The sequence below is a fragment of the Lonchura striata genome, chromosome 5 (genome assembly GCF_046129695.1).
Source record: "Lonchura striata isolate bLonStr1 chromosome 5, bLonStr1.mat, whole genome shotgun sequence".
NCBI lineage: Eukaryota > Metazoa > Chordata > Aves > Passeriformes > Estrildidae > Lonchura > Lonchura striata.
Window position 1 is genome coordinate 25,180,827 of NC_134607.1, and position 60,913 is coordinate 25,241,739.

The 60,913-nt window shown below is 42.5% G+C and overlaps 2 protein-coding genes across 2 annotated transcripts; both read left to right on the forward strand.

The window, feature by feature from the left end:
* Positions 1–3,365: 3,365 nt before the first annotated feature.
* LOC110482105 (lysosomal alpha-glucosidase) lies at positions 3,366–41,966 on the forward strand. The gene is made up of 15 exons (XM_077783419.1): positions 3,366–3,423; positions 3,511–3,656; positions 11,135–11,303; positions 11,915–12,011; positions 13,031–13,143; positions 21,753–21,878; positions 22,834–22,965; positions 28,645–28,758; positions 28,868–28,984; positions 29,075–29,159; positions 31,764–31,881; positions 33,568–33,736; positions 34,260–34,376; positions 37,624–37,772; positions 41,733–41,966. The coding sequence occupies exons 3-15, from the start codon at positions 11,256–11,258 to the stop codon at positions 41,854–41,856; spliced, it is 1,509 nt and encodes a 502-aa protein (XP_077639545.1). The 5' UTR covers positions 3,366–3,423; positions 3,511–3,656; positions 11,135–11,255; the 3' UTR covers positions 41,857–41,966.
* Positions 41,967–43,232: 1,266 nt separating this feature from the next.
* On the forward strand, positions 43,233–53,891 carry LOC144246261 (sucrase-isomaltase, intestinal-like). The gene is made up of 7 exons (XM_077783118.1): positions 43,233–43,238; positions 44,326–44,382; positions 47,437–47,567; positions 48,381–48,469; positions 49,413–49,462; positions 52,696–52,854; positions 53,724–53,891. The coding sequence occupies exons 1-7, from the start codon at positions 43,233–43,235 to the stop codon at positions 53,781–53,783; spliced, it is 552 nt and encodes a 183-aa protein (XP_077639244.1). The 3' UTR covers positions 53,784–53,891.
* The last annotated feature ends 7,022 nt before the right edge of the window (positions 53,892–60,913 follow it).

A 60,913-nucleotide genomic window follows, 5' to 3' on the forward strand; every position in this document is an offset into this window, starting at 1 on the left:
GTAAAAGGACAGAACAGGCATGGCATTGACTCCACCTGAGATGGACTGTGGGAGGACAGCAGAGCTGACTTGGTTAGAAATATGTCCCAGTCCTACAGTGTACTCAGCACTTGGGCACCAGCATTGTCAAAGGGGAATCAGTGGGACCATTCAGCTCCTGAAAGTTACCTATTACTTTGTTAGTTTTTTCTGTAATTTTTGCTCCAGCATACCAGAAGTTAATTTGGTCCAGAGCATAATAAAGGGAGAATAAATATTATTTTGTTGCTAGAGAATGGAACCTCTGCAGCAAATGCCTTTGAAATGTACAGATGAACCTAACATGTAAATATGAATACTATTAAATTAAAAATGATGTGTTAATACTTCAGTTACTTCCTTATGCCTTAATTTTAATCTAATTTTTCAAAATTAAAGTGAGGGTTTTTAAAAATCAATGAGGATTATTTTTCACCTGTATCTTTCCAACTGCCTTGCTTTAGCTTCTGTTCCCATGGAAATTATCATGGAAAAGCAGCAAGTAGCTGTAGCTGTTGCTATATATTCAACTCTGCTTGTTTGGATTTCGTCTTCTTTGTATGTTTACAGACATGGGCTGTAAATACAGTGAAAATTATGGTTTTTAAATTATTTTTTTAAGTAGAGAAGGCAAATGGTATCTTCCCACTTGCTGCTATCACATTTGTACTGCAAGACAATCCAGGAACAAGGGATGAACAAGGTTGCAGCCTTATTCAGCTGCTCACACCTGCAAGTCCTTGTTTTTCAAATTTGCTGGAAAATGTAAGGTTTGCATTAATGGGAGAAAAAATGGGAGAAATGTCTTGGCTTCTGTAGGGGGAATGTTTTTTCCTTTGAACTAGCTTCTTCATTCACAATATCGTTGGTAAGAAGTATTCTGAAAGTATTTTACAATACAAATTAGTTCATAAAATTCTCCCACAAACCTATCCTGTGTAAAATGACACCACATTAATAATCTGCTGTAGTCTGTTCAGTCATACTTTTCTTGATTTCAGCAATGAAAACACGAATGCTGCATTTGACTCTCACTAGAAAACACACCCAGACCAAAATGAAGTGTGATGGGTTTCGTTTATTTTGTGCTCCTAGAAGAAATAATTGTGGGATTGCAGAAGGATGCTCATATTCCTATTATGCTTTGGATGAAAAAGAGAATAAGAATTTATAGTTTTTCTATGTGATGTATCAGGAGGAGTGAATGCTGGACAGAGAGCAGTCAGCCTGTGGGACCTGACTCTCTGCCCCAGAAAACAGAGGTGGAAACCAATCCTACCTGCCCAGCAGCTGGCAGAGGTTAACAGTCAGATAATTCCTGTTAATTCCAGCCTCTAGAAGATGATAATGAGGCCCTGTGGCAGTGAGCAGTGAGGTCTGCTGAGCAGCCTGGGAGCATCAGACCCGAGTGTCAGATGTTCCTGTCTAAAAGGGGAATGAGAGTTTACTCAAAAAAAATTGTAGGTGGCACTCCTGCTTTTCTGTGTTCATATCCCCCACTTGGAAATCAACTCTGGCATTCCAGCATGATGGCATTCTCTAGGAAAAATCTACTATTTCATTCTGTAATTTTTCCCAGTACACATAATTACTGCTTGTGCACATCTGCTTGTAGAATTCTTTCTGTGGAGAAGCCCAGATTGCATCAGCAATCGTGTTTTAGGCTTTCAAGCACACAACAGTCCACATGGAAAAAAAAAAACAAAACCAAAAGCAGAGGTATTAGTCATTTTGTAGGAAAGGGCAATTAATGTTCAAGTAGATTTAATCTTGATGACATAAATGAACTTCAGAACAAGTACTGTGCCTGTGATATGTCTGCTCGCTCTGAGAATATTTACTAACAGCAGTTTGTGAGCACAGCAGGGAACTGGTCTGGTGGTGCCCCTGCTCTTCAAAGGCTCTCAACCAGAGGGCTTGACTTGCAGCTGTAAAAAGGCAAAATTTAGCACCTTACTAACAGTTTTTTCATGATGATTCTGAGAACGACTAATATATGCCTTTTCTTTTACTGCTGGCATCTTCCCTTTACTCATAACCATGCCTGTATTAACACAAACTACTAATACTATTGTAGATACAGTTGTCATATGATATACAGAAAAGAAACCTGATATGAACATATACTCACTATTTTTCTATTTATATAATACAACTGCATGCTGCTTGTCACATATTTATGTCTCTATCGATAGAAAACACCTGTGTATAACATAAGTATACAGAAAATGTAACACTTTAATATTGATAGCAGTCCTTATTGAAGAATCCCTCCTATTCTGCCAGCCTGCAGTGTTGCTCTCACGCCTCACCAGCAGCCTCATTACGCTGCTATTTAACTTTCTATGAGTATTTCAAGCAAGTCGTGCTTCAGCTGAGCACAGGCAGCTCTGAGTGCAGGATAATGCAGACCCACTGCCTGCGCTTGTAAAAGAAAGCGGTGGCAGCTCTTGCTCTGTTGTGAGCAGACAGCTGCTCGGCCCTCACCTCAGTCCAAGGGATAATGGGCACTAGGCCTAAGATGGGGAGAAAGCACATCCAAAGAATAAACAACAGCTGAATTTGGCAGTGCTGTGGGGCTTTTCCGGGCTTTTCCGTGCTGCTCTGACGGCTTCTCCCGCCCGCAGCGCTGGGCGGGTGCCGGGGCTCGGAGCAGGACGCGCAGTGCCCCGGCGCCGTGGCGGTGCAGAAGCGCATTGACTGCCACCCGCAGCCCGGCGCTTCCCAGGAGGCCTGCGAGGCGCGGGGCTGCGTCTGGTGCTCGGCCGGGGCGTCCAACGCGCCCTGGTGCTTCTTCCCCGAGGACAGTCCCTACGGCTACGCCCGCAGCGGCAGCGCCGAGCCGACGGACAAGGGCTGGAGGTGAGTGCGTGCGGCGCCTCGGGCACTGCCCCACGGCCGCCGCTGCCGCGCCGGGCTCTCACGGAAACATTGCCTCAGCTCTGCATGCACATGTGGCACTGAGGGAAAGGGACGCCTTTCCCTGTGCGCAGGCCATAGAACTGGGGCTTGTGCTCCCACCACACCTCAGGGGAGGAATCCAGGTGAGGGCACAGAGCGCTCCTCCCACCCTGGGAGCTGTGTCCCGGGAAACCGTGAGGTCTCCTTTCTTTGGTGGCCTCTGTTTTATCCCTCAACATCCAGGAGGGCCTAACCTGACCACAGGGATTGTTTCTCTCAGTAAGTCAATGATTTCGTTTAAAGAGCTGCCACAGAGCAGCTGGGTGGTTCTCCTGGCCTGCCCCAGGGTGGTCTCGGGCAGCGATCACTCGTGGTGGGCACCAGCGTGTGTTTCCATGCAGAGTCACGCTGAACAAGCGCCAGGCCTTGTCTCTCTTTGGAAATGACATTTCCCCCATCGTCTTGGAAGTGGAGTTCCAGACAAAGGACAGACTCCGGTTCAGGGTGAGTATCTGGGGGGTTGGAATCATTTGACCACAGCAACGCGCGCTAAGGAGTGAGCTGACCTGGTCCCTGCTCGCCTTGCTTTAGCTCTACGACCCCAACAAGCAGCGGTTTGAAGTCCCACTCAAGATCGATGGACCCGGGGTTACCGCTGAAGAAGCCAACTATGAGGTGGAGTTCTCGGATGATTCCGCGCACTTCAGGATCAAGAGGAAAAGCACTGGCACCGTGCTGTGAGTACTACACATGATTCATATTGCTTTTTGTAAAAGCTAGATGTGATGGGGTGAGCACTCCTTCCTTACACCCTGTTGCTTGGGTCTGTGGGACAAGGGGTCAAAAGATGTGGTGTAAATGCAGATTTATGCCTTGTCCCTGAAGGACTTCCATTATAAACAGGGCTATGTGCCTGTATAACAGACAATTATCTATGTGCATGTATAAAAGTTTATTCAGTAAGTCAAAAAACTTCTGAGGCTACAATACATGGCTTGTGATGCTGGTAAACTCAACTCATCAAAGCACTGAGCTAAGATTTCTGGAATTTGAGGTGTCAGGAACTAAGCACCAGATCTCCTGACACTCTCCAGCAGGCAGGTCTAGGAAGCTCCAAGCAATGGAGGTTGTAAGCCTCTAATTTCCACTGATGACAGTGAATGGCACTGGCTCTAGTTTTTCCCTCTGGAAAAATACCATTTGTCTTCTCAAGCTAGAACTGTAAGTTAACTTCAGCAAAAACTTGTCTCACTAACAAATGTCACCAGGTTCATCATTTTTCTTTTCCTTGGCTTCCATCAACACATCTCTAGTGCATAATGCTACTTAGAGAGTGCCAATCAAGGTGCATTCCTGCCAGCTGCTTTTGGGAACGCAGCAGTGAGCAATTTAAGGATGGCTTAACATGAGTGATGCAAATAAGGCAGTACAGCCTCTAGAATGGTCTGCAGATGGAGCCATCATGCTGGGTTTTTAATGAGCTGACCATCCTTTTGAACTACAGTCTCATGGCATCTCTTGATACATGTCACAGTCAATTCTGTAAAATCTTGTTTACGCAGGCTATTTTAAATGAATGTGTTATGCATTACTCTGGTAACAAAAATAATTTAATTTCTCATTAGACTTAACACCTCTGTGTAAACAGTGGGCTTTTGTTAAAGGCCCAGTTTTCTTCTTCTTTCTGTAAAGGCTTATTAATTGGAATGCTGATGTAAGGGGTGAATGCATAAAAAATGCCTGGCTTTTGACCCATTCTCATTCAGCCATCCTCACCTTCACCCAGACCCCAAGGGTTTGGTCTGGGTTGATCAAACTTGAGATGTCCCAGCTAAGGGAAGGGGCCTGCCATGGAGCAGACACAGGGTCTGCCAAAGGCACAACTCCAGTGACAGGCAGAAGAACACAAGTCGGTCCCCACTGAGCAGGTTTCCAGGAGGGTACATTCAGTGCCCTGTTGTGGGCCTGGGGAAGCCTCCTCCATTTCCCTCCATCTCTTGGTGCACCAAGGCCCATGCCCAGCAGTGGCAGAGGTGTGGGCTGCAGCACTGCTGTGCTGCAGAGCCTAGGGAGGCAGAGGGCAGCCTTGGTTTGCAGCACGGGCACAGCATCAGCAGTGATGCTCTGCTCTCCAGCATCCCCGTGGGAAATTGTACACTGCCTCCAGGCAGGTAAAGGAGTGCTCCTGAAATCTAACCAAGGCCAAAAAGAGGAAATTGTGGGTGAATATAATGCACAAATAATACCCTTCTATCCTGCAAGCAATGGCAAGGCTGCTCCCAAAATATTGTCACCAGCAGAGACACAGGATTTTGTGTACAGAGAGGGAAATCTCATGTTCCTTGGAACACTTGTTTCATGTGAAATGGCACAGCCAGTACTGTAGTCTAAAGGATCCTGTCAGGGAGCCATTCCTGTCACAGCTGAATGATATTTAGTTTAGTTGTATTCCCTGTGTGAGGAGCAAAAATGCTTCCCCTTCATTTGTTTGCCTGTCCATCCTGTCAGAGTGAGGAAATGCAGGTGCTCAGAGATAGCTCCACAGCCTGTCTTAGAGGGATTTGCAATCTCCTTAGCTACCAAAAGACCTGTGCAGATGGAATCTTTCAAAACACGAAAGCAGGTTATATGTCCTGGCCTAAAATCTATGGTTGGCTGCATTTACTTTACTGGGAAGGATGAGCCCTCAGCAATCAGCATCATAGGAACATTCCCATCAGTGGCTGCACTTGACTGGCTGGGTCCAGGGGTGCACTGGTGACATCTGGCAGGTGAAGTAGATTTTCATGTTAGTTTGACCTGCCCATAGGCAGGTTTGAATGCTAAAACCCAAATCTTTTCCTTTGGGCTTCCTCCAGAAGTAAGAGCAGCTGCTCCAGGGCACCTGGGCACCACGCTGCACAGCTGGTGGTATCTGTGCCTGGGCCAGGTTAGGGCAGGTTGTGTGGGAGAGTGTCCCTGAGAAACAGGCAAGTGCCTGACACCTGGAGGGACTTTAGCCTCCTATTTTAAGATGTGAACAGCCATGGCTTTACTGTCTCAATGAAGAGGTGAATCAATTGTTGATTTCCATGTGCACACAAACACTGCTCAGAACAGTCAATGTGGGTAAATAAAACCTCTTCAACAGCTGCTGCAGCTGCACTTCCCAGGTGTGGGTGGATAATGACTTGTGTCAGCACCAAACCAGGTCACGGTTCTTTTCTGGACCTTTTAAATAGCTCTGAGGAAAACTTTCCCATAGCAAAGCAATCCCAGATCCTCAGAAATCTGCTTTTCCTTATGCTTCTTATCCCTTGCTAGCAGAGCCATGCTGCTGATGACCTACCTCCCAAGAAAGCCTTAATTCCTTTCTCATGCCCAGCATGCCCTGGCACAGCTGACAGTCCACCTGGGAAGGAAGCAGCCTGTCCCAAGCAGAAACACAGTGTAGGTTTGGTTGCTGTTTCAAAGCCCACACCTGTATTTCCCTACCCTCCTTTCTGAGCTGCAGCCTGTCCTGCCATCCGTGTCTTTGTGCTGGGAAGTAATGGGGAGTCAGAATCCTGCCTGTCTGCTTGGTAGAAAACCCCATCCCTGCTCTGGCACTCCTGTGCACAAAGCCTCCTCCTTGTGAGGAATGATTTCATTCCACTTGGAAATGCTGCAGGGAAGAGGCAGAGCAGGCTTTGTGTGTGCTCTACGGGTGTTTCTCACACTCGCTGCATGCAGGGAGACCTAGCTGAGCTACCCAAGGAGGGCAGGACAAACTCAGGCTCTATGTAATAACAATAACAGGGGAAAGGAATAAACTGTGTGAGGGGAGAGACATTAACAGCTGATTGCAAACCTCAAGCAGAGCCAGGAGCAAGAATAAAAGGCCAAGTCCCGCTACATTTCAGCTTGCTCCAAGCTAATTAGTTGACAGCTGAATTGGAAGGGTAAAAGTGAGAAAACTCATGGGTTAAGACAAGAACAGTTTAATAACAGAAAAAAAGTTGTACTAGTAGTAGTAGTAGTAATAATAATAATAATAATAATAGTAATGTAATTAAAAGGAGAATAACAGTGAGAAAAATAAAACCCAAGAAAGAAAAGTGATGTAAATGACAACAATTACTCACCACCATCTGACTGATGCCTTCCAGTCCCTGAGCAGCAGTCTCCCAGCCAACCTTCCTGCTAGTGTTAATGCTCAGCATTATACTATATAGTATGGGATATCCCTTGAGGCCAACTATCCCAGCTGTGTCCCCTCCCTGGTACTTGTGCACTCCCAGCCTCCTTGCTGGTGGGGCAGTGTAAGGAGCAGCAAAGCCCTGTTGTGCTCTGTTAAGAACTACTCAGCATTAACTAAAGCATCTCTGAATTATCAACAGCTTCCAGCACAAATCCAAAACCAGGTACTATGAAGAAGGTTAGCTCCAGCCAAAACCAGCATTCAGTGGAAGTATTTTTAATAATCTGAGATCTGGACTCCTTAAGTGATGCTCCTCAGCAGCTGAAGTGTATTGAGTCAATCAGTATATTTGAGGTTCATTTGAAAATAGGGTATGTACTCCTTCCTCCCTAAGGTGCTTTAGTACTTTATGGGCAGACTGTGCATACTGTGATAGGCCAGGCCCTCTGGAAGGATGCACCCAGCTTTGCCAGGAGGCTTAGACCTGTGGGAAAGCTGTGGGAAGTTACAACTAAATTTGCACACAGATAATATACAGGGTGGTCTGGAGGCCAAGAAAAGCAGATGTTATAGAGGACATTTTCTCCAAGTGACTGAGTGGACCAGTTGTTTACAGCTTCAGTTAATGAGCTCAGCTCTCCAGGATTCCTTGCGACAGGAAGGAAGAGAAAAGACCAAACCTCTCCCAACTTAAAGTTCTTTTCGAATGTCCAGATAATGCACGATGTCTATCCTAATGATGTATATCATATCTGTGTCCCAAGTCTCCTAATTGTGGAGGTTTTGTAAGACCACATTTAGAAGTGCCACCAGCTGGTTGCTCACGGCAGGTGAATCAGTGCTTTGAGCCTTTGCACACACTGCAGTCATTGGCCTGCAATAAACCTCAACAGAGTAGTTGTTCAGAGAGGTAAATCACCATGTCCAGTTTGTATTGCAAAGGACTGATGATTGCACTCCTGAAAAGAATCTTGTACAGCCTTTTTGGTCATCCCACTCAAACACTGTGACAGTGTTAGTCATGAACTACACCTTCAACATGAGCAGGATGTTTTATCTATCTGCCCACTCACCTTCCTTTAATACTACTTCCTTGGTCCACTCCAGTTTTGTTTCATCCTGACAGCCAGTGGCTTGACTGCTGGGTGTGAGACTAGTTCCCTTGCTGGCCAAAAGTGTACGTTTTTACAGAGCCCTTTTCAATCTGAGTAATTTTTTTTTCCTGATAAGAGGTTAAAAATTAAAGAGGTTTACTCTAGTATAGTGCACCGTGTATGGAAGAAAAGAGCAGCTTTTATCAATCAGGCTTCTTGGACAGGGGATAGCTGATAGTTCAAAGACAATGGGCCAGGCAGATGTGTGGGAAGGCTGGTTTGTATTTCCATAGGCAGGAGTGTTCCTACCACAGACACACTAACAGCTTAAGACTTTCATCAGTAAATGTGACTGCAGCTATTACCTCTTGTGCAAAAAAGAAGGGTACTTGTCCTTACAGATTTTGCCTTGTCTAACTTCTAGCAGAGGTTGCACTTTCGAAAGTGAGCAACTGTTCAGGTTCAGTTGTGTTTTTACATTTTTTAGACCCCTTCTGTTGTGCATCATAGTGGTTTTATGGTTCATAGGACTCTTGGAGGAGAACCATGCAAATTCCTGCAAATATGATGTCATTTTGTGCTCCCTCCTGTTTTGTTCCTTCTATCTGCTTTAAACCAGCAGGAAGGAAGGTGGGAGAAATATGACATTTTCTTTTATTGTATGCAAGAGTTTAAGGAATGGCATTTTTTTTTCATTTAAATGATTGCTCCTTGCCAACACCACATGAGCAAGATCATAAAGTAGCATGACAGCTACCATGGTGTGCTGGAGAGCACAAGGACTCGGGAAGTTGCTTGGGGGTGAAGGCAGAGAATAGTGCCAGGGGAAAACGTCTTCATGCTTTCCTTCAGATGGAGATGACATAATGATGCCCAGAAAAAAAAAAGAGTTCATACTAGCCTTTTTATGTCATGGTTGATGCTATATTTAGCACATAGCTACGCTGGCATGCGAGGTCTAGGGAAAGACAAGGCTGATGGGGAGCTGTGCTGGTGGGGATGGCAGCCCCCAGGGAGCTGAGCCATGGAGGGGTGCAGAGCAGGGCACTGTTATGGCAATGTCATGCAGAGGTAGAGTTGCCTGAAGGAATGCATGAGTCATAAACCAGTTTCTCCACAGCATGTGAAGAGATAGTGGGGCAGAAGGCTTGTTCCTAGAGTTGTCATTTGCACCACCCCAGTGACCCTCCTGGTCAGGGAGACCACTTGCTGAGCTGAAGTAATATTTTAAGGAAGTAATACTTTAATACCATGGTAACAGTAAGAGTTATCATGATGGGAAATCTCCTTGCTATAATGTGGGTACCACAAATATACAAAGCCTCATGTCCTCTGAACAGACATCATGGGGAGAGCTCAATGACTTAGGACAGATATTTAAACTTTTTCGAAAGCATTTTCCCTCTGGCATAGTTTGAGATTTTCTTAACCCTGCGGTCTGCTCAGAGCAGTGACCCTTCTTGTCTTGGCACAGAGCAGAGCTGTGTGACGTTTTCCTTTGGGCAGGAATACAGCTCCAGAGCCTATCCCTATTCCTGCACAGCAACTCCTTCTTGCAGAAAGGCCTCTATTTGTCAAGGACTGGATCTAATTCTCAGGGATGTTTTGTATACATAACCCTCCTAAAAGAAAATAGTTTTATTCTGTACTGCATGTAGGTGGAGATGATGGAAAGGAGGAAGGGAGGGGTTCCTGCTGGCAAAGAAACCAAATCAAGAGTTTTATACAGATTCTTACTTCTATTTGTAAGAAAGGCAAATTAGACTTCTAAAAAACACAGAGATCCTTTAGTACCTGTGTGTGACTTTGGATTTTTCTAGGAAAATTTGGTGATAGTTTGTGCCTGAGTCTTGCATGGAGAGGCAAGGTAGTGCCTTAAGCTCCCCATGAGCAGCCATCCTTGCAGCCTCGTGGGGAGAGCCTGCCAGTGTGGTGGGAGCAGTGGTGTCGTCCCAGTCCTCCCACAGCAGGGACTTGTCCCCAGGCAGGAGTGCTGGTGGCACAGGTGGCAGGCCACTCACCAGAGTGCTCTCTTCCTGAGGGCAGAGCTGCTCCCCACCAACACAACCCGTCTCCCATTTCTCTGATTTACCAGTCAAGTTGATCAACTATTTAATTTTGTCAAAATCATTGACACAGAACATTAAAAGGAGAATTATGCCACTTCTGTGCTCTATGGCTTGGGCTCATTTATTTTAATTAGCTGTAACAAATTCATGGTTAAACAAGGCTCAAGGGGGTGCTGCCTAAATCAGCTATTCATGGCATACACATGACCATTAACAAAACACTTCTCCACAGCTTGGCTGTGTTCTCCCCCATCTAACTTGCAGCTCATTCTAGCTCTAGAGGTAGGAAACAGAATGTAGCACCTAAATAAAATGTGAGCCTGTGTCCACAGATGATTGAATAGAAATGAATGCATTAAGCTGGTGAGAGAAGCAGGAGAGAGTCATCACAATAAACACATCTTGTTCAAGCAGAGTCTGGAGAAAACTATACTTCTGTTTTAAGGCACCTGCATGAAGTTGGGAGTATTTGGGTCCTGATACAGCAAACCATTAAAAAAAGCTGATAACATGTCTATTGTTCTCATTAAGTATTCTGAACTTCTCTGTGTAATAACAATTTTTAGCCTTTCACATTGGTTGTCATAGAAATAGCATAAGCAACCACTTATTTTGATAATAAATGTATAGTCTGTCTTCTGTTGTTTTAGTTGCTCTTTTCAAAAATTATATTGATGCATTTTCTTTGCACAAGTAGATGAGATATCTTCAACCATTGCAAGATGAATTTAATGTGTTAGGTTAAGCACTTTAGACGCATGCATAGAATTTAATGGATTTTTAATATTGTTATTCTCCAAAATATATAAAAAATGTAAATAGCCCAACATGAATATAAAATAATACCTTCCAAAGAGAAAGAAGCTAATCCTGTCTCCCTCTGTTTGTCACAGGTGGGACAGTCCCCTGGTTGATCTGTTTTTCTCCAACCAGTTCCTTGAGATCACCACCACTGTGCCATCCACTTCTGTGTATGGGTTTGGTGAACATGAGCACCCGACCTTCAAGCACAACATGGACTTTGTTACCTATGGAATGTATGCCAGGGACCAGGCACCAACGGTAATTCACTCTGTGCAACACTTTGTCCTAGTTTGTGTCACCAACAGGGGGTGGCAAACATGGACCGTCACAAGCTTTGCAGGTATCATCAGTTTTAATTAAAGACTAAGCCACAAATTGTTTTGAGGGAACTTTGAAAGCTTTTATCAGAACCTTTCTCACAGTGCAGTTTTCAGGAAAAAGTATATTGTGTGCCAAGATCCTGGTCAGGAGAGCTTTGCATTTCATGCTTGGATCAATCCCTGTTCATCCAAACAAGCTGGACTCCAGCAGGATTCATTAGATATTTGGCTGAATTGGAGTCAGTGGTTGATGAGTCTGTTTGAACTAGAAAAGTGATTCTTACTCATGTCATTTTGAAGGGTTTAGCAGAATATCAGAGGTTTAACTGGGAAAGACTAAAATATTCCATTGTAATAAGGCAGAAAAAAATTACTCTTTTCTGTCAATTTGACTTCACACCAATTTAGATGAAAAAATCCCCAACCTTTCAAAATAAGTCTCTAACTATGAATGAATTTATTTCCTTGTCTGTGCATATGTATGTATCTGACAAAAGATATGAAAAATAGCAAAGTCAAGCCATTCTTCATGTGTTGTTTATGTTTCAGTCATTTGCCAACCTCTATGGAGTTCACCCTTTCTACATGTGCGTAGAACCAGACTCCAATGCCCACGGTGTTCTCCTTCTGAACTCCAATGCACAAGGTAAAAAGATATCTGGATTCCCTATATGGGCTGCATATAGAAATATGATAGATTAGTAAGTATAAAATACTGTTTTACTGACTGCTTTTTCAATGTGGTACAAGTATGAGTTACTGCGCAGCTAATTTAAGCTTCCAGGAATAATAGATTTTTCAAGGCGATTTCAGTAGAATGAATTTTTAACAAGGAATTTGGGCATTTTTAGGCATTTTCATGGAAAATGCATTCTTAACTTTTTAAATTAAAATAGATGCAAATAGAGGAAAAGAAGGTGGAAGAAATTTCCTCTGAGATTGGCATAACAAAATCAAATCGGTGTCAGTTAGTCCTATTTTCTGTCTTTGGAGAACAGTTTTCTGTGTTGCCATGGTCACCTTTAATCTAGTGGTATAATTTCGGAAAAGGGGAATCTTCACTTAGTCTATAAAATCAGTTTCCCCTGCAGACAATGACTTTCAATAAGATTAAAACAGCATAGAGAACCCTAAACGCAAACTTGTTGATCTTTTGTATAAATATGAAACCAAGACAAATGGATGTCTGCAATCTACTCTGTGTGGGTTTCTGTGATCTATTGCTGCACAATGCCAATCTGAAAGCAGAGATTACAGAAACACTGAACAATGGCCTGCCTACCTGCAGGCCCTGTTTGCTCATCCAGTTGTACTCACAAGGTGCACGGAAGAGCCCAGCATGCACAAACTAGGATGGATAGGATAGACTAGAATATTTCAGTTGGAATGGACATCAAACACACTTGTAGTACAACTGCCTGAACACTTCAAGGCTGAGAAAAAGCTAAACATATTGTTAAGGCATTGTCCAAATGCCTCTTATACACTGATGGGTTTGGGGCATCAACAACATCTCCAGGAAGCCTGTTCCAGCATATGCCCACCCTCAGTAAAGAAATGCCTGCCTCCTGATGTTGAGTCTCAACCTCCCCTGATGCATTCTTGACCTATTCCCATGTATGGTGCAGAGCTGGTTTGTGCTGAGGGCCTTTTTTCCCCTTTTAGATGTTACTCTGTCTCCAGACCCATCTTTAACTTTCCGCACTATTGGAGGGATCCTCGACTTCTATCTCTTCATGGGACCGACTCCTGAGAACGTGGTTCAGCAATACACTGAGGTTAGTGGAAAAGTGCACATGGAGCAGTGCCTTGTAACACAGTCAGTAGCTGGTAGTATCAGTGGGTAGTGCAGCCAGAGCTTTGTCCTGATCCATTTGTACAAAGCTGCAGCTTCAGATCCATGGGAAAACTGCCGTGTGCTTGAGCATCTGTGAACAGTCTCGGAGTGTCACAGGCAGGCTGGGTGTTGAGTGCACATCTCCAGCCTCTCCTGCAATATGCCAGGATGGGATGCACTAAAGGGATGCAATGATTAGAAAGATATCTGTCTAAGCTACTCCTCTCTGGGTTGTCACAGTTTTATAGTCTTTGCTGTATGACATGACTGCATTTTGACACTGCAGGCCAAGTAAACAAACTAGGCAGAGCACAGATGGGAATGTCTGGGAACTTTACATATGCTGGATTTCAGAGATACTGAATGGACTTTAAAGTCTTCAAGCCTTTATTTGCCAGTAGAATTGTTTGCTGATTTTGGAGCCATCAGGCTGTTTTTTACTAATGAAAACCCATATAATTGCATTGGAGAGCATGGATGTATAACACTGCATTTACTGCTGACTCACTGAGTGTAACTACTTGCTATCCAATTGCTGAATGATTCCCAGAGAACTGAGAGTACACATGCAAATGACTGTTTTGGAAGTGAACATGCAATTCTTCTCTAGTGAGGACTGTGCAGGAAAAAGTAGCAGATTATATGCTTTTTCTGGTCACCAAATGATGCTTCAACTGGGCCTTTCCACAGAAAATTGCCAGCTCAGATGCAAGATGTGCATGTAAAGAAATCAGCATCAAAACTAAAGAGTGTGGAGCAAAACTGGAGTAATCATGTGAGAAGGGGGGGGTAATGGTGCAGACCCTGAGGATTAAGCTGCACCTGGAAGGCTGAACAGGGTGGGGCATCCCAGAGCCAGGCGTTCAGAGCTCACAGCAAGATGTGCATGTGCTCTGCCTTTCCCCATGCCACTCCTCAATGGGGCCTGAGCTCTGATCTTTAGCAAACATATTTTCTTTCTTGGCTTTTTAAAGCCTCTGTATCCTATGCTTGCCTTCTTTTAAAGTGCCTCTATGGGAACAGAAATACTGTGGTTTAGAGCAAGGGTAAAAGAGGATTTAACCCAGAAGGAAAGTATTTCTGGATTCTGGTTTGGTGAAGGAAGGGATAAAATTTGCTCAATGTTGCTGTTTTGCTCATGTTGCTGTTTTGTCTGGGGTGGTGGATCTGCTAGACGTTCCTTTTCCAAGAAGAGGTTCAGGTGCTACCTCCCAGAGAGGTGAGAGGTTGATGGTACTCCTCCATGTCCTGGAGCAGGAGGAACTCCTCTGTTGCTTGGAGGTTTCCAGCTCCCTCTGCACATCATCCCCACCCTTTGTCTTCCATGGATTAACCCCACCTGGCAGCTCAGCCCCACGCAGCCACTCAGTCGCGCCCTCGCAGAGGGGTGGGAGAGAGAATCTAAAGGGTAAAAGTGAAAAAATGTGTGGGTTGAGATAAAGCCAGTTGAATGGGTAAAGCAAAACTGTGCACACAAGCAAAGCAAAACAAGGAATTCATTCACCAGTTCCCAGGAGCAGGAGGGTGTTTAGTCATGCCCAGGAATTGGGGGAATGGCTGAACATGTGACTGTTACTGGGAAAGACAAATGCCATCACTCTGAATATCCAGCTCCCCCTTCCTCTTCCCCCAGATTTATGTGCTGAGTATGAAGCCATTTGATATGGAATATCCCTTGGGTCAGTTGGGCTCAGCTGTCCTGGCTGTGTCCCCTCCCAACTCCTTGTGTACCCCCAGCCTCCTCACTGGTGGTGTGGAGTAAGGGGCAAAGAAGGCCTTGACTCTGTGTAAGCACTGCTCAGCAAAATCAGCTATATCCCTGAATTATCATCTCTATTTTCAGCACTAATCCAAAACACAGCCCATTCCAGTGACTATATAGAAAATTAACTATATCCCAGCCCAAACCAGCACACAGGATCTCCAATGCCAGTGCCTCAGACCAGCAAGCAGGCTGGGATTTTAACTTACATATGGGTAATAAAACCAGCGCGGGGGTGGGGAAAGGGGGGAAAAAAAAGAAAGCAACTCTCCCCCAGGCTGGAGCTTTGATCCTCATTTCAAGGGAGTGAGTGCTGCATTCTGATGGGAATTAGAGCCATGCCTGCTCCTTTTCAGAGTCTTTTACTGGTGTTTGAAGGCAACATTTCTGTGGCTTAGCAGGTGGTCAGCATCTGAAAATAAAATGAGAGAGTTCTCACTCTCCAGCTGACGGGTAGTGGCAGCTCACTTTCCACCCCTGTCTTTGGGAATGGAGCTGGAGCAAAGAAAAGAAGGTAAAGGAGAGCAGTGGGCGTCTCCTAATAAGACATGTCACATGCCAGGACAATAAAAATCCTGTTCTGTATTCTCTGCACTTGTGCTCAACTCTCTAGGGAATCTTAAAGAATGTATGTTAGTAATTTCAATGTGGAATAATAACTTCTTCAGTAAACATCCTGAAATTCCAAGGTCAGAAATGTTACAGTTACCATATTATTAGTCTCTAGGGTAATAATTTGACTTTTATGTACAAGATATGTGGGAAGGTGAAGGAGACAGAAAAGACTTAATTTTTCAGTTGTATTTTCTGTCACACTGAGAGGATTTTCCCTGTGCAGTCATTGTCATGCTGTAGGGCAAGAGAAGGGGTAGAAAGGAGAAGTGTGACTGATGTCTGCAAGGCACTTCTCAGCAGCAGGGCTCAAGGGTTTGCATTCTCAGCTGTTTGCATGGGTCTGCTCTGGGAATTGGTGTTTTGGGAGCTGCTGGCTGCAGGGGCCCCTGCTGGGACCAGGCTGCACTGCTGCAGAGCTTTTCGGTGGAATAGCACCTGCCTTCCCCCTGAGCAAGTCTGGCCCAGTCACTGCTTTTTGCGGGGACCACTCATTTTATCTCTCCAGGATGGCCCCACTGGTGTGGCAGGGTGGCCAGGTGCCAGTGGGTGCACAGCTGGTGAGAACAAGGGAGCTGTTTCCAGAGCAAAGTGCTTTACACCTTTCTCAAATGTTTTGTGCCATTGCCTTCAGTACCACTTCAGTATCTGAGCCACCTCTCTGCCTCTGCTATGCTTGTTTCTGTGAGAGGTTTAGGAGCTTAGCTCTGCTCAGTGCTTTCATGTGGCTCCCTGCAAACCACTGAGTTAGGACAGCTTTGTAACAAAGCTCTTTATTTGGCCTCTGGAGTATGCAAGATTTCCCCACACACCTCTCCAGGTTGTCACCACCACCAGGGTGGACCACGGACTCTTGGCCAGAGCTGCTGGGTCCAGGCTATGCCAAGAGCAGGGCTCTTGGCACTCTGTATGGTGATCAGCTGCCTTGCCAGAGTCACCAGCCTCTCTGCATCCTTGGAGTGAGGACAGGTAACAGCAAAAGCTGTGGTGGCCCTGGATGCCAGCCTGGCCAAGGGTAATCTGCTTTGAGTGGGCTCCAAGAGTGAGGCATGGTGTGAGAAGGGAGCAGAGGGTGAATGTTGGTACCTCTGTCCCTCTAGTGTGTGCTGCATGGAGCAGAGGTGAGCTGTAGGATGCATCCTGCCAGTGGCACCAGGGTGCTACAGCAGTGGCAGCAGCCATGGGCTATGTGCTGGGCCTGGTCCCATGGGAAGGAGGAGCCTCCAGTCCCATTCTTCTGCTCCCTCCTGCCTCTGAGCCCAGCTGTGTGGGGTGTTACTCCTGCCACGTCTAAGGCATCTCAGATTGTCCTGTACAGCTCTCTCTATGTGACAGTGATCACATTTTTCTCCTACTGCAGAAGAGGTCTGGTGTGCAGAACAGTTACATAACACAAATCTCACTTTTAACAGCAAACACCTCCGTTTGCAGGAGGGTGAGAAGAGCAGGAACAAGCTAAAGAATTCAAGCTCTGACCTCAGCCTGGCTGAGGCTCTGCAGTCACACCTAATACAAGGCCAACATTGCCAAGACCACTGGTGGCCTTTCAGAACAGACCAACAGTGCACAGCAGTAGTGGACAGTCAGGAATGTTAGGGTTCAAAAAATAGATATTTAATAGCTCTTGGGTAAAGGCCATGAATTTGTTTTTTTGTCATAAGTTATCCAATAACAAGCTGTAAGTGAGCATACTGTAAGTCTTCTGATTCTTCTTGGAGAGAAGACTGCTGGTTTGCTTCCTCCTTACGGAACTGTGGGCTAATTACAGATGTAAGGGACCTCAGAGGTCTCTAGTCCACTCTGCTATTGGAGAGGTAACATGGGGAACCTGCTTGAACATAGATCTTATCACAAATGATTCAGTGAGTCTTGGAGCTGACTTCCCCAAGAAGGAATAAACAGCTGATAATTGTTTTGTGCAGCAAAAACCAAGATTTGAAGACCTTGGCATTGAAAATCCTTAATTTTTTATATTCCTGAGGTGGTGAGCATCTTCTTTATGGTTCAACAGCTTCTTTTTGCTCTCCTAAATCAAAGCTTAGCTTCTGTTAACAGATTTTGAGTGAAGGTTGCCCAGAAGCAAGGGACTTCTTATAAAATAGGGAATGCTGGACAGGACAAACGCAGATCAAGCCAACGTGGTTAATGCTATGTTCTCTGTTCATTGTTTATGACATGGCAGTTTATATACACCTCAATATAGTTTACAAACTGTGATCACACTATCATTGGCCATCAAACATTGTTTATCTTTGTCTTAAGGTGGCTAGAGTTCCATACTGCAGCCCTATACCAATTCACACCCAGAAAACTGTGGTTACCTTAACATAATCTCTAACTGTGCCATGACTAATTTCTTACTGCGTCAAAGGCTTCAAAGGCCTTGCTGGTGTCCATATCTGAGGCTTAGGCTGGGGGTAGCTCAACATTCACTCCAAATACTAATCATGTCCTCTCTCTCTCAGAAATCTCATTGCTACATGAGATTTCAGAGAGAGGGCTACATTGCCCTCTAACTGACTGGGTGCCCACAGCACTCAGCTGCTTGCCTTAGTCATAGCAGATGAGCTGGATACAGATATGTGGGCCATAGGAGCACCTGTGGAATTTAGCCACTGCGTATTTAGCCATACAGAAACACTAAATCCAGTGCATTAGCCCACTTGGGTTTTACAGTTTCCTCCTATAACTCCTCTTTGAAGAAAGGGAGTTGAAGCAAATACCAAGCTTCAGAAATCATTCTGTGTGGCTAATTAGGGTGTAAGATTAGCAATCTGCATTGTGGGACATCTCAGCTCCTTTGTGAGCACGGGAAAGGGCACCTCTCTCCAGCCTCTGTGATATGTAGGCATAACTCAGCAGCTGTCTCTCTCTCATCAAAGTCTTTGGTCATAGTGTTAACAGAATAGCATCCTGATTTACTCTATAGAATTTATAACCTAGTACATGTCACTGATTCTCATATTAATAACATTATTTGTCCAATAATCCACCACAGGGAAAATGAATACAGATCACCTGCTCCCTAGACACAGATTTTATCTTTTAGATATACTTGTTTCCACTGAATTTCATTCTTACCACGAAGTACTTCCAGGGTACCTCCTTGATACATCAGCTCTCAGGTGGCTCTGAAAAAAGTGAAAACAAATATACATAATGCTAAATTATGTAAACATGGAAAAACTAACAGTGATTTATTAAACATCAGGAGTTAGTTAAGAAGCAAGTGCAGGAAGAATTCTGGAACAGAAAATACGATCTTTGTTTTTTTTACTGTTTCTGCACTACCATATCTTTGTGCTTTTTGCTTTCCCCTTAATTTTGGATTCATTTTGCTCTCACAAAATACTGTCTCACTCTGTGGTCCAGAATGACATAGCCCCATCCCTTAAGGGTGAGCAGGTGAACTCCAGCAAACCCCAGTGCTGGGGACATGTCCTTTTGGAAGGGCTCTGACTGACACAGCAGTGGCCACAGCTCCACCTCCAGCCCCACTGCTTTCCACCTGCACGCTTGATAGGACATGGGGGACAAAGCCAATCCTCATCTAACTCCTGAAATGCAAGGCACTGGCAATGTCCCAGACTGACAATTAGTCAGTCCTCCAGCAATGTCCTCCCCAGGCAGGAGTGACCTGGGGAATCACAGGACCCAGAGCAGAGCTGCTCAGCAGTTCCCACTGCCTCTGCCCAGGCTGGTTCTCCCTTTCCCATTTCCCAGCCTGCTTGGGAAGAGGCAGCAGATGCCATGCAGACATCCTGCCAGGGCACAGGGCTCTGCATTGAGCTGCAGGATTAATATTTATCAGCCACTTTTCCCTATTTCTCTTGTCCAAGATGAGAAGCCTGTGCACAAAGCATTTTATTTCATTAGGGAGTTCTTTTGTTTTGGTCTGTTTTTTTAACCTTGTTTGTAGATGCAAAATATGTGTCTGCTTTAGGAGCACAAAATGATGGGCTCACAAAGCTCATCCTGCAGCCTTTGCTGGTCTAAAACAAGCTCTGCTGCCTCCTCAGATGAATTTATCCTTGACATGGTGAGTGTGGATATGACAGAGAAGAAGACTTCTGAGGCAGTGCCCTGAGGCTTGCCATGCTGTGTTGGACACTTTGGTGCTGGCTCACAAGGTGTCAGGGAGATTGTCCTGAGCATTCACACCCCATTCACCTCTCCACAGAAAACCCCAGCAGAGTTTGAAAGATGGTCTGGGTGATCAGATGTGTCCAGACATGCTGGAAAAAAATTGATGACATGTGCAAGGAGATGGGATAGCACAGGGTAGTTATGGCATATGTCTGCCCATCGGCCTCCCCCTACATGGTGGGCACCACCTTTGTCTGTTCAGGGCCTGCCCTGGAAAGGGCACAGCAGTGTGCAGTGAAAGCTGAGTGCCTCTGTGGCAGGCACACCTGCTGAGGGCTGCTCTCGCTTCTTCTGAAGACTCCAGCTGAATTGGAGGGGAAGTGAGTGATGAGGAGGATCAGGAAAGTTAAATCTGGTAGGACAGGATAAGTAGCAGGTGTAGGGGCAACTGTGCTGATCAGATGGAGCGTCCCTCCTGGAGAGACCCAAAGCATTATTCTCACCAGTTGTTATGGCCTCCTTATGTTTCTGCTTATGTGAAACAGCAGCATCCCAACCAGTGAAAGCACACTGTAGCCAAATTTGTAATGTTTAGCTGTGTGTTCCCAAGCATTTCATGTTTGGAAGCAATTTTTCCTGTGGATTTTCCAGCTCAGGGGCATTAAAAGCATCCTCAGCTTTTCTCTGCCTCTCTCCCATATGTGGTTTTCTGTCTGATGCACTTTGTGCATCCATGTACTGATGCTCTAGCATGTGATGTATTTTAGAGCAATTTCAAGCTCAGCCTTGCTTTCCCAGGTCAGACTCTTCCTAGAGAAAATCCCACAGGAAGGTGTGCCTTCATGCAATGCATCTCCAGAGAGCTTAGCAATGCAACAGACACAGACTGCCAGAATTTCCTTGTTTTATTTATTTAAAGTAGATGGTGTTTAGCTGCCAATATGTGATTTTGTTGGTTTTCACTTTTCAGCATAATTACCTAACTATGGATATCCACAAGGAAGTAAAGGAGGAACCATTATTTAGCCAAAGGGGGACAATACCTGCAGCTGATTAATAAGTCATAGGTGCTTAATAGCTACTAGATTTTCATGTATTGCCAGCAAAGGTGCTAGAAATAAAAATCAAAGGTTAGCTTCATTGGATTTAACTGAAGTAAGGATTTCAGGAGCTGTCCCCCAGAAAACACTGGTGTGTGCTAATGAGGCAAAGCCAGACTTCAGCTTATTTGTAGAACCGACACATCATAATTGCCCACTGCTCATCCCAGGTTACCACAGCAGCTCTCACCAGGGAAAGCAGAGCAGGATGCCTTCCTTCCCTCCCTTGCTCTCAATTGACTTTCCTCATGCCATTTACAGATGGATTCAGGCAGTGGAAATCAAATATTTATAAAATCATACTTAACTCATTACCTTGTGTTTCGGTTGAGAATTTCAGGATCAAACAGCAACTCTGGCCTGGAAGAGGGTTGTCAGTGCCTGGCAGCACAAGGCTGTGGGCCAGCAATAACAGTAGTCAGCCATAAGTAACTGAGTTTCATCAGATTGGTGTGTAAATATGATTAAAACTTCAGAGAGCTCAAATAAAAATCAGACTCTTGATAAGTTAGTTCAGCTGGATGTGGTAAGAGAAGTTTGCAAAGCTTATGTTGCTGTGTGTTGTTGGAGATTTGCCTTCTGTTGACCAAGGGGTTTGTGGACTTGTCGTGGATCAGGTGGCATGAGGATCCACACTGAACTTCTGCTGGCATGTGCCCTGTCAGTGAGAGCACACGCTGCTGTGCAGAGGCTGAGACCACATTTAACATTAGCCTGGCTTTTTTACACCATGTTTCCACTGGGGTGTTCTTGGAAGTGATGCTCAGTGCTGGTGTTGGAGTCACTGTGAGGGGCAAGGATCCACCAGGAGAAGTGCCAAGCATGCTGCGCTGAGAGCCACTTGGAGAAAGGAATGGGTATTTAATGGGGGTGTGATGCCTGTGCCCTGGTCTTTGTGCCTTAAATGATCCGGAAGCCTCTCCTGGTGTTTTAGAATAACTTCTTTTCCTCTCACCCCTTGTGTTTCTGTATTCCTCATTCCTGCTGCAGGCCATTGGACGCCCACACATGCCAGCCTACTGGTCTCTGGGATTCCAGCTCTCCCGCTGGGGTTATAACAGCCTTGATGTTTTAAAGGCAACTGTTGATCGCATGAAGCACTATGACATCCCATATGTAAGTATGAATTGTTCACTGTGTGTGCTAATCGTAGAAGTATAATGGAGGGAAAATAATTATCTTACAAAGAGAATTGTAGAATAAAGGGACATTCATAATCTTATGCAGTGGGTTTGCATGTAATATCTTCATAATGCTTAAAAGAACATTTAAACTGGGCATGATGTTTAAGTGCTGCTCTTGGCTGCATAGCAGGTGATTTTGGTATGGATTTGCAGTATGAGGTGCTAGCATTTTAAAAACAAAAAATGAAAAACAAACTTCTGATGTAGATCACTGCAAAATAGTTGCTAAACTAGGACTTCTGCATTTTCTTGTAGTCCACTGCTAGAATTGCAATTACAGTCTCAGGTTTCATTGCATACATTTGTTGCCTTTTAGAAATACCATTGGATACATTCTGATTTCTGTATCAAATACTTCAGTCCTAGAATCATAGAATCATTGGAATTGGAAGGGACCACTAAAGGCCATCTAATCCAACCTCCCTGAAATAAGCAGCAGCATCTTCAACTAAATCAGGTTGCTCAGGGCCCCATCCAACTTAATCTTGAAAGTTTCTACGGATGGGGCATTTACCATCTACCTGTGCAACCAGCTCATTGTAAAAAATTCCTTCCTTATATGTGGTCTGAATCTGCCCTCCTTTATTTACAACCATCACCCCCTGTCCTCTTGCTACAGACCCTACAAAAAGGTCTGACTCCATCTTTCTTATAAGCCCCCTTTAGGTATTTAAAGGCTTCAGTAAGTTCTCCCTTGAGCCTTCCCTTCTCCAGGCTGAACAGCCCTAACTCTCTCAGCCTGTCCTCATAGCAGAGGTGCTCCAGACCCTCTGAACACTTTTGTGGCTCTCCTCTAGACTTGCTCCAACAGATCCATGTCTTCCCTGTCTAAGAACTCCAGAGCTGGATGAAATATTAATGTAATTTTTTACTTTAAAAATGTTTAGGATGTCCAACATTATGATATTGACTACATGGAACGTCGCCTGGACTTTACCTATGATAAAGTGAATTTTGCTGGTCTGCCAGAGTTCATGAAAGAGCTGAAGAAGAACGGAAAGCACAATGTGGTGATTCTGGTAAATTAACGATATTGCTAATTATTTCTCCATTTATAAGAACTGTTCATAGCATAGTCTTCATAGCAGTACCTAGGTGCTAACACATGTATGCTAATGTAGCAGCTTTTCCATTTTCTTATATGTTGAGAAGAGCTGAAGAATAATTTGTCACAGATTTAATTTTTAAAAGTGTTGCCTTTATTTGATATCTCTGTACCGGTATCATCTCTGTTCCAAAACATTAATTCTCTGTCATTTTTTCCGCACTCAGGTATAAGAAATTTTGCCTCTGAATTGAGAAAGGATTCCTTTCATGCAATTCTTTCCTGAAATTAACAAATAAATTTAATACACATACAAAAATAGCTGAATAATGGAAAAAAATCTATTCCTAATTGCTCTGGAATATAGTAACTATAATTCATGTTTCCTTGTACTTACTTTTTATCTAAGTTAATGGGAGAAATGATTACTTGTATGCAAATTTGTGGAAAATGTATGTTGAACCTCTAATCAAAATTGGCTTATGACCAAATGAATTAATTTGGATACAAGTGAAAATTGGGGTTTTCCATCTTCCCCAGTAAATTTTTCCAGCAAAATTTTCTCTTTCTCTCCAGCACTTCCACATACATGTCCTTGTGCCAAAATGACTCTGTCACAATAGCTAAGTGAACCAATGGTGGCGAGGAAACTGGAGACCAATTTAATAGAAATTTAAGTAAAGATGAAAATAAATTAGGAAATTAAATAAAATCCATTGATAAATTCACAAGCTCTTGCTCTCCATGGTCCCCCAGCAGCTCAGCAGTAGGAGGGCTGCACTCCCCAGAGCAGGCTGCAGCTCATTCTCCATAACCACTGTGGGCAGGATAAGAGGAAAAGCATTTTAAATTGCAGCAGGACAAATTCAAGGCAAACATTAGGGTATAGCTGCCTGTCTGCAAGGTGAGCTGAGCTCAGACAGCTGCTGGGGCCAGGGTCCCTCCCCAGGTGGGTGCTGTGAACAGGCCCAACAGATGGATCAGGCGTGGCTCTGGCTGAACTGACCCACAGCCACAGGGTAAGGCGAGACAATCCCACAGGGCTCCTCTCAGGACTTTTTGCTGTAACTGTAGATCTGTAACCTGTTTTCTACCTAAATGGTGAGTTTCTATCTTTCATTTGGGTACTTCTTTCATATTGGTACTACTTATTTGTCCTTATGTCCAGCTGCCAGTCTCTCACCCTTCTATTCTCTTTCTTGATATACTGATTCAAGTACGTGTATTCTCCCTCAGCCTTTCTCTGCTTGGCTAAACAAACACATTTACCTACAATTATATTGATTATAAAGCTCATGCTTTTAAGGAGACCAGGATTCAATTAATCCAACTGAATCATGATGGACAGGTGACTAATATTTGGACCCTAAATCAAACAAGTCCTTTTAAAATAAGGGCCATGTTCCTCTTCTTGTTCTGGGGATCCTGTCAAAGGTTTGTGGAGAGAGAGACTAAACAGCAGAGTCCTAAATTGTGGGGCAATTTCTCTTTCACTTGTGCTGGTGTATCTGGAGTCAAAACAAGCAAGAGGTATTGCAGTTTTCTCATCTAAAAATCACATTATCTTGTTAAATAGACAGATTAAGGCAGAAGTGCCTCCCTCCTGTCCTTATTTTTTCCTCACAGTTTGTTGTGAAGTTTGAAATACCTCTGAGGATGATGGATTAGTCAGCACCACAGATAGCTGTATCAGTTTTCTTTTTAATTGGGAGTTTTCTGATAGTTTCTTTAAACATACCTTTTTTTTTTGCCTAATCTTTGCTTTGGTCTACTATTACTCCATTTACTACTCGGACTCTCAAACAAAACCACGTAGTCTAAGTGATCAATTACATATTGATAATGGAAACAGTTAGAAATCAGTCCTGACTAGCCTAAGTGATACATACAGTGAGTGCTGCTTGCATACAGCAGTATGCATACAGTAAATGCTGCTTGCTAGTTTGTCCCTAAAAATGCCTTCCCCTGGAGGTTCCATTCTGAGCAGCTCAGGGGTGCAGCAGTGAAATCAGTTTTCAGCAGTGAAGGTTCAAGGCACAGCGTTTAAATAGTAGCAGATTACTAAGTCACTTTGATGGAGAGAAACTTTAAGACAAAAATAGACCCAAATTAAATGGATACATCATTGTAAATAACTGAGCAGTAGTGAGCACATGTGCTGCTAGGACTGATTTCTAACTGTTAAGCAGTTTAGGCTCTCTGTAACCTCAATACTGCTCTAGAAATGATCTAATCTCTTAGAGCTCTAACATTAAATACCACATGCCTATTTATTGGTTTATCTCAAAATAGTTTGCAAAACATTAATATAGGAGCAAAATATCAGGAGTTTGGGGTAGCTCTTCCTAAGCACTCTTGCCTTTCAATGAATACATGGTAGTCAACTCTTTTTCATCACTGTTGGGAGGTCTCCAGTTGTTTTGTACTTGCTACTGGGTATAAAGCTACAGACAAGCAGCTGTGCTTTAGTGGGTGAGCTACATTATCTTCTTCCTTAAGAGTTTAACTTCAACAACATTTTTAAAGCCCTTTCAGTTTTTCTGGTGGCACATTTTGCAGCAGTGCAGGGAGGTGTTGCTGTATAAATTCAGCTGTTAGTCAGATGCAAGGAGCATAGCAACTCTTAATTCTTGCAGTGAGCTAATGGGAATCCAGATAGGAAGCCTTTCTTTTGTCCTTCAACTAACTTGTAACCAAGGTCTGTCTTCTGCTCTAGTTCTTTAGCCAAGCTTGTGAAAACAGAGTAAAAGCTGAGCCAGTCTGTCCTTCATTGTTTAAAAGTTACTGAGAAGTATAGTTTGCACTGGTACTGAAGTTTTCTATTTTCACTTTACTACAGTTGCTGATATCTCTGTCAAAATCTGTCTGTTAGCATTCTTTAGTGATGTAAAATATTCCCCTAAGTGGAGCTGGGAGCTGGAACAGTGTGAAGGGTTTAATTCCCAAGTGATAGTGGGTGCAATCAAGGCAAGTGTAATCCAGCTGGATATTGAAAAAACAATTTTGTATTTAGATTCCCTTTGGGTAGTGGGAGTAATGGTGAGTTCCCCAAATATAGAGCAGATTGTTGCCTCCCTCATGATGATTTCAGGAAATGGGCTCTGACTGCAGCCAGTGAGTGTAATGAAAAATCTCCAGTAAATGGATTTGGGGAATGGGGTCCATCTATCTCATCTCAGAACACTTTGGTCACAAGCAAAGCAGAGATCCTGACAGCCAGTAGTACTGACACTGGAACCTGCTTGAGGATGGGACCCTGAACTCAGTTGTGTCACCATCACTGTGCTTCCTGGTGCCACACCAGCAGGAGGTCTGCTCCCCATGCTGCACCCAGTGCTGTGAACCCTCTGTAACTATGGTCACCTTGAGAGTAGCATGGCTCCATTACTGGAGCCTCTTAAGTGCAGCCCTTCTCTCTCCTAATCTCTTTCAGAGGCCAGCTCTGTTTAGGGGAAATTGTGACTTTGCATGTCAGAACCTGGTCATCATCATTGCACTAAATAATTGTGCATGTTTCAGCTGTGTCAGAACAAATATATTCTTTAGAAACAAAGAAGTTCTAAAATAACAATGAATACCTTGAAAAATTATAAACGTTTTTACTAAAGAGGCTATTTAATGAAAGGCCTTGTAGGCTGTCTATTAAGTCATACTAAAAACAGAAACAGCTAGGAATGACATAAGTGACAAAATACTTGGAAGTCAAGAGCAATATGCTAATGATTCAAAATAATGCACAATATCTTTAAGATTTTAAAGCAATTGTGTGAGCTATAGAGCCAAAAATTTCCAGAGATGAGTTTTTAGGGATGTGCATCAAAATATGTATTTGGGGTGGGGCTGTGGGTGGCAGTGCATCAGTCTGGGTATGTGCTGGGTGCTCACAGGTCTTCAGGCAGTCAGCTGGAGTTGAGGATGCTCAGCACTTCTTCCCCAAAATGCTACAAAGATGATTGAAGTTTTAACAGGCATGAAACATCTTCCCCACAAACAACCCCTGCAGGCATGGAGAGGTTTTGTTTTCTTTAGGGCAATACTAAACCTGCATAATGTATTAGATTTATGCTCTGGAACAACCTTTCATCTGAAGGAAAACATAAGTTTGCATTAGAGTAGCTAATTAAGCTGACTTCTTCTAGCCTTCATGTCCCTTGAGAGACATCTTTACCACGATTATAAAAGAGTTATTATAGATGGACAGTTTTCTCTTTTGCAAAGTTGGACTATTGAACAAGTTAAAAATGTAATGGACCCTTACAGTCCTTTTGGAGGTGACACTAGAGCTAGATAAAGTTAAACAAAATTTCAGACTTAAAGTAGGGATTTAGCTGTAGCTTTTGTTGTTGAGGCATGGAAGAATATACTTCCCTTACCAGGCTGTAGTTATCAGAGGGCTCACAAGTAAATCAGGCAACTAATTCAAGTATTTAAATGAGATTTAAAACAAGCCTTTAAAATAACTTACCATTTGAGGTCTGATACTTTTTTCTTCTTAAGACATTTATTAGTTAGACTTCTATCACATTTTGATTAAAGTTCCTTTAAATTATTGCACAAGCTACAACTGAGTGGAAGCATTGTTTCAATTGTGTATTTCTCCATCGTGTTTCGTAACTGAAAGGTTTTGCCTAAAGCAGAATCTGAGGAAGTAAGATTTTCTAAGAAGAAAGTAAAGAATTCCCTTCTAAAATGGCTACAGTCTTTATCTGTTGTAAAAACCACAAAGCAGATAGTTGCTTCCAATTAGGGATGTATTGCAAAGTGCACTTACTCCTTTTGGTTGCAGCTGACTGCTGGGCAGAGTTGCAGAGTACCTCTTCATTTACTGTCATCTCCAAGTATTCCTAACTTCATTACTTCCCAGCATGGTGTGTGAGCCTCTATTGTCCTCAGGAGCTGATCAGGCTCTCTTTGTATCAGCTTGGTTGGTACTGATGGTCATCCTGAGGCAGAGGAGTTGTTGGTGTCATTATCACTGGCAGCAGTGAGAGGTGATGACCACCACAAACAGTGGAAAGGGGCTGGAAGGACAAGCGGTGGGGTGTAAAATGCTGTGGTCTTGCTGCCTGGGGAGAGCAGAGGTGTAAGGCCCCACAGGCAGGTGAGTGAATTGGGTTTCTCTACATCAGACTGGCATAACACTCATTGGTTTGGAATGGAGGGCTTACAGGGTCCTCTTGAGGTTGGATGTGCCCAGCTCCAAGCCCCTTGAAAAGTTCTTGTTATTCCAGCACTGAGCTGTTGATGCTGAGGCAGCTGGAATAAGGATTGCCTTGGAGAAAACCCAGAGGTGCTCAAGTGTGGGAATGTCCAGCACAGCACCCAGCCACAGCAGAGACCTTGTGGGGGGAAGTAAAATCTAATGCCTCTCCTAAAATACTTTGAACATAGAAAGTCTCATGAAAATAAACATGAGGGTATTTAGTAATTTCACTTTGCTCTTGCCTTGCAGAAGAAATATTCATGACATATCCTTAATGATTTTTTCTAAATTATTGTGTGCTCTCAACTCTTATTAAATTTTAATGCTGTTTTCTTCCAAGATTTTTGCAATCAGCATAAGAACATAATCCAGATTTTTCTGAACTATAAAATAGAAGAGTAATTGTTACCTCTGGGATTTCAATAAAGGAAGGATGGTTGTTCTTTTCAGGACCCTTTTGTAACCAAGGATGAGGAGCCAGGCACTTACAGGCCTTATGACCTCGGCCAGGAAATGGGAGTGTGGGTGAACAACTCTGATGGCGTGACTCCTGCTGTTGGGCAGGTGAGATTTTTAATTTTGTGATGCATTTGTCTAGTACTGCTTCAAAAAAATAAAGCAGCAATGTAATAGAAATGGGAAAATAACCAGGATTTACATATGTAACTCCTAGGCCTGGCCTCCTGGATATTCCGTGTTTCCTGACTTTACCAACCCCAGGACAGTGGAATGGTGGACCACGTTGTGTCTGGAGTTTAAGGATGTCCTTGACTACGATGGCATCTGGATTGTATGTCTCATTATATCTGCCCTTCCTTCTTTAAAAAAAAAAAAAAAAAGAAAATTAAGATTTTCACATGTCTTACTCTCTTTATTAAAGGATATGAATGAGCCATCCAATTTCATGAGAGGCCAGCTACCTGGATGTGCAGATACTGAAATCAATAACCCTCCTTACACTCCTAGTAAGTATAATAGTATAACGTCTTTACCATGAATTATTTATTACTATTACATTAAAATGTTTTTCTATTTTATATAACATTATATTATATTTTATAGTAATAGTAATACTATTATTTCACTGGTTTTTCTTTTTTTTTGTTTCTTTGCTTTTCTTGTTTGTTTTGTTTTAAACCTGGATAGGCTATATTTTAGGGGGGGTGGTAATCTATTCTCTCATTTTCCATCCTTCCCTGCCTGTTCTGTATGTTCAGTTAGATATTTGTTCAAGACTCCAGTGGCTCAGCTTTCAAGGAGTATCAGAAACAATCACTTTCCTCTGTCCAAGGTTCTGCTTGTAACAGGACTAGAAAAATGACCTTTCCTGCCATCCTCTTAGCAACTGGTCTACATCAGAAAAAGGGCAAGATACCTATATACTATAATTCAGCTACAGACTTGTGAAGTAACCCTTGCCACTGCTAGTCTCAGAGATGGGCAGTCTCTGCACTATGACAAGGGAGATGGTGCCTTAGTTCAATGTATTTCCTTTCTCTTAGGAAAGAAATTATCACAGTGTCACTAGAAATGGGTTAAAATAAGTTTTTAAATACCTAAGCCTATGGGAAACTTACAGGAATGGGAAAATCTCTTCCCGTAGCTGAGTTAATGACAGGCTCATTCCTCCCCAGGAAGCCATGAGTACTGATGATTATTGCCAGTGGTGTGGCAGTTAATCCAGCCAACATTTCCCCAGGAAAGCCCAGCTGCCTGAGCAATGTTAATATGCAGTAGGAAGCTGATACATGAGAGTTGGGGCATTGGCAGTGGAGTATTGGAAATGTCCCCTTTTCCCCTTAATGCTTTTGTACTCATAGAATTCTAAATTTTCTTTATTAAATGGCAATTCTTTTTCTTTTTTTTTACTTTGAATATAAGATAAGCATAAAAAAGCATGACAAAATATTAGAAAGAGATTGTAAATTTTTGAAAGCCGAACCAGAGCTTTTAATGATGATTTTGGTGTTTGCTCTCTTTGTGGGGTAACCACTGCATACTTACCCTGTGGGTCTTGACCAAAGCCCAGGAACTGATGAGAATTTCCACCTTTGCCTTAAATTACCTTCAATTTTGTCAGCCTTCAGAGCTGTATAAAAGATGTGAGACACTGGGTAAATTGGCCAAAAGAGCGGAGCTCCCTTTACATGACAAATAGAGAACTGAGAGTGAACCCATGCAGGGGCTTCTGAGCCATGCAGCTGAGCTTTGTGAAGATTAGCACTGACGTCTGAGCCACTAGAAGGGACTCAAATCTAGAGGCCTACATGATGTGTAAGGACACTGAGAGATACTGAAGACAGGTGTGTTTTGAGCCCAGTTTCTCTGACTTGACTCATGTATATATGCACCTGCTTCTGCTTGTGACCCACAGTGTTAGAATGATATAATGGGTTTGTTAATGTGTATTGTATAATTGTATAATGTTATAGATGGGTTTGTGTTAGAAGGGACCTTCACAACCATGTTGTTCCAGCCCCCCTAGCATGGGCAGGGACACCAGACCAGGTTTCTTGAAACCCCATCCCTCCTGGCCTTGAACAATTCCAGCATGGGGCATCCACAGCTTCTCTGGGCAGCCTGTTTCAGTGTTTCACCACCCTCACAGGAAAGACTTTCTTCCTTCTATCTAATATAAACCTACTCTCTTGAAACCATTACTCTTTGTCCCATCACTCCATGCCCTTTTCAAAAGTCCCTCTCCAGGTTTCTTGTAGGTCTCATTTAGGTACGAGAAGGCTGCTTGAAGGTCTTCCCAGAGATTCCCTGGTTTTGGTCTTCCTTCTGCAGCCAGGAGCCCTAGGCATTACATCTCAACATGTAGGGAATCTATCTTGAACCGGTGTTTAAGGGCTTTCTTTTCTATTTCACTTTATAGAATACGTGCCTGTTCTTAGCTGTCCAAGCCCTTGACTTATATGAGAGGTGACCTAAGCTGTTTAGTCCAGTATGACATAAGGACCTCCTCAGGGTTAGCAGAGTTTTGGGAGCTCACTATTGTTTTAAGTGCAAGTCCCAGTTTCAGAGCCTCGGGCTTTTTGTCAATGTAGCCTTCAAGCGCCTTGTCTGAATTTTATAACCATCATTACACGTAACCATGGTTTGATCTTCTGGTTCAAGCCAGATGTCCTTCAAATCAATTTTCTATAAAACACTTTATACTGAAGATTAATATGCAATTGTAAAATAATCAGTATTACTGAGGCAGAATACAAAATACTCAGAATAAGAGTGAAGCATGAACCTGTGATTCACGTGGTAGCATTTTCTCTCCTATCCAACCTTAAATTTATAGGGCTAATAATCAAGAACCACTGGGACATTAAGTGTGACTTTCCTCAGAAACTTAGTGGCTTCTTCAAAGACGTATCGGTCAAAGTGACTTGGAAATTGCCTATAAATTATTTCTGATGTAGATCACCGACACTGGAGTCTTTGTGTTCTAAAGATCCAAACTTCAGCTTTTCCTCTTCCCAAATATTTTGTTGTTTTCACCCTAAATATGTAGAAATGTGAAGACACTTGAATTGTGATGTATATGATTTTACAGTGGTTTGTATCATTCTCAGGCATCACTGATCGCTCCCTGGCAGAAAAGACACTGTGTCCTGACTCCAAGACTTACCTTGGAGACCACTACAACACACACTCTCTCTTTGGCTGGTCCCAGACAGAACCAACTTTCAAGTAAGTTTTCTAAATACTTCTAATCAGATTCCAGGTGATTAAAATGCATTTTAAAAGCCACTGATGTTACCTGGAAAATCTGTAATAGTATTTAATAAGAAGCAGACCCATTTCTTGATTTATTTGCCATTTAGTAGGATGTTTCAAGAAAAAAGATCCTTGGAACAAGGAACAGAATCCTTTCTAATGTTACCTTTCTCAGCTAAATCAAGATGTATGTGTAGGGCCTAACTTTACAGCTGCTGCTCTTGTATACCTAAAGCAGGATACTCTTGTGCTCTGTTAAAGCTTCTCATGAGCATTGGCAGCAGAAGCAGCCTTGTGTGTGTCAGGGGTGTTTATCTGTCCCATCATACTGTGTCAGAGGAGTTTTTGTCACTGTCAGTGGAGAACCCAAACTGTCCCCTGGCTGCTTCCGGAGCTGCCTCTGGTTCCTGGCAGGCAGTGTTTTGCAAATTGGCTTGGGGCTCAGTTGGTTCAGGAGGTCAGAGCTGCATTGCAGCACAGTTGCTCTCAGCTACTGTAAAACTCATTTTGCAGCTGGGAAGCACTCACAACCAGCTTACACAGGCAGCCTGTTGCTGTGGAAAGCTACCTGTTGGATTAAATGAAATGGGCAGATCATGCCTTTTCTAGCAGGGATTGAGCTAAAACACTAGGAAATTTCATACCATAATGGAAGAGCCAAAGCAGAGGTTCATTCAATTTTATTATTCAATAAATTACTTGTTACAAATTGTTTTTGCAGTTCTGGATCATAGTTAAGTTGACCTGTATGTGCAAATGGAACCAAAGACAGCCAGAGGGAGAGCACTCCTGCTCAAGTTATACATGAAAAGCTCCAAAATAACATTTATACAAAGGGCATGGAGCCTTGTGCAGTTATTGGCCCAACAGTGCACCTGCAAACCAGAACCAGCAGGTCCCTCACAGTTAAAGAACTGCACCTCTTGCTGCATGAGGCCCCGAAGTTAATACATTCAGTCTTCCATGAAAGCTGTTGGGTTTTTTGCTTCAGAAGCGAGTGTGGAAGCACTTTTAAGTCTCAGACCCAAAAGCAAACACTGGGCCATTATAAATACAGGTGAAAGAATTCTTGATGAAATCTCATTAAGAAAAGGGAGAAAGAAGTAGATGGTGAACAACATGATTAATATTTCATGCTAGAATTTCCCAGAGAATCTAAATAGTGTTACACATATCATATTAAAGAAGAGTTGAATTTGATTTCCTGCAATATAAAATACTGCAATTTACAATTATGTACAAAGAGTATCTAATTCTGAGGAATTTTTTGACAGATTTGTTAGTAAGGCACATTCCCTTGATTTTCTGGTGATACAGCAAAATTATTTTCAAAAATCAAAGATAAATTCACTGTGCCCCTAATTCTGCAATGAAACCTCATATATCAAAAAAGTCAGGAAACCATAAAAAATACTACAAGGATGGGGTGGCATTTTGAATACTTACAGGTTTGTTTTCTATATTGATTATTTATTTTGTGTAAATCTTCCTTTTATTTGCAGTTTTGCGGTCACATTTTCTTGTGAGTAGGGATCACAACAACAATTGTTTAATGAATAATACCCTTTCAGATAAAATTGTGCCTGAATGCTCAGGATGATTTTAAGCTGTTTTGGTTACCTTTCTTGTTTTTGATGATCTTGTTGCATTTTTTTGCAGTGTTGTCCAGCAGGCTACTGGCAAGCGGGCATTTGTCTTGAGTCGGTCCACGTTTGTTGGCAGTGGGAAGCACGGTGCTCACTGGCTTGGTGACAACTTTTCTCTGTGGAAGGACCTGCGCCGCTCAATCATTGGAATCCTGGAATTCAACCTCTTTGGCATTCCCTATGTAAGTCTGGTGTCCTCTAGGCAGGTGCTGGCTTATACACAATATCACTTCAAATTAACTCAAATGTTTTCTGAAACAAGTGGCTTGGGATGGCCAGCAGTAACAGCCTCCACAGCCTAAGGAACCGCAGATTAAAAGGCTAAATGTCAGTCTTGGCTGCTGAAAGGAAACAAAAACAGCACTGCAAGATTCAGACTGACTTAATGTATGCCATCCAAAACTGATCTCTTTGTATTTTGTACTCTATGATTAGGGCTCCTTCATATATTTCTGGGTTTGCAAGTTGGGATGGAGAATTTGTAGAATTATTGAAATACTGTCAGATCGTCCACAGTGAACTTAGTGCTCTAGGAGACAGTACAACTTCAGTCACAGAAAAATTTATATAATTATGGAACATTGTTATAAAGTAATTAGAAACAGGGATTTCTTTCCAAAAATTATTTTTATTTCTGCACATTCCTGTAGTCTCTCATTTTTGGGCCTCAGTCACAATCACAAACATAATTTTATTTTTCTTTAGATTGGTGCTGATATCTGTGGTTTTAACTACAACACTACCTATGAACTCTGCCTGCGCTGGATGCAGCTTGGCTCTTTCTATCCATTTTCCAGAAATCACAACTCAGAAGGAAACATAGTAAGTAAACAAAGTTACATAAAGCTGTAACCTAGGATTACAGTTATGTGGACAGTGATTTGTATTGCTTTCTCCAAAATCAACATGCCGTTCTTGGGTAAACTGGAGCAGTAGGTGAAAAGGAGAGCAGTCCCGCACTGAGAGCAGGAATTACATGGTGAAATGTAAATTTTTCCTATCCATAATGTAAAGATACCATAGAAATGCTGGTCTTCTCATGCCGTGGGTAAAATTAATCTATTTCATCTTTTACCTACTGAAGTCCAGGTTTTATTAAGAGCCAGTGAGTGTCGGAGTATCTTCCTACTCCCTTGATTGCTACAACTGTTGTTTCAATGCTTCTGTAATTATCGTAAGTATTGCAGGGAGAGGAGAGAGATCATTATACACCATCCTTGCTGTTTAAAAACAAGTTACCAACACGTGAGAATTCTAAAGAGAGGTACCAAGAGTGACATCATTATCAGCCAAGAGGCAACCAAGACCAGAAAAGGCTAATGAGCCTATGAGATGAATGAAAAAGTGCAGCCTCAGTCCAGATCCTTGCTCTGCTTTCAACACCAGAAAAGTCTTTTAACGACTTGTTGCAAACAGAAAGAAGTATCAGGTCATTTCTAGCTATGAAGTTTGAAGATCTTGCAGCCTTTGTCATTATTCTGTGTTTATCTGCAACTGTGATGAAATTATTCTGCTTGTTCAGGAAATGTTTGGGTTTTTTCCTTCTGTAAACTGATCAGTGCAACACTGGAGCTCAGGTTATTTTCTGACCTTCAGCTTCTTTAAGCTGCATCATCAAAATGCTGCAACATTGACACTTCCAAGGAGACCTTTGTCTCCACATGAAAGTATTATAGATGTTCAGCAATTGGGCAAATGCAGGAATAATAAACCATAGTACTATCATTAAGAGGGTCAGGAATTAGCCTGTAGATCCCTGAGATATTTCTTTGGAGGAGAAGAAATGTCTGTGAGGTATTAGCTGTTTATGTTGAGAAACATTTTCCATTTGCCTCTCCACTAAAGTTAGAGGTGTACATATATATCTTTATTCATATTGTTGTGTCTTGGTTTGAAAAGACAGGAGTCTGTGAAGGAAGGCAAGAGCCTCCTGTGAAATGGAAAAGGTAAAACCCCTCCCTCTGAATTACCACAATTTCATAATTAAAAGGCTCTCAGGCAAAGATGTGGGAATAGGAATAACAGTTCTTTTCTAGGAAAAAAAAACTTAATTAATAAAATGTAATTAGTACAAACAAAACTAATGATAGAGTCGGAAACCTGATAGCCTGAGGAGTCAGGGTGTTGGTAATAGTCCAGTTAACTGGTGGCTACTCCTCCTGGAGTAGCAGATGAAATGCTGCTGAAGCAGTGATCTCTAGAAGGGTCTAGTTTTCTCTGAAGGTCTGGTGATAGAGTAGATGGGTTTGGTCTTCTTCTGGGGATCCAGTGGGGAAGAAGCTGCTCCTCTGGGAATCCAGGGAAGGGCTGCCCTGATGTCCCAAGTGCTGGTTTTATGCAGGTATGGTGCTTGGCTCCTCCCTCTGGGTGGAGCATCTCACAATGGGATGATGTAACTTTACCAGTCATGCAGTGGGTCATTAAATGGCCCATTAACAGAAGATATCTCCCCGACGGATACATTGTTCTTGGAAGAGATAAGAAAATTGCCCAACTTTACAGGAGGGACCTGCCCTAACCCCAACAGATGGCAAATAGAATACATGATTATCTTACAACCCAGGACAGGTTATTTGGCCCTTTGAGCATGCAAACAGTGTCTGACCTGGGTGAGTGGATATCAATCTCTTTATGTACAATTTAATAAACAAGAAGATAGCAATGGGCCTATATGATGGGTGCTGCAACTGAGAGATATATTATTGGATTACTTAAATCCATTTAAAGTATATGTCATGGAAAGGAATGAACAGGCATTTTGAGTGACTCTGCATCCCCTAAGAAATCTAACTTAATTTTGTGAAATTAAGCAGTGTTTTTACAGTGTCAGAACAATGGTAACAATATAGTGGAATTTTTGAAATAATAGATGGATGCTCTGGAGCTCAGAGCCAGCAGGGAGTATTCTTAGTGAGTAATTTTGATACAAACATAATAATGGGGAAATTATACTTAAATATTAAATTTAATTAACATTAGGTTAGTGTTAAGATCTTAAGTACCCACTTTGCCTAATTCATTGAGTATTTCAAACAGTTTAATTAATATTTTTCTTGTCTGAAAAGCACTAGATAATATAAAAAGCTTTGTTACTTTTGTTACTTTTGCATTTCATTATCCTTGGAATTCATCATATAGTCTTCAGTTTAATGAGAAAATTGAGTACTCTGGAAAGATTTCCTGAAGGAGAAAGGTAGCCATGTGATTAGTAAGCTGGCTGTTTAGCACTGGAGAGGTTGACAGGAGGAATTAAAGGAGATGTAACTCTTTTCCATCCCAGGGGAGGGTCAAGGTTGTGTTGGAGTGGGACCAAACCCAGCCAATGAGTACAGACAGGCTGCCCCAACCTGCCCCAACCTGTCCCCTTGATGGTGGCACCCCGTGCATGTCGTGTCTCACAGGAGAGCATTGCTGGCAGTGAGGAGCTGAGGGGCACTGCTGGTGTGTGGGTGTACTGTCAGTCATCAGGGCATCCTAAAATGGAGCACACAGGAGTAGAAATCAAGTCTCTTGAATGGGTGAAATGTTTTCTGTACCACACACAGTGACTTTGGTCACCCCTGCTGACTTCAGCAGGGTTATGAGTTTACTCTGTTACCTAGACTTGCCTCTGTATTTGTGGCCAATGTAATTATGCTTTTGACTTTAACCTGCAGATTATCAGTCTTCCCTTTTTCCTGTGTTTCATCCCCTTTGTCTGAGAGGGCTTGCTTCTCCAGGATAAATTAATTTCTAGATGTAGGGTATCTGTTCCTGAGCACAGGCTTGGAGCACCAGCTTCCGTCTCCTCACAAGGTTAGGGGTGGCTGCAGAGGACTCACATACATTGGGGTGGGACCTGATAATTTTGAACTGACTGGAATTTTTCAAGTTAATAATTTCATACAAATGTTAGTTTGGGAATAATGGATGATGCTCTTAATATATCTTGCAGTTTGCAAATGAGTGCTTTCTCTTATTTAAACACTCCCGTAGAATCATGCCAGCCACAGCTCTCCTTGTGTTGCACACAGCTTCTCTGCTGAGTTTGTTTCAATGCTCAGTACAAATCTAAGCTTTTCCTGAACAGGAACAAGACCCAGCTGTGTTTGGAGATACTTTTGCCAAGATATCTCGTGATACTCTTCGGATCAGATACTCTCTGCTGCCATACTTATACACCCTGTTCTACGAGGCTCATGTTCACGGAGGCACAGTGGTGCGGTCACTGATGCACGAGTGAGTTGGGAGCTTCTCTTTAATTCTAATTTGCTCACAAAATAGTTGAGTGAGTTGGGAGTTTCTTTTTCATTCTAATTTGCTCACAAAATAGTTGAGCTCTTATGTATGTACTGGTTGATATCCTTAGGAGAATAGTCACAGTATTACTATTGCATGCTGTCTTTTAAAAGAATAGTTGAACAGTTAAATCAAGTTATATGCACAAAGGTAAGTCTTAATATATGCAATTAATTTCCATTAATATATAACCTGTATTTGTTTCCAGTGTGGGGAAAAAGGCAAACTTTAGAAAGAGGAATTATGAAAATTTTTAGTCTTGGTCAAATGTATAGCTCTTTTCTATTTCAAAAATGAGAGTCACATTACCTGTATTTTCTGTATTTGAATGAAATCAATGAAATCTGTATTCTGATCCAGAATGCTAAAAGGCCTCATACAGAGAGTCCAATGATCCATAGCATTTGGTTTTTTCCAATTTAGCACTTGGATCTGCATGCTATTTACGAAACCCACATCTGTGTACAGAAATTGCACAGAGAAAACAGAGATAGAGATGTTTGAGTATAGAAGCAGGTGCAAAACTGAGATTAATAAATGGAGACTGAAAAACCCCTTTGAAAATTAAGCTCAGACTTTTGGAACAACTCATTTTTTCTTTTCTGGAAGAAGCAGGAATCCAGATGAGGCTTAGTTTCCCTGTCCTGACCTTTCAATTAGTTCTTTACCTGCTTTTGGTAAATTTTCTACTTTGGAATGCTCTATGCGAAGACTTGAGCAAAAGGAGTGCAAACAGTACTTATGAAAGCCTGAAGCTCTGCCACACTGTCATTCCATTGGTGCAGGCTATGTCATAAACTGTTTAATGTTCTTTTTTCCCCTTTAGCTTAAAAGCATTCTGGTTAAAGGCATTTTTTGCAAATCAGACTGAAGCTACATTAACATAGACCATTCAAGTATGAAAAGGATATGCACAAAATCTGTTGTTCTTACTCAGGATAATGGTTAACTGATAAATTTTAAAAGCAGTATCCTTCCTCTTTTTACTTGGCAATGTCATTTTACTAGATAAAATTAGGGAGAATTTACACAGGTATTCATAACTTAAAATTGGCTATATGCTATTGCAAGTATTGCAAGTATTTACATTAGGTCTGTTTTTGCTGAATGTGGTTTGTGTTAATATTGGAAATGCCCAAGTTAATTTTGGCATTAATATTAGCTAATCTCTGCTAATACAGAATTACTCTAGTGTCATTAAAGCTGCCTTTCTGACCACTGCCAGCATACCTGTACTCTATGAGGGCCACTTCCACATTGGCAAATTTCCAAATTTTTTTGATTAGAGTTGCAGAGCAGTCTCAGATGCACCAGCAGAGGCTTTTGTTAGATGGAACTGAGCTGAGAGGCTCACTGCAGACACTGATGGGAGCTTAGTTGGCAGGACCAGAGTGGGATGACTAGGAAATAAAACCTCTCAAATGCACATAAGTAGGGCAGGCATCAGGAGATCAAAACAGTTTCCCTCCCCAGTGCCCCTACTGGCATCCTAGTCCTAGGGCTTGTTAATGTTGCCATAGCGAGATCCTAAAATGAGTTAAAAGTGTTTCTTACTACTAGTAGTTAATTTTGGTTACTATTATTCATGGCCATTACTTAATGTGTATTTCTTACTATTTTCAGGTAAAATTAAGTGGTTTAGTAGTGGGTCTACCCTAGTGGAGAAAGTGACCTAGATGCTAACAGGAGGAGAAATGTGGGGTTTTGAGAAAGAGAACTGAAATAGAATTTTCAGTGTATGGATGATGGAAGTTTACATTAACATTGCCTCTTACTTGTAAAAATTAGAAAGGAAAACTAAAAAACTCCTGCATTAGCTTTTAAGGCGAAGTTCTTACGAGTTCAGAGTCCTCACCATGAAAACAGCCATACCTAGGCAGGGAGTCTCCAAGCAATAGCTATTTCATGTGGACATTTCATTCCATTTGGAACATTTAGGGGCTCGTTTCAAGTAACAAACAAGAACAACATCCCAGTAGATTCTTTTAAGTGTATTTGGTGCCTCGGAGGCTTTCACTCCATAAAGCAGAGGCATCAATATCTCAGGTGTCCAAAAAAGACTGTGAGGTGGTAATCCATTAGTGCAAAGGAAAGATGTGTTTAATGGCTAACCAGGGTGGAAATATGACAGGAGAGAGGCCAGTATCTAACCAGAGGAAGCAGTAGATGGAATTAAAGACCTTTCATAGATGACAGCATGCTTTAATGGCTATATTTTCAAACTAGGAAAGTTCATTTGTTTGCTGAATTTGTGCTAGTGGTTGCTATAATTGCAAGAGAAAATTGTGCTGTGTTAAAGAGTGAGAATCTTGTTTCCATATACAAATACAATTGATTCTTCTTTTTTCATAATTTCTTAATCAGCTTTTTTGTCCTGCAATCTCCCATGACAAAATGTATTGTATTATTATTACAATTTATTAAAGTCAAGTTGAAAACACAGAGAACCTATTGAGATGACAAGAAAAACTCATGTTTTATATTTCAAAAACTTTAGGATAAGGTAATTCATCAAAACCCATAATCTGCTTTAAACATTTGAAAGTATTATGTCACAATGCAATAATGACCAAAATTAAGGTGTCCAAAAGAGCTACTGTTCTGGACCGAAAAAGAAACGCTGAAGAAATTGAGGTTTCTTTCAAACAGAGCCCTCAATAGGTGTCTTTTTATTGCCAAGTTATCTTTACTTATTTGGGGAAATTTCTGTAAGCCTGGGCTGGGTGCAGTGTGTGCCTTTGCCTCAAGCAGGCAGGGTGTCAGAGCAGGGCACTGACACTGAGCCACTCTGCTCCAGCCAGTTTTCAACAGAGACCTGCCTTTAGACAGGGGCAGCTGCAAAGCCCATGGAACAGACACAGTAAAGGAATTTCTAAACAAGGAGTTTATATGTTCTTAGAGAATAATATGTAAATATGCATTAACCAGTGTGAACTTGTCAAAAATACGTGAAAACCAGACCAGTTACTATCTCTGAAAAGGCAGTAGGGCTGTTAGAGGGGCAGAGGGGCAAAGGAGTAGCAGAAGCGAGGAGGTACAAGGTACTTTGATTTTAGGAGGATTTGAGACATGGATTTTTTCTTCATGTGGCATTCTTATAAGAGCTAGGATCTATCAATTATTTCCTCAGAAAGAGACTTACAGATGATAAAACCTATTTAAATTCTCCAGGATTTGATGCTGGAAGAAAGGAGGTTCCTGAGTTGGGAAGGATCTCTCTTCTTTACCAGGTGTTATTCAATATTTTTATTAGCTGATGCACGGTGGAATAGAGATTTCTTCCCAAGAGAAGGCAAGTGATGCCATGCAAAAGGGACTGTGAGCATTCTGGAGAACATGATCAGAATCCAAAACAATTTTAGTACATTGAATAAGATGGATTGAATTCCATAGGTTTTCCATCCATTCAGGAGAGGCAGCTAAAATGTACAATAATGCATGAGTGTTGTTCTGTGTTTGTCTTGCAAACAATTTCAAATGTAAATCTGAGAAAGCTGTGGGAGGCCAAAGCCAAGGATTTTCACAAATGCTTTAGAACCTAGAGCACAGTGTTTTTCCTCCATGTTCCCCCACCTGGGCCTGGCCCCTGTCCTGCTCATTGGCTCCCAAAATGAAGTCTCAGCCCACTGAACAGAAGTGAGTCGTTTTCCCACTGTTGCTATTCTGAAAAGAAATTGGCTTCATCATTTTGCGAGAGTTCTGGTCTGCTCTGGGATGGTCGGTACTACTGAAATATCTGAATCTCTGTCCAGCTTTTGGCACTCCCTCAATCAGGAAAATATTTGGCTGTGTTGAAGAATACTTTGAGGAAGCAGATTTCTTGTCACAGTGAGTAATATCAAAATATTGGGCAAATTCTAATAACTATGAATAACATTGTATATTTAACTTTCAAACTAGGTTTACCTCTGATCAGGAGACTCATGGAATAGATACTGCCTTCCTTTGGGGACCTGCCTTTATGATTGCTCCAGTTCTTGAAGAGGCAAGTACTGTAATTAAAAATGCCATCATACTGGAATAGAAGAAACAAATGGTGCTTAGGGCATTGGATGACACTCAGAGCATGTTTGCTCATATCCATCCCTTTCTACTCTCTGCTGTCAAAGCTTGCAGAACACATTTCTGAGCAGTACAGACAGTACAGAGCTTTCTCAGTACTTGAAGTGGGAGGATGAAAGTGAGGGCGCAGCCTTTCCCTTTTACTCCAAGTGAGAAATGGATGCAAAAAGGCTGGATGCTGCCCCTCACGTGCTCCTGTTATTGTGCTGGCAGCAGTCTCCAAGGACACACATGGAGCAGTAATTGTCGAGCTAGGAAGAAACACACAGACATGAAAGCAAACTGGTTTCCATATTACCGCTCACCCACAGTGTTTTGGAACTGCAGCTCTCAAGGGCTGTGGTAGGAGTTTCCCAGCACCACAGGCAAAGGCAGTCATTACGGAAATGATAATGGTAATGTAAGCTGCTAACAGGACAGGTTTTAAAAAGCAGCCTTTTCCTCTCCTGTGCTGGGCACATGGCTCTCCCTGCTTGGCTGGAGCAAGGGTGTGTTTCTCTCCTTGCCCACCACTGACTGCTGGCAACACAAGAGAGGCATGTCTGAGCAGATCTAAGTATTTACATTGGATGTATCCTAGTGCTGTTTGCAATCAGCATGCTGCCAAAATATCTAGTAGATTTCTAGATATTGCTGATGATCAAACATTTAAACAGGACACAGTTACCTTGTTTTTTAACCAACCCTTTTGTCTCTGTGAATTTAACAGAAATTAAATTCTAAACCCATTCTGACCCCACTGAGGCACTTCATTCATTAGTCCTTTATCTTCAGACTCCCACAGGTTTCTAATAGCTGAAGAGTAGAAAGAAGATTTCACAGGGTCTCAGACCAGCAGGATGATAAAGAATGAGAAAAAAACCTTCCCATGAAGAGGGACTGACGAGCCAGGGAGGTTTCCTGTTAAAATAATTGAATAACAGGGGACATTATAAGGATATTTTAAATGATCGGGGGTCTAGATAAGGAGTTCCTGATGATTTTTGGAGAACTGCAGCACAAAAGGAAGGCTGCCTGTGGCGTGATGAGGGAAGCAGAACTGTGAAGGCAGCACATTGCTGGTTGTTGCAGTGTGATAGCTGGCAGCCAGGGCTGTGCCAGTTGGTGGGGCAGGGGCAGAGGTGAGCTGTAAGCCCCTCTCTGTGGCAGTGCAGGCCAGCAGTGACTGTGTCAAACTGCAGCTTGGCATCTGCTTGTGTAGGGAAGATGAGTCAGGAATGACTTGACCTTCACTCCTTGAATCCTAGGATAAGAGCAAGTGAGACATCAAAAAAAAAAAAAAAAAAAAAAAATAGAATGGAGAACTGCCTTGCAGACCGGCTTGTTATTTAGGGAGTCATGAAGGTGAGGCTCACAGAATCATGGAGTCATGGAATAGTTTGGGTTGGAAGGCACCTTCAGTTCCAACCTTCCTGCCATGGGCAGGGACACCTCCCACTAGGCCAAGTTGCTCAAAGCCCCATCCAACCTGGCCCTGAAATCCTGAAATCATCCTGACCCAGATGATGGTTACACACTTTTCTGTAGACCAGAACATCCAGGGTTGTCATAATATCGTAGAGAAGAGATGGAGAGGGGAGCATCTTGCCTTTTTGGTTTTTCATATATCTAAAATCCCTAGAATATTACATGGTTACTTTGTCTAAACTCTTCCAACTTTACTGTTCTTGTTCTACAATATTCCTGGGATAGTCCTTGGAGCTAATCCATAATTCTGCAAAGGGACAGATATCTACACTGATAATAAAAGTTAATCTGCTTGTGAGAATAAACAACTTGTAACAAAAATGGAAATATGTTTTGATCCCAACTGTTCCTGGAGTTATTAATACAAAGTGCCTTTAGCATGATTTCATCCCTGCAGTGATCTGACACAACACATGCTCCAAAATGAACTACAGTAATTGTGCAATTAGCACAACATTTATTATTTATTATTACTTATCTGCAACTTTAAATTGTTTACAAGAAGAGAAGGATCTGCATCCTTTGTGTGCTACAGCTCATTCTCTGCCTGTTTCTGGGACAGGAATGGTGCAAGGGGCACTGAGCAGTGGTGTCCTCCCACATCCAATGTGAAGCCCTGTCTTGAAAAGGCTGTCATAGGGCTGCTCAGATGTTGGAGGAGTGCACCTAGGCCAGTTACATTTGGAAGACATAGAGCTATATCCTAGAATAAAATAATCCTGTAACATTGACTCCTGCCAGGCTATGGCAGTAAACCCCCCCCAAATAGGATAGGCTTGTCTGTTTAGTATTATAGATTAGCCAGCAGCAGTCCACTGCTATGACAATAACTCAGCCATAAAATAAAAAAATTGATGTTATTAGAATATTCAGCATACATCTCTCCATGCACAAATATAGTAAAGCTAATGTAATATCAGAAATACAAAAAGAAAAAATACTAATCTCTTTATAACAATTACAGGGAGCAAGATCTGTGAGTGTATACTTCCCTGAAGCACAGTGGTTCGACTACTATACCGTATGTATTTTTAAGATTAATTTTCTTACTTTTTTCTTTCCCTAATAATTTAAAATGGTACAATTCCAGCAAAATAACTTTTAGTAATCTTCAGCAGTATTTTTACCTCAGCATCTGTAGATGAAGAAAACTAGAGAAAAAAAAAGTCTGCATCAGGCTAGCTGGGAGGGTAAATGACACAGCTTTCAGAAACATTTTGTTTTCTTTTTTTGCCATGTAAGGCTCTAAAACGCAGTGAACAGAATTTTCAAGAGCAGCCTAGACATGCATGAAAATGCCAGGATTTCTTTCTTTGTCCCCCACTTTTAATTCTTGTTCTGATATACTTCCATGCACAGAGACAGAGGCAGGAACCTAAGCCACACTCCTGAGAACATGCCACAAACCCTCCTGCGCATGTACTTTTGCATGTGCATCCCTTTTGACAGAAGGCATATTTGGAGCACAAGGTGAGGCACCCCTCTGGAAGATGCTCCCAAGAGCTGCAGAACAATCTGCTCTGTGGGACATGCCAGTGCCTTCTCTTCAGGGCCTGTCTTGACCTTTCCAACACCATCCCCAGGACCACATTTCCAGAAGTGCTCTGCTGCAATCTGCAGCCTAAGCCCAGCTTGGCTTCAATGGGAGCAGTTAAGCTGATGCTAAGAGCTTTCAGGAAGAGCCCAGGATCATCAGGTTGTTGTTAATTCTCCTGAGTGTCCCTGGCAGAGGAGCGGGCAGAGCAGAACAGCTCTCAGAGAAAATGCAGACTTTTTTTTTTTAATTAGTTTTTTAAATAATTTTCAGCATTTGGCTGGTGACCTCAGATGGATGTTCATCCAACCCTTTCCTTTTTCTCTTTTCATGCGACTGTGTCATGGTTTGACACTGGCACAATGCCAGTGTTCCCATGAAAATGCAACCTCCCAATTGAATGCTGTGAAATGTGATCAGGAAACAGAGCAGAGCAGGTTTAAGCTTAATAACAAGGGAAAAAACTTTATTAAGGTACTACTATAAAAGAAGAAAGAAAGAAAAAAATCACACAAAATATTCAAAATGAAAACCTTCTAAAGTATTCTTCCTCCCACCACCCAACTCTAACAAACTACAGTGAGACACAACCTGGATCCCAATCAGGTTTCTACCCTCCAGACAATCGATACTCAGTCCATCGAGGGAGAGAGGAGTCTCCCCTATGCCACAGAGCCCCCTAAGAAACACAGATGCCACATCCTGTGTTTCCATGTCACTCATGGCACCACCCGGAGAAAAGGTTTGCCATGGTGACTCTCTCCTTTTCTATGCACAGTGTTCTCACCACTAATGCATGGATGGACATACTGCTTTTAGGATTTTTCCTTTCAAGGATGCCCTGCCACAAAGGGAAAAAGCCAACAGTTCAGTTTTTCATTTTTGGGACCACAGTCCCCCCCATTTTTCCCTGGGGCTGAGGGTCTAAGAACAGAGATCTTCTTATCTTCTTCTTCTCTGAAGACAGGAGGCAACACCACAAGCCTCTCTAACTTTTCTCTGTTTGCTCTACTTCTGTCTTTTTCCCAGCTGAAGCAGGTCTCTTTGGCTCACCGGCATCCTCCTAAAATACAGTCTCTCTTGGAGGAAAAGATAGGTTAAGTCTGCGGCTACCAAGAAAAAGTCCAGCTAAAATCCACTCCATCATGTCCTCCCACCTAGAATTTCTCCTTCCAACATCCCAGGGTCTAAGCTGTCTCTCTTCCTCTCTTTTAAACTGAGGAGAAAAATTTCACCAAGCTTTCATTTCTCAAGGAAGGGTTAAAAGTCCCGACTCCCAGGGATGGCTCGATGCCCAGACTCTGGCAACTCCCACGCGACTGGGCACCTTGCGGCCCCCCCGCTCTTCTCCTTCCCCACGGTGCATTGCTGACAAAACCACCGCTGCCTCTTTCTCTCCCTCTCTCTCTCTCTCTCTCTCTCTCTCTCTGGGGGAGAATGGAGACATCCCAGATTCCTCCACCCTTCCATCTGCAGGGGCCAGCCCGATTCAGTCCCCTCCACCCTTCGGCCTTAGTCAAGCCATGGCTTTTCCCCTCCCCACCCAGCTCGTTGCCAGGCACGGGAGAGGCTGCACTGCGCACTGACTGGAACCAAAGAGAGCGAGATCTCTTGGGAATTCTGCTTTTAACCCCTCTTTCTTCTCAGAGGCATGTCCAGCCTCAATTGGTCAATATCCAAATTAACCTCTTCCTTCCAAGAAAAATTCTTTTTCTGTGTCAAACCATGACAGACTGAGATGCTGAAAAGTCCAGCATTTAATCCAACCCTCCCTATGGTTCCCTCTGAGCCCCCTTGCCAGGCTGGGCACAGGACAGTGGCCTTTGTCCCTTGTCCTGCCTATGTGCCTGCCCCTGGCATTGCTCGCCTCCCAGTATTTGCCACGCACTTGTCATGCACATGGTGCTTATCCAAACCAAAGTTGGGTACTTGCCATAAATCATAATTGTCATTTACAGAGGGCAAGAGCAAAATCTTCCTGTTATTTTCCCTGTACACAAGTCTTTTTTGGAGGTTTTGAGGCATTAAACTAGAAAAGTATGATGCAGAGAACTTAATGCTGGTTGTCTACACACATACAAATTTCACTCTCTGAATGCTGTAATTACTTTCTGAAAGGGGAAGAATTGTTCTTAGAAGAGAAGAAAATCTACAGTTTACATTCCCAAATGACTATGAATCACTTACCTTAAACTGAATGTGACAGGCTCCATATGTATAAAAAGAGGAAGCAAAAGTTCCTTTTTCCTTTTTCTCAGTATCTTGATTAGTGTTTTAGTTTTTTTTCACAGCATATGGAATAATGATACCAGTTTTAAAAACTATTTGTTGTCTTTCAGTCATGATGCTTCTATCTCAGGCATATGATATCTCAGGCATATGCATAACTGCAGAGGCTAGATCCTCTTTGATGTTAAAAAGAAACTAGAAAAATACTCCTGAAATCCAAATTTTAGTTTGTTTTTCTTCTTGCTCTCTTTTTCATTATGATGTATACTGCCTGGATTGGCATTTTTTTAACTGCATTAATTTTTGTGGTAGGGTTTAAAAGTGCCAAGTGCCTGGAAGAAGACCTACACTACTGTGTCTGCCCCACTGAACAAGATCCCTCTGTACATCCGTGGAGGGTACATTCTGCCACAGCAGGCACCAGCCACAACCACTACTGAAAGGTAATGTCACCTGTGTTTGTCACCAAGCAGACCCACAGACAGGGTGTGGGTCAGACCCACAGACAGTCAAAAGAGGAATCAAAAGAAAGTACAGAAGAGAGATATCTGCAGCTCCCAGCTGCCATCCCAAGTGATAAGTACAGTATTTTTATACCAGTATTTGCTCCACTTCATTAGGAGAAAACACCTCAGAGATGATCCACATCACTGTTAGCACAGCTGACACCTACTCCTGGCTCTACGATTAATGCTCAGAAAAGCTTTTGCATCTCTTACTGCCACACTGACCTGCTGTCAATCATTTAGAGTAAATGTATGCAAGGGGAAAAGCAAAATTCTTTTTTTTTGGGTGAATTTATCAAATGCTGTAAACAAGGTGGAAAAGCTCAAATCTTTCTTCAGGAAAAATACTTCCCCATGCCAATGAATAATATTCTGGTCTCAAGTGTGAACCATGCTCAAAAGTTAATCTGAGTAGGAAAGAGAGGGGACAGCACTGTGCAGCAGCCATAGTATGGTAGTACTGGTTACCAGCTGACTCCCAGACCATCCAGTTATTGTTAAGGCCACAAAAGAAGGGGGAAGCTTGTCCACATAAGCATTCAAAATGGGAAATCTAGACATTAGTAGAACAAGGTAAGGCAAAGATTTTGCCATCACTTTGGGAGTCCTTTTGGTGGCCACTGTTGTCATTCTTCTGTTGTGACCTTTTCTGTAACCTTAAAAGGGGAGTTGTGTTCAGAAGTGTTTAAGTTGCTTGGAAGGGACTGCCCACAGGTTTGTACTGACACTTCTCAACACGTTTATCAACAGCCGCCTGAACCCATTTGGACTCATTATTGCCCTGGATGAAGAAGGACAAGCCTCTGGATCTCTCTTCTGGGATGATGGTGATTCCATTGGTAAGCCTGGTCCCCTGGTGTGAAGCATACAGTACCTGCATACAGGGCTCTCCTCAGGCCACCTTTCAGCAGCATAATGGCACTGGCTTTGGTTAGAAATAGCTAGAGAACTGACCCCAGAAGGAGCAGTAGAAAGTTGAACCTTATTCATCCAGGCACTCCCTGGCAACCAGGAGGGTCACCTGTGTCCTGGGGGCATCAGGCACAGCATCGCCAGCTGGGCTGGACAGGGATTGTCCTGCTCTGCTCTGCGCTGGAGCAGCCTCTTCTGGACTGCTGGGGGCAGTTTTTGGGCACCTCAATGTAGAAAAGGACTATTAGAGAGCATCTAAAGGAGGGCAGCAAAAATGGTGAAGGACCTTGAGGAGAAGCTGTGTGAGGCAGCTGAGGTCACTTGGTCTCTTCAGCCTGGGGGAGACTGAGGGGAGACCTCACTGCAGTTACAACTTCCTCATGAGAGGAAGAGGAGGGGCAGACACTGATCTCCTCTCTGTGGTGAGCAGTGACAGGACCCAAGGGAGTGGCCTGAAGCTGTGTCAGGGGAGGTTGATGTTGGATATTAGAAAAAGTTTCTTCCCCCCAGAGTGTGGCTGGGCACTGGAACAGGCTCCCCAGGGAAGCAGTCACAGCACCAACCTGACAGAGTCTATAAATGTTTGGGTTAATCTTTCAGGAAAATGGTGTGACTCTTGCAGATGGTGCTGTGCAGGGCCAGGAGTTGGACTTGATCATCCTTGAGGGTCCTTTCTAAGTCATCTTACTCTGTGATTCTGTGAAGGTGAAAAGCTGATTCTCCTGAGATCAACCTAAGTCTAGAGGAAGAGATTAAATAGCCCACAAATCATCTTAGCCTGACCTTAGCTGCTTGCTGCTGTAATGTGAACTGCTTATGGATTTTGCTGCCTGTTTTGATATCAATCCTCCTTGCTTTGTGTTTTGACAGATACTATTGAAAAAGAGAACTACTTCTTGGCTAAATACACATTCAGCAATGTAAGTGGCAACATACAAGATACCTACTTACATGGAGGTAGCTATAATTTAGTGTAACCATTGTAACGTGCTGATATTTATCTTCTAGCTCAGTCTATTAACCAGGTAAGCTATCTAATGCTGTCATTTACAGCTACCTATGAAATAGTCCAACTATGATCCTGCAGTTTTATGTCTGCTTCATTAAGTATCATAGTGACACATGTCATTAATGTCCCTGCTGCAATACAAATCTGAAAAAAACGTATTTTCAACATTTTCTTTCCTTAGTTGCAACTTCTGGGGACAAGGGGCCTTTCTCGTGTTCCACCTAGTGACTTTCAGTCTGATGGGTGGGAGAGAGCTAGATTTCACTCTTCAGAATATTCCAGCAACCTTTTGACTTCAATCACTTAATATTTTTGTTTTGTGGTGCAGAGAGTTATGTAGTCTCAATTCTGTAGCTTGCATTTCCTTGTCTGACAGCACAGGCACTGCTCCCATAGTGGGTGTCCTGTGGAGAGATCCAGCATGCTTCTGGCAACCCGCTAGGCTGATCAGATGCTCTGTGCAGCACAGGAACAGATTAGCTCAGGGTCAGTGCACTGATGCCTTTCACACAGTGCTCAGTTCTGTGCAGACATGTCCTGAGAAACACCTGTAGAAAAGCCCAACAGTCAAGGCTTCAATTGAGTAAAATATTGTAAAATGTGTCTACTATAAGCTCATTAAGTATATGATAGTAAGTTGTAGGAGTTATTGTAAAAATAACCTTACCCTGCTTCAATAACCTGTCTCTACAGATTTTATTTCATCTGCAATTCTAGCATTTGGTAATAAATAGGATATTGTATATAGAGTATGGCATGGTTTGTTCCCCAGCTTCCTGAACATGAGCCAGCATGTGCCCAAGTGGCCAAGAAGGCCAAGGCATCCTGGCTTGTATCAGAAAGATACAGGACTGGGGCAATGACTGTACCTCTGTCCTTGTCACTGGTGAGGCCACACCTCAGAGCCTGTGTTCAGAGAAGGGCAGTGAATCTTGAGGATCTGAAGCTCAAGTCATATGAGGAGCAGCTGAGGGAGCTGGGGGTGTTTGGCCTGGAGTAAAGGAGCCTCAGGGGAGACCTTATTGCTATCCACAACTGCATGAAAGGAGGGTGAACCAGATGGGGGTCAGTCTCTTCTTCCAATAAGTGATAGGGCCAGAGGCCTCAGGTTGCACCAGGGGAGGATTAGATTCAATACTAGGAAAAATTTATTCGCTGAAAGGGTTATCAAGCCCTGGGACAAGCTGCTCAGAGAAGTGGTGAAGTCACCATCCCTGGAGGTATTTAAAAGATGTGTAGATGTGGCCCTTAGGGACGTGGTTTTCTGGTGGACTTGGCTGTGCTGGGTTAATAGTTGAACTTGATAACTTTAAAGATATTTTCCAGCCTAAATGATTATGTGATTTTCATGCCATGTATTCCTAAAAGTCCAAAAGTAATCCACAGAAGATAGTCAAAATGATAAAATCATGTTAACCCCTATTGTGATACTACTCTTAGAAGGTCTGTCTTCCAGAAGCAAGAGCAATCCAGGGTAGGACAGTGGGCTTTACTAGGTAGCCTGGTATGTTCGTGAGATATTTTCCTGGAACTAACACCACATGGGTTGACTTCAAGTATTATTTTAACTTACTTTGTTCTTGATTTACCAAGAAAAAAATATTCCTTCTTTTTCAGAAAAAAAAAAAAAAAAGGGTACTTCAACAGCAAAAAGGAAGAAAAATCAGTTTGGTTTTCTGTAGTCTGTGTATAGTAATTTATTGCAGTAAGTCTACAGAAAAACAATATTCAGTTTTATATTAAATTTTGAACCGTGCAAATTAGATTGTTGCTTCTCTGGCACTTCCATATGTAATTGCTCATATTTGACTTCAGCCTGTAAATCCATGACTGAATTCCCTATCTGCATTCCAGTAATCTTTAATGTCGAGTTTTTATTATGTGTTTATAAAGGAAAACAGTCAATCTTAAATAGCAAAAGGGAAAATGGTATCTGCTGAAGAGTCCTGTCTTGGGCCCCTGAGCTTGAGAGCTGAGTTCAGCATTACACTGTGATTCCTGGGTGTGTGGCCGCCTGAGCTGGCTGTCCTGAGACAGCAGTAAAACACCGTAGGGAGGTGCTGTCTCTAAACTGAGCTCCCCTCTGTTCTGGAGCTCTGCCAGAGGGAATAAGACACCACATGTAATAGGTACCCCAAAAACCTCTTTGGTGGCTTTTGCAGGCTTCTCTCCGTTTGCTAAATAATAGCCAACATTCCTTATTTAGGCAGTTTAAATCAGTGTGCTGGGGCTTAGCACTTATTTTTAGTGTGGATGTCTGAAATAAGCACTCTAAGCACAGCCCTAAGTTACATACACTGTGATCTAGCTCCTGCTCCCCTCCTACAATGCACTACTGAAATAACATAAGGTAATTTATGCAAAAGGTTCCATCATGGGTTTCTCCTTGGCATATTTTTAAAAAGTCATGATTGCATAGCCATCCATCATTTCCTGAGCAGTGTAATTCATCTTTATTTCTTCAACAACTTTGATCACATAACAAATGTGATGATTCCTCTTCATTGCATGTATGGGAAATTACTGTCTCTGGTGATCCAAATGAATTAGCTTCATGACTTTGCATGTCCTCTTGGTACACCCCTAAATATGTAGTAAATAAAAAGAGCAGCAAACAAAGCTCTGTGGACATATTTAGTCTCCTTAAACCGGGGACATATATAACAGGGATTTCTAGCAGGAGATGTGGTACATAAAATCAGGGCAGAACATCGAGCAGCTGCTGTTTGTGGAAGATACTAGTGTTTTAAAGCAGCTAGTTTTGGATGTTAACTAAATCTGTCTTAAGGTCACTAATTGAATCTCTGTATGTGGATTTTGGCTTTGCATATGCCACTGTACTCTGCAATGGGTACAAGAACAACATTGACTAAAAGTAGAAAAACATATCTTCTTGGACATGCTTTTCTATTCATAATCCAGTTAATGCTGTAAATGTGATTTATGTTCTTAGTTTATAATCACACGTGAAACCTTTCTTACGTACAAATTTATATGACTGTTGTTTTTTCCTTTATGACTTCAATATCTACATTGGAAGACATTGTGTATGTTCAATGACAAGGATGAAATCTTGTAAATGTGCAGCAAGTCACCTCTAAAGAGCTGTCATGGTCCTAAAGTTTTCTCTGTGTATTTTTCCAGAGAAGCCTGAAGACAGAAATAGTTAAAAATGGCTACCCTGGAGCTGAAACTCTGAAGTACAACAAAATTACCATTCTTGGCCTGAAACGGAGACCTCAAGCTGTGTCTCTGAATGGAAGATCCATCCGTGGAGAAGCTGTGTCTTATGAGATCAGTGGGGTAAGACCTGAACTGAGAGTTTAAGAAAAAACTTAGAGAAAGAAAGTCTCATGCCCTAAGGAATTGTACAGTGACTGCAGCAGGGATGTTAGAAGGGTACATCTTGGCCAAGCTTATGCTGACAATGGGCATAGGGAAGGTTATTTTTATCACACTTGCATCCTCTGCTGGGAAGTGCAGAGGTTCCCAGCATCCACAACTCCCAGTCTCCATGCAGGATTGCAGTTGGGAGTAGCCTCTCTGGCTGCCTGGCAATTTTCAGGTTGGTGTTTGGATGATTTTGCAGTACTTTTGTCTGGATTTGATTTTTCCCTGTATTTGAAGAAAAGGCAAATTATTCAAGAAGTGGAAATCCAGCTCCCTAAGCAGTGGTACAGAACTGTTTCTGATGAAAGATGAGAATATTAGATACCTTGAAGAAGTGATTTAAGTAAGCACAGACTGTTAATGTTAATGTGAATTTAAAGAGGTGTGAATGGATTTTGGGCATTTTAAGAGATTATTAATTCCGGAACCTAAAGATAAAACTGGTCAAGTACTGAAAATGGAAATTATGTGAGTAGCCCAAAATACATAAAATTTAACACTGACCAGGAAGAGAGCAGGACAGATATTGTATTTAGAATTTAATATTTGATTCATGTAATTAATTAATTTTAAACCATTCCTGAATTTCTAAAAGGGCTGTTGGATTGGATGCAGCAGTAGGAAGATGCATACTGGCATCAAGTTAGTCTCACCTACCAGATATGTTAAAGAAAGCATGAAGGTCTAAACTCTAGTTTCACTTCTTAACCTCTGTTTTGAACTGGTTTGTTGGTTTTTTTACATTAAGATAATTCATTATTTTGTGTCTCTTTTTTCCACAGAAGCTGGTTTTGCGGATTTCTGCTCCACTTACTCAGGAGCTCAACCTTAAGTTATACTAGAATGGTCAGAACACACTGACTTAATTTAGAATCCTTAGCCCTTTGATTTATCCCACTTTGATTTTAATGTAAAAAAAAAAAATTAGTCATTAAAACATTGCATGCGAACTTGGTGACTGATGACTGATTTTTTAAATGTAGTATTTCTAACTCCATATTCCTCAAAGAAAATTTTCAATAGTGGTTAATGAGTATTAACATAAACTGATGTGTGTTCAAAGTAGCACAGAAGAAATGATCCTGAAAATTCTGTCTCACCACAAATGGAGATAATATTTGGAAATGGTCTCAATGGGACCATTTTCTATACAACATACACTGGGTTTTTTCCAAAGCTATGGTAGGGAAAAAACAAGGAACAACCAATTAATTTCCATAGCCCAATACATAACCTTCCATTAATATAATATGCAATGCCTATAATATAGAATCTAATAAATATTAGTATAATATTATTTTAATTCTTATATCATCATATCTGAACATCAGCCCATTGTCTCAGACTACCAGATGTGCAACTATAGTAATTGCTCACTTTTTCTCTCCATTCTGAATTGAGATTGCAGCCTGGACTTGTCTTTGTCAAAGTGAGTTGGGTCTTGTGGAGGAGCCTTAAGACTTGGGTCTCTCCAGAGCCTTTGCTGGTTGCAGTAAGGTTTGATGTGAGATATGTTTGCTCTGCACAGCGCAGAGAAAGCAACTTGCACATCAGCTTTTTTGTGGGAAGAAGCTGGAGAAAATAAGATACTACAAAAGGTATCTGAAGGTAGCTGAAGGTGGTGAGAAAGGGCTGAGGAAGAGCAGAATACGGGCAGTGGGGTGAAGGAGGACAAGGTGACAAGTAAACTGAACATCTTCATTGCCCTAGAATAGAGCACGTGACTACAGTCCTTGATGAAATAAACACTTGAAAAGTGTGCCACTCTGAGTCCATGGACTCTGCAAATGGAGGTCCTTGTGCAGAGGAATGATGTTAGCAGGGTTTGTGAGAGCTGTGTATTTGGGACAGAGGAAAGAAGGAGAACCTCTGTTGGAGCAGACAGCATCAGCAGGCAGCCAGACAGAGCAGTGCTTGCTGCACAAACCTGAGGAGCAGCAGAGGCCCAGATGATGTGTCTGCACTGTGTCTCATGGCTCTGCTCTAGAGATCCCAGAGCAGGGCAGCCAGCAGGGGCTCCAGCAGCACAGGAGATGCTGGTCCAGAGGCTGCTGGCCACAGGCATTGCCTTGGGCTTGGCCACACTGCCAGTTATCCTCTCAAGCTGCCTGTGAGAGCCCTGTGCCTGCTCAGGGGTCTCACGAGCATGTTGCAGACATAAAGAGAGAACACTGCTTGCTTCACGGCTTGACAGTGTGGGATGGACGGGGACCAATAAGGCAGACCACTTCTGTGCAGAATCCAGTCTCCTCCATGTGTCTTTGCAAACATGGCATCAAAGAGGTACCTGCTCTTAGTTTTCCTCCAAATGTGAGGATGTTACTTCCTCACCATGGCAAAAGAGCAAAGAGAGTGAGCAAAAAAACCAATGTATTAGAAAAAGCAAATTTGTTAACACCCCGGCCTGGACTGGGAAACACAATTTGGTTAGTTTGTGAGTAGGACTCTTTTTGGTTCAGTGTGTTTCTCTCTAATCTGCCTTACAGTGTGGATAGAAGCAGGATTGGGAGAGGGGAGGTGTTGAATTTGCTGAAAAATGGTGAAAAAGTAGACTGGTGTGGGAACTGGAGATGTGGCTGGAGAGCAATAGAGATGTTGGAGATGGCACTTCTCTAAAGAGTTCCTTGATAGACAAACATGGGAAGTCAGCCAGTGCTCACAAGTTTTCCATGAAATCAGTGACTAAGCTGGTACTTGCAGATATATCTTAATAAAATAAGTGCAGAAAAATACAATCCTACCAGCATCAATATGCTGTTAAAGCTTGTATTACAACCTGGATTTTATTCCTTTCTTGTTATTTTGTGCCTTGTACTTTCAGTAAACACAACAGGAAATCACTAGTCAGTAATATATTTGCCTTGGGCCCTGATTTCACATATTTATTTCATAAATGTAAGCAAGACAGCCTGTTGTGGTTTGACATGGAAAAGAATTTTCTCGGGAAGAAGAGAGTCAAACCAGTCGGTGGTCAGGGTTGGATATTGACATTTGGGGTGACAACTGAAGGCTGGACATGCTTCTGAGAACACAGAGGCATTAAAAGAACTTTCTCTTGTTAGTTCTAGTCAGAGTGCAGTGCAGACTCTCTGTTGCTCAGCCCGTGGTTATGTGGGGGAGGGGAGTCATGTGGGCCAGGCTGAAGTAGGCCAAAAAGTAGAGGAGCTGGAACCATCTCCGGCTTCCTACACATAGAAGGGTAGAGGAAATCAAAGATGTTTGCGCTCCCCCCTCCAGAGTCTCTCTGGAGAGAGAGAGAAAGAGACAGCAACGGTGCAGGAAAGGAGAAGGGGGGGTGGGGGCGGGAGGTGCCCAGCGTGAGAGCTGTAAGTCTAGGTAAAGATCCTGGCCACCGGCTGTCCTGGGAATTTGAGACATTTAACCCCTTCTTAGGTGATAAAAGCTTTGTGAAATATTACTCCTCCTCAATTTAAAAGAGAAGAAAAGAGACAGTCTGAGACCTGAGATGTTAGAAAGAGAAATTCTAGGTGGGAAGAGATGATAGAGTGGCTTTTAGCTAGACTTTTCTTGTTAACCATAAACGGAACCAATTTCTCCTCCAAGAGAGACTGCATTTTAAGAAGATACATGGTAAGCCAAAAGACCTGCTTCAGTGACTACCAGCACAAGAGTAAAGTGAACAGAGTTGATGAAGGTGTAGTGATGCCCTCTGTCTTCAGAAAGACGATGATCTCTGTTCTTGAGACCCTCGGACCCAGGGGAGGAAGAAAATGAAGAAGACTGTAGTCCCAAAAATGAGAAACTGAACTGTTATTTTTCCTTTAGTCCTTAGCAAAGCATCCTTAAAAAAACAAAACAACCCTATGAGCAGTCTGTCCCTACATAGTAGTGAGAGCACTGTGCATAGAAAGGAGAGTGTCACACTGGCAGGTTTTCTCTAAGTGGTGCCATGTGTGACATGCAAACACAAGAGGTGGCAATTGTGTTTCTTGGGGGGTCTGTGGCACAGGGGAGACTCCTCTCTCCCTTAATAGACTGAATACTGATTATCTGAAGGGTGAGAGCCTGATTAAGAGTGCAAGTTGTGTCTCACTGTAGTTTGTTAGACTTGGGGGGTGGGGGAGGAAGAATGTTTTGGAAAGTTTTCCTTTTGCTTTTAATGTGTGTTTTTCTTGCTTTTTCCTTTTATAGTAGTAGTAGTTTAATAAAGTTTTTCCTTTATTATTAAGCCTAAGCCTTCTCTGCTCTGTCTCTGATCGCATCTCACATCATTCATTTGGGAGGTTGCATTTTCATAGGGGTGCTAGCATTGTACCAGTATCAAACCATAACACAGCCTTTGGTCAGCATTTGTAACAGGGGCATCAAAGAAAAGCCGAGTTTGTGTGGCCATGTGTGTGTATCTGGCTATTTATCCTCTCTGGCATTGAGGTGCAGGTGTGATTTCGGATAATTTACACTTTTTTGAAGTTCTGTTTACACTGCTTGTTTCTTCCCATTCAAAAAATTTCTTTTTTCTTTTTGTAAAAAGGATAACAACTTCAACAAAAAATTCTGATCACCTGTTAAAAGTGGTATGAGGTAAACTCAAGAATCTACAGACAAATATTTTACTGTCTTTTAAGGTCAAATCGGATTAAAGAATGAACTTCCCCAAGTGTTGGTGGTTGGTGTGGATTATATTTATTACAGATTTTCAGTGGAGTGAGAACTTCTCAGCTGGGATTTAAAAGCATTGGTAGTCAGCTGCTTTGTCCATCCTGCCTTTGTCAGCCATACAACTCACCAGCTGAGTTCCTCAGAATCTGAAGGAGTTGAAATGTAAAGGGAAAAACCTAACTTTGAGAAGCAAGAGACCTTATAAATAATAGGGAAAGCTGGACAGGAGAAACACAGATCAAACCAATATGGTTATTCATGCGTTCTCTTCTTTGGGCTTCACCCCACCCAAAGAGTGGGGTGGCTGGCCCACTTCCTGTTGTCCTTCATTCTGCCTGGCAGCTGGCCGAGTCACTTCCACTGCCTATGCACAAAGTTCTGCTGCTTGCGAGCAGCTGACTCCCGCCGCTGCCTCCACCTCCATTTGTGTGATCACCTCCTGTGCTGAAGATCTGACTGGAGCCTTTTGCCCTTGCATTGGGTGCATATTATAAACACCAAAAAACTTCTCGACCTGAGATGGCTTCTGCACTTCTATCTTTTCTGCAACAGACCCTTCAAACGCCTGAATCACAGCCCCCGCTGCTTTTTTCTTGGCGGACATACTTTGCAAGGTACGTAAAACTTTCTTCCAAACTGCCCCGAATTCAAGTACTGTTTTTTATCTTTTCTGCCCTCAATGTCAGAATCCTAAAGCAGTTGCCCTATTTCATGCCACTCGGTCTAGCTAAACATGACCGAGGGCTTCTGCAATTTGCCCTTGTTTCTGGCCCACAGGGCCAAGTGTTCAAATTCAGTCTCTTTTATCTTTTCCTGTCTCTTGGAGAGAAAATGCAAAAGAAGCCGCTCTGCTGCTTCCAAATTGCTGTTTAATTTCAGTCTCTTTGCATGTGTCTTACCTTCCAACCAGTGCAGGGCACTCCTTAGCTTTCACTCGACACTGCGGCGACACCGCTCCAGCTCCCTGCTCCGTCTGCATTCACCTTCGCCACATGGGCTATGTGTGAATTGCGGAGTTTTCCATTGTGTGCTCTGGTGTTTCCTGATTCAAAGCAAGTGATCTGGAAACCTTTCTCCCATTGCGACCTGCACGATTTGGAGTTTGGAATCTTAAATGCTCCGGCATTCCGATTCCCGTCGCAATAATAGTGATTTGGGATCTGTGTCTCCTGTCGCATCTTTTCACGCGATTCGGAGAAAGTTCCCCATCGCCATAGGTACAATTTGGGAACTCATCAGAGTCTTCTGGGTCCCTGTTCGGGCGCCAGATAAAACAAAGGGCCTCGTGATAATCAGGAGCTGGACAGGACCAACATAGATCTGAACCAATGTGGTTAATCATATGTTCTCCCTTTATTGTTTATAAGATGGCAGTTTATATACACAGTTTACAATTGTGAGAACACTCTCATTGGCAAGAAAACATTGTTTCCCTTTGTCTTAAGGTGGCTAAAGTTTCACACTGCAGACCTATACTAATTCACACCCAGAAAGCCCAGTGCTCTGTGCTTACACCTTAACATAATTTCTAACTGCGCCACAGACTAATTCCTAACTGCACCATAGGCTTCAAAGGCCTCACCGAGGCCCACATCTGAGGCCTAGGCTGGGGTAGCTCAACCTTCATTCCAAATATAAATCGTGTCCTCTCTCTTTCATAAATTCTGCTACACACAAACTATACTCAAAATATATCTTGCAATCAAACTTCTTCAAAAATGACTATATATCCCCTCATGGCTATGCTAATTATATCATTATTAAAAAGATACACCAAAACTATAAATAATTAAGGACCTGAAGTTAATATTTAAAGTGTAATATTAATTGGTACTGAATTATCTGTTAAATTCAAGAGGGTTAATTTGTTCATTGATCATTTCAGTTCTGTTGAGTTCCTTTAAGGATGAATCTGGCCTAGGGTGTTAAAATACAATATGTTTAAGAATCAGTCTAATCCTTCTCTTAATCATGCAAAGTAAAGTTAATTTACCATTTTAAAAGCAACTGAACTAGCTACTTTAAATTTTTGTGTGTTTATAGTTAATTTTTAAATCAAACACATAGATATGAAACAAGGAATCACTATTCAAATAAAAAATAGTTTTCTTATTTCAAGGAGTTTAGTGTTTATCTCTGAAGAACATTCAGAATCAAAGTCTATGTGACAGTTTTAAAATTGGCCATTTACTTTTTATTTAAATTTGTTTTAGAATTCTTTGGTGGTTTGCTTCCTTTTTTATTTATTTTTCTCACTAGAAAAAAAAAATATTGATGTGTTTATGAAGTTACTTTCTTGGCTGGGACAAATGTTGGTTATGCTGGTAGCAAGCCAGCATCTTTTCTTGCAGAATAACTTGAAGACAACTGTGCTATGGTTACCTAAATAGTGGAATGATTTTCACAGAATTCTTGCTACTGTGGCTCTGGAAAGTATGCTGATGGTATCTGGAAATTGCCACAAACTAATTAGTTCTTTATTTTTGAAGATGAATGTTTATTTCACAGTCAAATAAATAATGTGTATGAAGTCATTTTAAGAAAACAAATACTGCTTTTATCAGGTTGCAAAACCCTTCTGTCCTGATTTAGGGCAAATTTGGGGAGAAGCCTCTGAATGGGGTCCCTCTAGAAAGCAAATTCAAGTGGCCCCTCCTGCAAATGGTTTGGGGAAAATATTTCCTTGGAGAAAAGTGGGAAAAACCTGTTTATTTAAGAAGCAAAGCATTCACCAGCATAAAAAATGAAATTATATTAAACAATAACACCTCTCACTGTCCTGAAGAGATGGCAAACTCAGAGTCCTTTCCGTGGGCTGTAGCTCGGCTCACTCAGTCTCTTCTCAGCCCCTCCTGCGCTGGAAATGCCCCAGCCCAGGCCTGGGTGGGCCCCGGGTGTGAGCTCTCAGAGCTCTTCTGGGTGTCCAGTCCAGAGCAGGTCTGATCAGCTCCCAGAAACAAAAGCCACTGCCCAGGGAACTTCTCTGGCTCAGCCAGCTAAAACCTGGCTAAAAGCAAAGGAGAGCTCTGTCCCGCTGTCTGTCCGTGCTGCAGACAGCTCAGTCCAGGAGCAGGAACGTGGAGGAGCGAGTGCAGCTCCTGAAAACAAACTGCGCGCTGCTTCTCCCCGCCTCGCTCTCAGAACCAGCCTTGCAGGTGCAGGACTTAAAATCCAGCATAAACAGTACAGATGATACAAGTATCATAAAGTCACCCTAAGACACCTTCTAAAAGAAGAGGAAATGAAGGATTCTCGTTTACCTCAGATACAGAATTAGAAGTCCTGACGCTCATCAACACAGCCTAGTCCATGGTGCCAATATAGTTTAATTTTTCGTATTCTGTTCAGTAAC

Excerpts from the sequence above, each read along its gene's own strand:
- LOC144246261 (XM_077783118.1), top strand. Across the intron at positions 47,568-48,380 it reads GCCACAACCACTACTGAAAG|CCGCCTGAACCCATTTGGAC; the intron begins GTAATGTCACCT and ends GTTTATCAACAG. Across the intron at positions 48,470-49,412 it reads GGATGATGGTGATTCCATTG|ATACTATTGAAAAAGAGAAC; the intron begins GTAAGCCTGGTC and ends GTGTTTTGACAG.
- LOC110482105 (XM_077783419.1), top strand. The coding sequence starts at position 11,256 with ATGGACTTTGTTACCTATGGAATGTATGCCAGGGACCAGGCACCAACG. Across the intron at positions 34,377-37,623 it reads ACAACTCAGAAGGAAACATA|GAACAAGACCCAGCTGTGTT; the intron begins GTAAGTAAACAA and ends TTTCCTGAACAG. Across the intron at positions 37,773-41,732 it reads GTGCGGTCACTGATGCACGA|GTTTACCTCTGATCAGGAGA; the intron begins GTGAGTTGGGAG and ends CTTTCAAACTAG.